This window comes from Melanotaenia boesemani, chromosome 24 (assembly GCF_017639745.1).
Source record: "Melanotaenia boesemani isolate fMelBoe1 chromosome 24, fMelBoe1.pri, whole genome shotgun sequence".
NCBI classification, from domain to species: Eukaryota; Metazoa; Chordata; class Actinopteri; order Atheriniformes; family Melanotaeniidae; genus Melanotaenia; species Melanotaenia boesemani.
The window spans coordinates 14,626,702-14,683,441 of record NC_055705.1 but is presented as its reverse complement, the minus strand read 5'-3'; the positions used below and the strand labels follow the sequence as shown (position 1 = coordinate 14,683,441).

General features: G+C 38.6%; 3 protein-coding genes across 5 annotated transcripts; 2 read left to right on the top strand and 1 right to left on the bottom strand.

Moving 5' to 3' along the window:
* The first annotated feature begins 10,614 nt into the window (after positions 1-10,614).
* Positions 10,615-17,293, top strand: LOC121635933 (transcription elongation factor A N-terminal and central domain-containing protein). 3 transcript variants are annotated; one of them, XM_041979373.1, is made up of 3 exons: positions 10,615-10,931; positions 15,092-15,216; positions 15,370-17,293. In XM_041979373.1, exon 3 carries the CDS (start codon positions 15,372-15,374, stop codon positions 16,344-16,346), a length of 975 nt encoding a protein of 324 aa, XP_041835307.1. In that variant the 5' UTR covers positions 10,615-10,931; positions 15,092-15,216; positions 15,370-15,371; the 3' UTR covers positions 16,347-17,293. The 3 variants fall into 3 exon arrangements, with proteins under 3 accessions (XP_041835307.1, XP_041835305.1, XP_041835306.1); XM_041979371.1 differs by having other exon boundaries at positions 10,616-10,931; positions 15,367-17,293; XM_041979372.1 differs by lacking the exon at positions 10,615-10,931 and having other exon boundaries at positions 15,060-15,216; positions 15,367-17,293.
* A 2,052-nt stretch (positions 17,294-19,345) lies between these two features.
* Positions 19,346-24,409, top strand: LOC121635467 (ras-related protein Rab-9A-like). The gene is made up of 2 exons (XM_041978621.1): positions 19,346-19,558; positions 23,316-24,409. Exon 2 carries the CDS (start codon positions 23,395-23,397, stop codon positions 23,995-23,997), a length of 603 nt encoding a protein of 200 aa, XP_041834555.1. The 5' UTR covers positions 19,346-19,558; positions 23,316-23,394; the 3' UTR covers positions 23,998-24,409.
* A 1,873-nt stretch (positions 24,410-26,282) lies between these two features.
* On the bottom strand, positions 26,283-53,126 carry LOC121635461 (neuronal membrane glycoprotein M6-b-like). Its single transcript, XM_041978610.1, has 7 exons — positions 52,974-53,126; positions 35,696-35,882; positions 34,093-34,252; positions 33,506-33,674; positions 31,242-31,315; positions 31,099-31,164; positions 26,283-28,870 (listed from the first exon to the last, which is right to left on the bottom strand). Exons 1-7 carry the CDS (start codon positions 53,041-53,043, stop codon positions 28,718-28,720), a joined length of 879 nt encoding a protein of 292 aa, XP_041834544.1. The 5' UTR covers positions 53,044-53,126; the 3' UTR covers positions 26,283-28,717.
* Positions 53,127-56,740: the final 3,614 nt, after the last annotated feature.

The following is a 56,740-nucleotide window of genomic DNA, read 5'->3' as shown; positions in this document are numbered from 1 at the left end:
TAAATATTAATATCAATACAGCCCAGAGCAATAGACAAAACAATCATAACGACAGGCCATCTGCCCTTAATGCAACTTTCCAGTATTACCCATAATCCACCAGGGTGCATCTGTGCAGAGCAGTCCAGTTATCATGCTTAGAGGCAGCCAATCAGACCTCATCTTATGTAATCACTGCATTCATCTAGAGGAAAGTTGAAGGCAGAAAAATTGTGGAATGCACACACACAACATATGATCTTAAACAACTCTTTTACCTATTTTCCTCCGAGATACATTTTTCTCTTATTTTCTGCTCACATGTGCACTTTCTCCAACACTCAACCAGACGAGCAGTAATTGCTAACATTCCCTCTCAAGCCAAACGTCTCCGGTTTTGCATTCCTCAGACATTAGACGGAGCCGCTGCAGCAGATGGAAATTACTGTAACTGCCTCTGTTGCACTTATGTCATCACACACATTGTATGTGAATTAAAATGTGACGTAAAGTCTCTGGATACTCGGGATGTTATATGAATGACGAGTGCGTCTTGTTGATGCTGCAAGGCAGTAGGCGTGTGCAGCATCTATTACACAGCGGGAGGACTATTGCAGTAAAATAGTTTAATGGATTCTTTTAGCCACAGTGAATGTGAAGCTCATTTCCCAGCATGCTCTCACTCCCCACTCTTATTCTGCTGCTGTGTTTACATGCTGTTAGCAGTAGGACAGTTACTCTGTGGTTTATTTTCCTACATCTTAAACCTATTTGCCTACATTTTCATGGAGCTATATCAGCTCTGTGAGGTCAGTTTTTGTGGTTGCACACTTGAAATGCATGAAATTATTGTTATATTTTTAATATGCTTGTAGGCATCCTGTTTTTATATGCATGCATGACATAGTGTCTGCCAACTGGACTGTTCCACCTGCTGTAGAAAGTGGGTTTACATCTCTCTTATTTGTCCTCTTGCATTTCTCTAATTGTTAACAGTCACCACGACAGGAAGTTGCCTTCAAAAGTGCAACATTTTATCTTGTAAAAGGAAATGTCATGTTATTCCTGTCCTTGTGGGCTTTTGTTGATAATGTTCTTTAATAGTTTCTCTTCTTAAAACTCAATTTACAGCTTTCAACAGCACTGCGTAGCTGATACAAGGGGAATGTTTTGAATATTGACTCCACGTTCTCTAAACCCTCAGCCTCCTCCTCTCCTACTTCAATGCTCCTTCTTGCTGGTTGTTCTTTCTCACTATCCCTCTCTGTACAGTATCAAAATACCCATGGCGGGAAAACCCAGTTGTGCCGTTGTCTGATTCAATACAGTTGGCTTGAAGACAACAGCCGGCCAATAGGAGGACCCCTGCTGCAACAGCTGCCGTGCTGTTTCACTGATCTGTTGGCATTCCTGCTCATTAGCAACCTTTCTGTGTGTGTCCATGTGTGTGTGTATGTGTGCACATAGCTGCGTGATGAATTGACAGTGGCAGGTAATGTAAGAGGGTGAAAGTGCATATGCATGAACCTCCCCTGATCCCCTGCAAATATATGTGAGGGCATCTTTTGTAAGTGAATACAGGCTACACAGCAGGTGCACCAAAGACTTCTTCTCACTGTTTGAATCAAAGGTCTGTTTTCAAGTTTTCACAAAATGAGCTCTTTGCATACACACATGCTTAAGTGTGTTACTCTTTCCTCATTTTTCGTTTTTTACTAAATGCCAGCGTGCAACCATATTTAGACACGAATGAACATGCTCCTGTTTTCTTGGCAGGAATTTCTTAATCTGACCTCTTATCTCTGGTAATGACTGGTGTGATAAGATTTGCTTGTGGTGTATTTTCAGGAAAGAAGATGAGGGGAAAAGAAACAAAAGATCACAAACAAATAAAGAAATTTATGCATGCTTTACTCCAAGCTGCCACTTTTAATGTAAGATTTGAGGTGTAGTTGTAGCTTGGGTTTGTATACTTTCATCTTGGGTGACAGGAATGTATGAAAAGTAAAAGGAAAACAAGCATGTTGCAACACTTGATCCGTCTCAGTCTGAGCCGGTTTTTGGATTTGCACTGTTTTTTTTTTTTTTTTTTTTTGAGTGGGCATAAAGGTTTTCAAGCATGAGATCAGCGCCAAAGAATGTGGGCCGTCCCTTCCTCTGTTACACAGAAACTAGCCAGATAACCTGCCCATTACAAGGACAATATGTTACCACATGAAGAGGGACTTTTTCTCTTCCCACCACACATTCTCTACCACTCATACCACTGTATTTGCAGAGTGCAGTCATTATTTCATGCATTGTTGGAGGTTTGCTGTGTTTATTAAAGCCAGGACATAGATTGGGTCTGAAAAGACAACCAGCAACATTAAATTATTTTAATATAGATCTTTCATAATTATTCTTTGACATCCATTGATAAAGCAACATATAAAGCAAGAATAGGGTGACTGATGTGTGTGGGAGCATTCATGGCAGAACAATTTTGACGTACTGTCCGGCTCCAGGTCTGTCAGTACCCATGGTGACCTCTGTCCACTACCAAGAGGGTCTACAATTCATATGTGAGTGTCAGATTTGGAACAAAGTGGCCTCTTATGAAGAATCATGTTTTTTTTTTTTCTTTTACGACTGTACATGCAAGTTTTTGGGAAACTATTATAGCAAGGTGCACTCTGGGTAAAAGTGTTGTGGTCTGTGTATCTCCATCTCACTTGTAGTCTGCATCTGCTGTCAATCTCCAAGGCAACCTTCCACTCATCTGCTCAGCTGCAGTCTGGTTCCTTGCAAATTCGAATCTACCCTTTATCACTCCATCTAAGTTGTGTGTCCACACTGTTGGCTAAGCTGTTGGAAGCAGTGTGATGCTGTAGCCCAGGGGTGTCAAAGTCCGGTCCTTGTGGCCTCTATCCTGCAGGTTTAACCTGCAGAACAGTGGTCTTCTTGGACTGGAGTTTGACAACTGTGATGTAGCCAATGCTCTGCTGAGAAACTGAGTTCTAGCCTTCATGGCGCTACTTTAATACAAACCACCTGCCTTCGTGGCAAAGATACTCCCTTATGGTAAAATAATCCCAGCCAAACATTTTCTGGAGTATTGAGTTCAAGGTGTTAAATAGGTCTTCACTTTGCTCAATCTCTGTCTGCCTAAACAAGTCCAGCACTTGCTTCATGGTTTGCGCAACACGAAAATATGCTGCTTACTACATGGTGCCTGGTAGCACCGTCTGGCTCTGGAGTTCTGGTTGAGTTCACGTGTCAGTGGTGGGGAGATGTTTTAGAAGTCACCAGAAACCATGAATTCAAGTTATATTTTACAAATGTTCCTTGTTTCTTATCTGCACTACATGCTGCATAAAAAGTAGAATCTTTGAAATAAAAGTTTCTGCAGATAATGAGTAAAAACATTTGATCAAAATGGACGCACATCTTTATTTTTCTGGTAACAGAGTGAAAACGGACAATGAAGATGATTACATAGAGAACTGAGAGTGATCTTTCTCCCAGTCAAGCCCTCTAAACTTCTGTATTTGCTCTCACTGAGGAGGAAGTGGGAAAGCTGACTTCCTGTTACTAAAACAAGTGGGCAGGGATAGGGGCATAGGGGTGGGACTAATCGTACCTTCAACCCTTACCCAGAATCCCTTGTTTAAATCAAATAGCAGAAAGGCAGGAAGTGTGACCCAGGCTTGATAACAGCGGGGGTGGCTATTTCTGCAAATGGCGAGCGCAGAGCAGACAAGGAGGTGTCTGTTCTGTTTCCTGTTGGTTGTTTTGTCAGATGCGAGCAGCTGAATGTGTCTTTATGTGTCAAAATGAGCTGTTTGTGCTCTGAGGTCAACACACCAACTCAGTGACACACAAAGAAACTTCCATTGAATAATGGAATGAAAACCTTACTCCTCTTCATTATTAGACCAGTTAGGAAGTATTCAACCTAAATGTTTACTTTAAAAATAGACTCTAGGCCTCTGACCCAATAGCCCCCTAATATTTGATATCTTCCACTGCTTGAGAGGCTGCTGCTGACTCCACATCAGTCTTTGTTTGATAGAAACCCGATGTGGAATTTTGGCCTTTGCCGCCTCCTTTTTTTTCTTCCTTGGGATGCCAAATAAGGCCATATCTGCTGAGATCCATGGCCTATGTTTCAGCTGCTGTTCAGCCTCTCCTGATCTGGAAAAAAGTGGTGATTTTTTATGTTTGCTTTGCAGACTTTATCCCCTTCTGCCACTAACAAATGCATGACATCATTGTGTTTCACTCTTAACCCCCTCTTTTTCTCTCTCCTCTTTAGTCCCATTTTTTTTTTCTTGTTTCATCTTACCTTTTTTTTCTTTTCACATGTTTGTGGTTATGTAACTCTGAGGCAACCAGGGTGAGATTGTGAACCTTTACAACACGTGGAGTGGACGCTTCCCCTTTCTACCCCTGGCCACAGCTGCTCTGTTTTATAGACTGTCAGTATGAGAATACACACAGTTAACCCAAGAATCTACGGATTTCTTTTGCTGTGTATTAAATTAAGGCCTAAAATGGGCATTAACTAATTCTCAACAGCTTGTGTGACTGCTGGCTTGAGTAGTTGGGCAATAAATTTGTCATTTCCAGAAAGAGAAACAACCATATTTTGTTGCTTATAAAAGACTATTGTGCGTAAATCCCTACAAATCATTCCTGCGCATTTGATGGAACAATGCCACTTATTTTCAATATAAATCAGTAACAGTCAATATAAATTCAAAAACCAAGCTATTTTATTTTTTCAGCCATGCAGATGATTGTTCCTGCTTGATTCGAGTAAAACAAGGCTCGCTGCCAGACTGCAAAACTACATGGCAGCTTCCTGTCAAGTGTTACTTCCCCAAAGCTGTGAACCAGCACAATGTGTGTATTTTTCTTACTTTTAAGTTCCCCCTTTTTGAAATGAGACAACATGTTGCCTCAAAGCAAGGAAGTGAGACAGAGTGATGTGGTTCACCTCAGTTCAGCTCCCAATTCAAAGAGCATAAAAAAAGAGCATGACCTGGCCTCTGTGTTCAGAAGTCCCTACTCAGTGTATGCATGTGTTTCCTCATAGCAGCCACATTGTAAGAGCAGCTTTCATCCTTTGAATAAAGTTGAATAATCACCACCTGTCTGTCACACACAAAACCACATATGCCAGATGTTCTGCAGTTCAGATGTTAGCTACTTGCAGAAATAACAGGTCTGTAGGAGACACCAGCTTCTAGACAGCCATCAAATGTATGTGATGTCTGCAGCTCTCCTCATTTTAGTTTGTGTGTTCATACCAAGCATGTTTAAAATGGTTTGCTTGACCCCTGAACTGCATGCTTTACCTAGCTTGATATCTGTTTGATGACATGATTTACTGAGAATATTCCTTCATGTACTTGTCACAGGAGCTTTTTTCCTGCACTGAACTTGACATTTGAGGTCAAACAAAGGTATGCAGGTATGTCTCTGAGCAAAGGTGGATTTGTCTTGGCTTGTTTTGCTTGCAGCTCTGTAAGGCTGTGCATAGTTACGTTAGTAATTTGAGCTAAATTCTGATCATGGACAGTCATTGGCAGTATGTGTAGGGATGGTAACAGCAAACAAATAGGCATTAACTACATTTTTCCCTTTTTGAGGGGTTTTCAACTACAGCTCTAGTTCGAAAAAATAAGAAAAAGGAATCCTGTGTAAAATGCAAATAAAAACAAAATGCAATGTTTTGCAACATAAACAACATATCAGGTGTTGAAAATGAGATATTTGACCATATCATGGAAAATATTAGTTCATTTTAATTTGATGGCAACACATCTCAAAAAAGTTGGAGCAGGAGCAACAAAAGGCTGAAAAAGTAGCACAAATAATAAAAAAAAACACCTGGAGGAGCATACAATTAGGCTAACTAGCAACAAGTAAAATTAATGGATATAAAAGGGTCATTTCAGATGTAAAGATGGGCAAAAACTTGGTCTAAAGATTGTGGTTCAATTTTAGAAAAATGTTCTTCAATGTGAAATTAAGAAGACTTTGATGATCACACCATCTGCAGTGTATAGTATCAAAGGTTTTAAAGAATCAGGAGGAATCTCTGTGCACATGGGACAAGGCCAAAGATAAAACTAGTTGCTTGGGATCTTTGGGCCCTCGGGCCGCACTTTACACCCCTCTCCTTTGAAGCATTTGATGTCAAATGAACAGAATTTCCAGAAAGTCACGATGTAATTTAAAACATTGTTGGCATGCAGTGACACATAAGCTGCATCTTAGTATTTAAAAAATTCTGGAGGCAGATCAGGACACGGGTTATAGCTACACTGGAGCTACAACATGCACATTTAAAACAATGTAACACTGAATTTTCTCAGTTCCTCTGCAGTGTTGTTAACTTAAAAGATTCAGGTTGTGGGTTACTAAAAGAGCCTCTCTCCAACTTTGCCCCATGCTGTTGTTTTGTTAGGATCATTGAGTCGTTACACAAACAAACAGCAAAAATATAGTTAAATAATGTGTTTCTCCACACCACAATCTAATATTGTCAATGTTTAATAATACCATGACCAGTGTGCTAGGGAACTAATTGAACTAATTACCATCCAAGGATGAAAACAGTATTTTATTTGCTTATTGCTGGGACATCAGTCTGCATTGTTTCTTTTGCTCGACGTGCTCATCAACTTTTAAATCACAAATAGAGAGAAGGGGATTTAAAAATGAGGTTTTTTAGTGTTTAAACATAAAAAGCTTTTGTGTGGTTGCACCCTTTTGGGTACATCGTCTATCTTTTTTCTCATCTCATGGTTTAAATAAGAGATTGTGTGTGTTTATGTGTGTGTATGTTCCTTTATTGATAACCCAAAGGCAGAAAGAGACATGTGGTATCTTCTGCTCTCTGTTGACTGTTGATACTTTTGCCATATGACCAATCAAGAATTTGTAGGAGCATGTGTAAGCATGCACATGAGCACATGCATTAAGTAAAAAATGTGTGCATGCACCTCATCCCATTCTTTTTTCCTCTCTCCTTCCTACCCTCCTTCTAATAAAGTAGTCCATGTCAGCCTGTGGCGAAGCAGTTCAAATTTTTGAGCCCCTGATCGCAGCTCGATCAGACTGCTGAAATTTAGGAAAGGCGCCAGGAGGAGAAATGGAGGATGTAGGAAGGGAGGGGAGGAATGTGTTTGGTAAATCGGCAGGGGGGGGGGGGGGGGGGGGTGTGATGACGTGGGGGAGGAGAAATAGAGGAGAACAAGAGCACGAAATGAAGGAAAAAGAGAGAATGGAATGAAGAGGAAGAGAAAAATTGAGGTGGATATAAAGTTAAAGGGTTAGAAGAGTTTTGTCCACACACAGTGCAGGGCCATGAATCTTAACTGTGGGATATCTGGAATTCAGACCCAATCACCCAACGGAAATTACCAGAGAAGGGTGGGAGTGGGGTAGAGGAGTTACAAACTCAAAATGTAAGAGCAGGACATCTTGACTTTGTCCTTTCTGATTTGTGAAAAAGTATTTCAAACAGTTTTAACTGTCTAACCGTGCAAAAGTGCTTGAATCTTTACGCCAAAACTTATTATTCAAAAGAGGTTAATCCTTATCTAATGCAATAAACATGACCATAGAATACAGTTTGAGAGGCACTGATACCAAACCTAGACGCTGATAAAACATTTGACGTGTCATGTCTGAATGGGAGAAATGGATCGTGGTGTACAAAAGCCTTCTGTTGCATTTGTGATCCACACACAGGGACACCGCCCTTCCAGACAAATGCCCTTTCAGCTCTTATCAAAGTTTTTGGTCATACCGGTTGAAACCTGGTAGATGTTTAACAGCGTATGCACACTGAAAATGTTGATATAGACGTGCAAGAAAATGACATTCAGATTTCATTGATCCTTCTGCAGTCAACACAGATGCACTGACTGCACCAAGAATAAAGGGTGAGATCATCACCTGAATTACAAGCAGGGGCCTCATTTTTTAAAACCAGCCCTGAGGCTGATATATTTCACTTCCTTGTTCTATCTTGATTTAGATTGTTCTTCCTTTACTACTGCTTTTATATTGCAACGAAAGTGCATGGTTAAGGTCAGGGGGGGGGGGGGGCACATGACCATTTGGCATTGTAAAAAGCATCTTATTGATAAAAGCTTTATTGTCATTGCAATGCATTCCCTAACTGCTCAGTTATCAGCTCATAAAACTTGCACATGCAAAAATGTGACCCTTTAACACACTTGCTTATAAACCTCACCCTCACATAGACCTCTGGCTTAGCATACTTGCTGGTGCCTTGTTTGTAGAGTCCTCTATTTTGAATCTGCAGGATGTTGATGTTTCAAAGTTCAAGATCAAAGTTATTCATAGGGCACATTTAAAACAACAATAAATTACTATGATTTATGGTTGATGAGTTGTGCAAGAGTTAATAAGATATAAAGACAATAAAAATCAAACACAATAAGAATAAACAGTGCAGATTATCTATATAAGTGTTATAAAAATTAATATGGAGACAATGAAGAAGGTTAATATTAACCTTCCACATTAGGTTAATGAACATATAAAAATGTAATACTGGTGAAGGATTTCTGCAGGAGAAGCAACTCCTTCCCAACACCAGTGAACATACAAGGAATGGACATGGAGATAGTGACATTTTACAAGCACCTGGGTGTTCACCTGAATCATAAACTGGACTGGACACTAAACATGAACTTTGCAAGAAGGCCCTGGCTGACTTTATCTCAGAAAACTGAACTCTTGGAGTGCTTTAATAACTTAGTAGTGGCATCCACCATTTTTTATGTTGTTATCTGCTGGGTGGGCAGCATATCAGCTGTGGACAGAAAGAAACATGACAGACTGATCAGGAAATCCAACTCTGTACTGGGATGCCCCTTTGACTTAGTTAAGAGAGGAAGATTATAGCTCAGCTGTCATCTTGGTTGGAGAACTGCTCTCACCCCCTCCATAACACTGACAGCACTGCAGAGATCCTTCAGCAACAGCAGCAAAAACAGAGAGATGCATTTAACTTTGTCCCATCATTTAAAAAAAAAAAAATAAATGTAGGAGTTCAGTGTTTTGCAAATAATTTTCTATTTGTTCTGAAGTTTTGAGGAAAGGCTCAGGTTCTAAAGAAAGATCAAATGAGCACAATAACAATTAACAATGATAAGAGAAAATTATTAAATAAAAACATTAATATCTAATCAAGTAAAATGGGTTGTTGTTGCTATGTTTCTTCTTCTTTGTTTTTTGCCGGTTGTTGCAATGGTTTTTCTTCTACATTTTGACGTTTGTCGGTTTGTAGATAAGTTGCTGGACAGTATCGTTATGTGTGTGTTGTTCTGTGATTACATTTTCGGAGTACGATCAAAACAGATTTTTTTTATTCTTCACGTGTGATGTCTCAACCAGATAAAAAATCTCATAAGATTAAAAAAAATCGTTATGTGTGTACCAGGCTTTAGATGTGTAAATATCAGTATGCATGTTTCTGGAGAAGAATTAAAGAAGATGGCATATAGCACAAATGAAAACAGTTTGGGCTCACCTAAAAAAAAAAAAAAAAAAAAAAAAAGTTAAATATAACCATAACTTTGGAATGATGAAACACTAGCTCTAAATCTCTATCAAATCATAGTACTATATGTGAATATTATTTCTACAAAGGCCATCTGTGATAAAGTGAAGCAGAACAAAATTAGACTGGTTTTAAACAGTTCACGCTAGATTTCGAAAATGAGCATTTTGACACAAATTATCACCATCTGTTCTCAAAGTACCCCAGTGAGGGAACTTCAATTGGAGAAAAATCAAATTAAGTTAATATTGTAATGGAAATTTTAAAAAATCCTTTCTACTATGTAGTTGATGATTTCATGAACAGGGGAGTTTATTAATCTTTGGTCTTTCGATGAGGGGTAAAGTTCAGGCTCTTGTGGTTTCCCTTTATCTTTATCAGTAACTCTTAAAGGCACGCACATGCAGCTGCTTTAGGCTGAGAGTAATTGCTCTCTCTCACAGCTGAAGCTGAAGAACAATCCTTTGCACCTGTGCAGTGTTTGCATTTAACATCTCCTCTGTGATCGCATTACAAATATACAGAATGTCTTGTAGATGGCGCACAACTGTGAGCAATGGAAGGATGTGGTTAGTTGCAACCATGCAAGGTCCACCGGTGGTAGATTTCCCACAAGACTGAACATTTGTCCAGTTGCTGTGTGTGAGAGGGAGGGAGGAAGGGTTTCATGGGAAAACAATGTGATGAATCAATGATAACTGTGCAGTGGAGAGAACATATGGTGTTAAGCACAGAGGATTTTCAGAACAAAGTCATGTCTGAAATTCAAACAGATCAATACTCATACTTTCTCTTGATGTTTCAGGTCACTGCTTTTGTTCCAACTGGTTAACAGAGGTAATGATTTGAAAATAACTAAAATTGCTATCAAAAGAACTCCTGCATTATATCAGCAAAGGTGTTGTGAAATGCAGTTTCTTACAGACAGCACAAACTGCAATGGAGACAGAAGTTGATGCATCTTGTGATTAAGTTTTTTGGCTCACTCCCTGCCTGTGGAGAAAACATCCCGACAATCTGGTATCTGTTACTTCCTTACTGTTACTGGCTTCAACAAAAGTTTATCAGAAAAGGAAAAATATTATGATCAGTCACAGCAGACATAACAGCAACTGCTTTCTGTGATTTCATGTTTGGGGAGTTTCATTTCCTGCCTGAGGTGAAGCGAGAAGGTTAATAAGTACAAATTCAAGTCTGTGCCACTTTGTGTAGTTTATAAGCTCCAAAATAGAAAGCGAAGAAGCACTGAAACCTTGCAGTGCATCAGTCAAAACAGGATGAACCATGTGGCAGAAGCTGAGGGGAGAAAAAGTCAACTCTAGTCATGTGTGATCACTGTCAAGGTTTTTGAAGGGTGGTGTTGGTGAGTAAGAGCTCCCTCCTTTCAATGACAAACACACATACCATGTTAAAAGCATTGGGCAAAGAAAAAATAGGGGCTGAATTTGCATTTGCAGCATAAAAACTACTCTTTGTCCTGTGTGCTTTTGCAGAAGTTGCACCTTTCTGACGTCTGAGTTCAAACTGATGACATGAACAAAAACCTTCGTCATCCACAGCATATTTTATAACGTCTGAAGAAAAGTACACAAAAGGATGTCACTTTACTTCTTGAATAATTACATTAAAAAGCTTTAATGATTTAAACTTTTTTTTTTCTTTTTATTTGCAGTACAGAATATAAACTAACCTTTCTCTGTAATCTGAGGTGCTGGTCATTCTGTGCAGTCCCTCTATTGTGCAAGCTAAAAGTAACTTCAGGTCACTCGCTTTAACAACTCTTTTTTTACTCAGGTGTTTTGTGTACAAACACTTGGTGTGTCTGGGGTTTTCATGTTGTGTTTGTGTGTACGTGTGTGGGGGCCTTGTAGGCAGTTTTTTTACCATGTTGAATGTCTGAGTATGAAGAAACTGATCACTAGGAAGAAACCCTCCCTCCTCTCCTGGATTACTCAAGCTTAGGGCGGGGTAATGTGCATGTGTGTGTGCTCATGCATACATGCCTTCAAGTGTGGTGTGGCCTGCTCAAGAGGCGGAGACAACAAAAGCAGGATGTGATACAGCAGTACACCACTTCCTCATACAGCTTTGTTAGAACAGCACAGTGCAAAGAGCGCCACCTCTTGGTGTGTGTTTGTCACAGCAGCATCATGCTGGTAAAATTCCATTCCCACAGATAAGGAACGCACAAGTGCAAACAGGCCACAATAAAATTTCTTGATAATTTCTTGGAAACCTTATGATTGCTTTGGGAATTCAAGCCATAGGTTTGGAAAAACAAAATACAAAGGGCTTGTCGAGTTTAAGAGCTGAATGAGGTTTTGCTTTTTTTTTTCTGTTTTGTCCATTTCTTTTCTGAAGGAGTAGAACCCCACCCATGTCTGTCCACACACCAGGAAAACACACAGTTAAAGTGGTAGATAGTTCCTAAAGGTTGCAGGTTTGATCCACAATATCCAGTTTCAAAAACACAAACATTACAATCACTTGAAAATCTGTTATTGCGCATTTTTGACCCAGTGCAGAAAAGTCTTCAGGCCAGAGCTCTTGTTCTCTGACTCAGAAAGTTACACATTAATGCTGCTAAAAGCTTCCTGGAGGTTTAGGTTTCCATTTGGACTTTTAAAGGCTGCTTTCTGAAGACTTAAGAGCCAGGAGCTTTCATACGAAGAGACACTGTATCACTTTTCCCACAGGGTTTCCATTATATTGAGTCTTGTAAGCAAAATTTTTAATATAAGATTAGGAGGGTGATGTCATACTACTGGTTATGTAATGGCACCCTGCTCATCTATTTATATGTCACTGAGGTATTTATGCATGGAAAATGACAAAAAAAATCTAAAATGCTTTGGAAATCATTGGTGTTGTTACTTTACTGAATTAAAAAGCAATTTTGCTGCTCCACTTTGAACATGTGTACAGACTGTTAACTGACCCCAACATTGCTAGTTTTGGTTATAACAACTTATGCAGTTCCCACAAATGTACTAAAAATTCTCTACATCAGCTAATATTAATGGCTGTAATTTTTGGATTCAGTAGGAACAATGAGTAAATCTGTGTAGGACTTGAATCAAGTTCAGCTTTTATCTGTAGACAGATCAGTGAGGAACCTCGATGGAGTGCAGTGCTAGAGCGACTAAAACGTAGGAAGTAATTAGCTCATTAGCCATATTAGCTTACTATTGCTATTTCACTTATCTGCCAGAGAATAAACTGCTCAATAGAAAAAGGAATGGTTTGCAGTGTGCTAATCTGTCCACAATCATATGACTAGGCCTCAAACTGACAACTAGCAAGCAGCAAAGCAGGTTAGCTCAGGGCTTTTCTTATTTGTCAGTAAAACATACAACTGAATATACTGATAATGAATAAATTAGCAAGAAAATACTGTCAGATTAAGATATAGACTAAAGTTATTGTAAGTGATGAACATATCCCTGGTTATCCAACACAAAAGCAGTTAGCTAGCCAGCAAGAGTAGCTGTATTAGTAGTATTGTGTGCATATGGCACATGCTTCAGGAGCTGAATATACAAATGATATTCACAATTCTTTATAAATCAAAATAGCAAAGAAAGCACAAATTCTACTGCTATTTGTTGGCAAAGTGGGGTAGACCATCCAATAGGAGAGACTTTAGTTAATTTCTAGCTTTTATGCTGAATCCTCTTTCTTATCGTGGTACTTTATGCAGCTTTAGGTACAACTATCCAGTTTGTTAGCAAGACTTATAGAATTTGTTTAAAGGCCCTTTAAACACATGGCCCTTTCTTCAGACCAGAGGTAACAGCAACATTGCTGCACACTGAAATCCATTAATTTCAAAGACTAGTACTGCACAATGATTACTGTACCAAAGCATACAGCTTATGGGTAGCTCATTGAACCTGCAACATACTCTACAGTGCCAGATGCAGAGTGGAGGAGAAAATCTTGTTGTAATTGAATTCCCTGACAACTTTGCGGGACTTCTGTTGCCTCAGGATTTTACATATTTGAGAGTGCAGCATAATTCTGATGTGTATCATAATGCAGGTTGGTATATTCAAGGTACAGTTTCTTTTCCAAATAGGCAAGAGTAATGTTAGCACAAGACAGATATATTTCCCTTGCAAGCAAAATATACTACAAACCTTTCTTACCAATAAGCTAAAAGTTTTCTAATGTCCACCCATTTTACTCTTTGCAACTATGCAGGCCTTTGTGCTGGCCTGTGGCGAGTGTTGTGCTTGTTGATTGTTGTTCTGTTTAAATTCGTCATAGTACATTTAGCCTTAAATCTGTGATAAAGCAGAAAAGCAGCTGGTAATCCATACTTTTAAGAGCAACTGCCCAAGCTTTTGCCTGGTACAGATTATTTTTGCATAGGATTATCCGATTGATTTATCCTTTGGCTTTGTTTATTACAAGCATCCAGTGGTGTTTGTGTTGGATTTAGGGACATAAAGGTCCCATTTAAAGTCTTTATGCTTTGCTTCTTTTTGTCATTAATGCTTAAATGATTATTAATAGATTAAATGGCTGGTGTGTGCCTCAGTCTTAGAAAACTCGGCAGTATAATTTTGCAAGTTTAAAAAGTAAGACATAAGATTTAAATGCCCCCCTCTCACCAGTCATATCCCTATGATTCCTCAGTGGTACTCATAGGGCAGTGTGATACGCAGTTGTAATAGAAATAAAATTGCAATAATTTCAAAGAGAAATATGTCTCTTAGCCACAAGAGATATTGACTCTGAGGGCATAATAAGTACCTGAAAACTATCCATTGCAGAGGTTTTATGTACAGAAACAGCTCTGGTCTTGACTGAAACCACAAATTATCCAAAACACTCTTTTATCTTCCTCTTTCATAAAATATTCTTGCAACACAGCTGAAAGACTTGCCTCATCTTGTTATGAGATACCTTTTGAATTCTTGTCTGGAGGCCATTTAGCTGTTTGTGTTAGAGAATTGCATGTTCCTGCATGCAGGATCCAAACATTCGATTCCATAACTTAAGCAAATCCTTCACTAGTATTGCATTCATACTTGTATAAGTGAGGTATGGCCATAATCATACAGATGAATGTATATTTCAAATGATCTTTTAAATTATTGCTTTAATCGTTAAACCTTTGGTCACACCCTTGACATAGTTAATCCAGCTTTTTGTTTATAGTCAGAGATCAGGAGAGAGGCATGAAAATGAACAGAAATTTGTGTACCTGCTGTGGGAATAACCCCCCAAAATCAAATGCACACAAGTAAATCCTTAAAAACACACTTATCTTACAGTAGATTTTAGTCAAATTAAAGAATGACACCACTGCTGCAAGGCTCTGTGGTGATACTTTTACACATTAAACATTACACATTCATGTATGGTCACATAATCCAGGACGACATGCAGATGCATTAAAAATTGCATTACATTTCATTCATTTGAAACATTACGTAGACAGTTAAGCACATTACAGCAAACTAACTGAACAAACTTCAAGAGCATGATTAATGGTGTGATTCTGTTAGGCTACAGCTCCATCTAGGGGTATATTGAAGTAATTCCCTTCTTTGGAGACAAAATCAAGATGGCTGCTCCCATGCAGACGTTTTTGAGGTTGCTATTAGCAAGAAGAAGCTGCAAACTATAAAAGCTATCAGGTAAACCAATATTGTAGTTTGAACAAAGTATATATTAATGTGCTGAATTATGGATATTATTAAATATCATCTCAAGAAATTGCCACTTCCTTATACAAACTGTGTCAAAGGCCTGCATGTTATGTTTAATGATATATCCTCTATGTGCAGCAGCAATGGATGCAAAAGAAATAGTCCACTGTGCGCTTCAAATAGAAAAGTTCACAACAGACAGAAGCTATGGGAACATCATGACCCTCCTTGATGACCTTGAGAAGTCTCATGTTACAGCAGAGCAACTGGAAACAACAGACATTGTCAAGGCTCTCTACAGGCTCCTGAAAACCTGCGCAGACAATAACCTGAGAAAGACGGTCAAGAACTTGTTGTCAAAGTGGAAGAAACAATACAGTAAAGACAGGAGAGGAGTAAAGTGTTCAGATGGGAGTAAGGATACTAAGCTCTGCAGTGCTACAGAGATTGGAGATGGTGGTATTTTTAAACAGGGAAATTCCCAGTCAGGCTCATCACAAGCAAGCAACACTGGGGAGGAAAGGGAAACCGCTGCCCTCCAGAATCATACTCCCACTGCAGAAAGAATAATGGCTTCTTCTGACTCTGTGAGAACAAAATGTGTTCAGCTTCTCCTTGCTGCCCTCTGCCTCAAACCTTGTGATCAAGACAACAGAGCAGACCTGGCTGAAAACATCGAGCATCATATCCACGAGCTCCACAGAACCAATCAGGTGAAATACAAAAGATGTATAAGGAGCAAGGTGGCAAACCTGAGAAACCCCAAAAATAGTCATTTACGTCAGGGTCTCCTGAGCGGTTCACTGCTCCCAGAGGTCTTCGCCCGGATGTCTGCAGAGGAGATGGCCAATGCAGAGCTCCGGCAGCTGCGAGAGGAGTACTCATCTCAGGGTGTTAGTGAAAGGCAGCTTCCACAAGGGGTAGAGGGGACGCAGACGCAGAAGATTCGCTGCAAAAGGTGCGAAGGGTCAGACTGCAGAGTGAAGCAGATGTCCAGAGGTGCCCTTTTCTTGCCTGCATGGGTGAGGCGAGGGGGCCCTGATGAGGATGCAATGACTTTTGTGACCTGTAATGGTTGTGGGCAGCAGTGGTATCATAGTGGCTGGATCTGCCTCTAAATCCAAAAGCAAGGTTAATTAACATGGACAAACACTGAAATGATAACCAAGAATTTTTAGCAAGATTGATAACTATCTAATGATTGTCTGTTATCGTTGTTTTAACTCTCCTTGTCAAGAATGTTCAAAATATGGCTCAGTTTGTTACAAATGATGGACTTTGTGACCAGTTGGCCTGCCTTGAATGCACATATTGTTTATGACTTTCAGTAGATATTCACTGATTTTATTTAGTGCCCATCATCCTTTTAAATTAATTTACTTGACATATTGTTTTAGTAAACCAAAAGTCTAAACCACAAAGTGTACTATCTTGGAACACTCAAAAAGCAAGATAATATATTATTTTAAGGACCTGGAACAGTTGGTTTTGTTATTAAACCTGTCGTCGATTTGCTGTCATTTAAGTAGGTTTTCCTAATTTGCTTTCTGTTAAATTATCTACAACAGAATTTAGTAATGTGACCAAAAATAAATGCTGTATCTGCCTTTGACATTAATATATAGGACAGAAAGAAAAGAATAAAAACAATCAGCTTATTCTACTTCTTCCTAATTCTCTTAATCCTAGTTGCAAGAATCCACTGTGCCTGAGTAAAGTCAACTAGTCAGAGAAAGAAGTCATTAGGTTCACGCTTTGGCACATGAGCGAGCTGGAGGCAAAAGCATTTCAGCTGGAGGAGCCTGCATCTTAAAGAAAGCCATGATTTTTTAAGAACAACAACAGTCTATGGTGTCATTAATTGGGGCTTTGGAGCAGAGCTAAAGCACAGCAGAGAGGGAGGTGGGATCAGGAATGAAGTTGTATTCAATCACATTTTTCATCCAACTTTTCATCTTCTAAATTGAGGATCACCAACTCTGGACCTCTTGAGCCAGTGTCCTGCTGGTATTCGATATGTCCATACTGCAGCACACCGGATAATGGGTCGTTAAGAGGCTGGTGCATACCTTGACAACAAGCTGTTGGAGAACTATTTCATTTGAACCAGGTGTGTTGCAGCAGGGATGCAGTGGAAACCTGCAGGACACTGACTCAAGAGGTCCAGAGTTGGTGATCCCTGTCCTAAATGTTGCCAAGTGCTGCTTCAAAAAGCCCATACTCTGCCCATTTACAAGTTTATGACTTCATTGTGATGATCTATTGCAGTAAGTTTACATGGTTTAAATATCTAAATATTTCTCTAACAATACGAGTCTTTCTCTCTTTAAGACTAATCCTTCGGAGCTGATTGGTCAATTTTGTACATTTTACAGGCATTATGATAATGTGGTTAATGATTATGTCTAGAAAACATGAACTAGCTATTTCATGCAGTTCATGAACTGTGTCTTCTTTGGGACAGAGTAACTGGGTTTGACTATGTCATCTAGGCTGTTTAACTTTGCAGAACTAAATGCATTAATTTTAAAGCTATATGTGCTTAGAAGTTAGTATTGTAAATATAAAATGGGAGGACAATTTTGGGATTATGCAAAGATTAAACAAAGGGCTTTTGTGCAGGATGATGTACATAATTTTGAATCTATTATTACCTATAACTATTCATGTGTTGTTCACCAATTAAAACTTCAAGTTTCATTCTATTACATGCTAAAAAGCCAAGTCTGTTTCTTTTTGCATCAAACTAAAATTACAAACTTTAAAAAGCCAGATTACGTAATCTTGCGATGTAATTATTTCCGGCCTCTTCTCTAATAGCTGTTAAGTGTATTTCTACTGAGCAGATGTGCTTTCAGTGGTCTCTATGTCTTACACTTTCTTGTTAATAGTAGAGGGAAGTCATAAAGCCCTCACTAACGTGTTTCTGTGTGTTAAATATTTCATATTGGACTTATTGTAAATAATTCTGGGTTTGAAATCAAGGTTAATTCTTTTAAATGAAAAGAAAGAAAGCATGGCCTTAGCTTACTACAATATCCAATTCATTGGTGGTTAACAGAATCCAGTGCATGAGGCATGTGACTTTAGGAAACGGTGAGCATGTGAGTCAGTAATCTACCCTCCTCAGCAGCTTCAGGGGTGGATATCCCATTGGGTGCCCGTCAACATGACACAATGACTCATACACACATCACTGTGACATCACATGGAGGGGTCATGACTTTACAATTTTAAGTCTGTAACAGGCCCGTTTCTTTTCCTAAGCTCTTGTCCAAAGATTAAAGCCTTTGTTACAAAACTAAATGGTCTCCATTCTGTCAGATACAGAGCTGCAGACTCTGGTTGGTAATGGTATGACTCTTTGCTATTTGCTGCATTTGTCTCTCCTTTGCCTCCTTTCAAACACTGCTTATGTTTTTGGATGATATGCTGGTTAAAGGATTTCATGTCTTCAGTCACAGTAGCATGTTAAACGCTCTGAAGCCAACAAACAGACAAAGCTTAGACAAGGTTTCTGTCAATAGTTGGAAAACTAATAAAGGAACATTTTAGTCCAGACTTACACATTTAAATGGACTTGTAATGCAGCAGAGATGTATGAATCTGGGTCAGTGTCTCAGATTTTGGTCAGAACACTATCTCAGATTTTTGACATGTGCATGACGTGTATAAGAATTTTGTGTTTGTAAGACAAATTAGCTCTTTTTAAAGATAATAGTTCTTATATTTTAAATGCCACATATGCTTTAACTACTTTAACTTTCATTTTTTATTGTGCAATATTAAAAGTTTAACCAAATCAGTGACTGAAGCTATTAGAAATTAAATTAAACTAAGAACTGTTTTTGACTGTGGAGAGGGCTTAGAGCTGTTAAGGGCTTCCATATACCCAAGAATCCCCATATTTCACACACAGATTCTAACCAAGAATAATAATAATCCTGTTGGACATTGCAGTTAGTAATAATGTCACCTCACACTAATTTGTGTTGTACATTGGCCACCCTATTAAAAATGTCCTAGATACGCCTCTGCCTACCTACGAACCATAGCACCACCCTCTGTTTTAACCATTATTATTCTGATTTATGTTTAAATGTTAATGTTTTTTTGTAAAACCCAACTGTGTGTGGACGGACTGTGTCGAGAGAGCCTGAGGGGAAGAGGCGTGACAGGCACCACCGGGTCATATGAGCGTCATCAGCGGCGGTCAGAGGGAGTCGCAGGGACAGCGGAGCGCCATGTCGCCGACGGAAAATACCTCCGTGCCGGGATAAACGGGAACATTTTTACCCCTGGAACCCGAACCCGAACATCACGTCCACAGGTATTGTTACAATGAGGTTAATAAAGGTTTATTTTATTTAATGTTTTGTGAAACGTCTCACTTTCCATCGTCTTCATTCGTTGGTGAAGTCGCGAACGTGTTGCCCATTATCGGACAGCAATTGACTATGGCGAAGCTTCCATTATCGGACAAACTTATGCCTAGCTAGTTTCCTATTATATAGTCATCAAAATATTGACGACGACTTTACGTGATACTTTTGGAATAGTATATATCTCAATTGCAGGTAAATTCAAGCATCGTAATTGTTTATTATCCTATACTTAAGTATATCATTGTTTTATGCAAAAAGTTAAGCCAAAAACAAAATCGTGTCATGAGCTTTCCAGTTAGAAAAACGTGAAGCTGCATTTATGACCTATTATATAAAATGCGAATACTTCCACATTTATTTGTAGGTTTATTGCAGTTTACAGCCATGCAATGCTCAACTAGCATCACATGTGGCTGTTGCTTTTCCTTGTGTTTAGTATATTTTGAACAGAAAAGGTCTAAGAGGCGTGTCACCAGCTTTTTATCTGAATCAGCTCTCCTGTCACGTCTTTGCTTGGCAAATTATTAACTTGCAGGTTCAGCGTGTTGCCTCTGGCACTGAATTTAAAACTAAAACCTAAACTAGGCTGTTGTATTTTTCCAGGTTTAAATAAATAAGATATTTAGAGTTTGCTCTTCAAACACACTTTTCCTCTAGTGAATGAAGCACATGACTTCTGAGTGTGTGACTGCATTCATTCCTGCTTCTTATTCTCACTTTTTCAGGCTTTTTTTTTTTTTTATTTTCCATGCACAAAAAAATCAACTTTACAAGTACAACGAAAATTCCATCAAGCAAGTAATTTCAAATACAAAGAGAAAAACCAACAAAAACGTTTTCTTGGCTAACTTTAACACAGTCTTCTGGCTATGATGGTTACTCTAACCCCCACATCAGAGATTATCTATTAAAACATTCTTATTCTGCTGCATTGCTGTTTTCAAAACAGTGTCTCTCCAGAGGAAAATACACGAGCAGCAGTGCGTTTAAATGTCCTAGACACACCCTGCTGAAAGTGCTTTTTGTTACTGGTATTGATTTAAATTTTCTCAAAGAGCAGAGACCAGATTGCAAGGCTGCAACTGCACCACTGGATGTAGGTATTTCCTTAGACATCCAATTAAATTTCACATGCTAAATGATAGTTGCACTTAAAGTAATTTTCTTTTATACAGACAATCAAAATTTTAATATTTGGTTTGATTAAATTCAGTCAGACAAACTGCCTGGGCGGAGTACAACTTAGAGTTGGCAGTCACAGTAAAAATAAATCACTCTCTTTAAGTTTTATGGTTTTATCTATCGGGAAATAATAAAATAAAGATAAAATAAGAAACACCTGGTCTTTACAATGTAACGTGTCATGTGTTGTTTATGTGAGATTTATCTATATAGTTTTATTACCTGGTATCATTCTGTATTTAACAAAAACAAAACCAAAAGGTAGAAACAGCGTGTTAAAAACAAAGTACACCCTCTCTGAAGAGATTAAATAGCAGCCAGGCTGCATCAGATGTAGTCGATTAATTGATCACCATCCATGTAAACACTTATATAAACTGAAATGTTTTGGCAGTGTGCTGGTCTGACACATTCAGGTGTGTGTGTACACAATGCCAAGGAGGAAAGACATCAGCAGTGATCTTAGAGAAGCCGTTGATGCTTCTGGAAAGCGTTATAAAACTATTTCCAAACTATTTGGAGTGGTCAGTCTTCCCAGAAGTGGACTTAGCAAGTTCAGCCTAAAATTAGAGCAAGCATTAATCAGATAAACTGTTAAATTAAACCCAAAAAGCTACATCTAAGACTCTACAAGCCTCAGTTAGCATGTTAAATGTTAAAGTTCATGACATTAGAAACAGACTGAACAAGCATGATGTGTGTGTAAGGGTTGCCAGGAGAAAGCTGCTTCTCTCTACAAAAAACATGGCGGCACAGACACAAGACTTCTGGAACAATGTTCTTTAGGCAGTCCAGACCAAAGTGGAGATGTCTGGAGAAAACTAAACACAGCGTATCATTAAACACCTCAAACCAACTGTTAGGCACAGTAGTGGAGGGCTGATGATCTGGGATTGTTGCAGGACCTTGCAGCCATGAACTCCTCTGAATACCAAATTATTCTAGAGCCTAACAAAGAGACCACCAACTCCAGACCTCAATGGCCAGGTGCCTGCAGGTCTTAGATGTTTCCCTGCTGCAGTACATCCAGCTCATTGGTCATTAACAGGCTTGGGCAGAACTTGACCGCCATCTGTTGTAGAACTATTTAATTTGAATCAGGTGTTCATTTAGGGGGACTGTGGCTCTGGAGGACTGGTGGTTCCTGGTCTAATGTGAGGTCATTTGTCTCAAATCTGAAGTTCGGTTGAAATTGGCTCATGCAACCGGGACAATGATCCCGAACACTGCAGCAAACCTACAAGAGAATAGCTGAAAAAGACAAGGATCAAGGTGTTGCAAAGATCCACTCAAAGTCCAGACCTCAACCTGACTTGAATAATGTGGCTGATATTTATTATGTCAGCCACATTAATTAAATTGCATTGCTATCAGACACATATCCTCTGCAGCAGTGATGCTTTTGTAGAAGCAGCTGTAGCTCCATTGTGAAGAAACAAACTTTTTTTTTTAGCAACCTTTCACTCTTTCATCAGATGACTCAGCATTTTTTGCTGTAATTCTCCTTTTTAACAGCAGCTAGTTTGCGGAAGTAAAGAAGTATTTGTATCTGCCCACCTAGTCCAGTGACAGATCAGTGATGAGACGGCACCGATTCCTCATGAATGCGATGGATGAGGTGATCTTCCGCTTGTACCAAAGTGATTAGACAGCCCACGTTAAGTCTCAGAGATTTGCCCTGAGACGTAGGTGGAATGACTATTATCTAAAACTCATTATTCAAAGAATGCCAGTGTGTGTGGTGCAGGATTAAATGTGCTCTTAAATCCTCATTAGTCATTTTTTTTAAGTGGATACTGAGAGGGTGACTCATTTGGTTGCGCTATGATCCCATCCTCTGCTTCATTTTATCTACAGACTTCTGTAACTTCTGTAACATGAGGAAACTAAATCTTTTTCAACCATTGGCAGACTCACTGGTCCTGTGATCAGCGTCCATGTGATGTTCTGCACGGATTACTTCATGCATAACATGTTACACGTAGCGTAGGAAGTTCAGGGGTTGCATAGTGTAATGAGTGGGCTATGGCTGTTTAATCGGATTAGCTTGTCGACTAACTTGAATCAGCTGTCCTTGCAGTCCGAGTATCAGGAAACATGGAGACAGTTCATGTCACTCACTTGCAAGTAGCATGCGATTAAAATAAAAGTGAGCAGAGGATTGGTCTGTTCTTATTTTAACTATACAAATGTTTATCAGACCTGTTTTCATGTTTCCATGATGTCTGATAGTTTTAATTTCCAGCAGTTTTCTAAGAGAAATACATCCAGTGTGTTGATATCCAATTTCTGGCATGTGACACGGTTTGTGTTCATATGTTATAGCTTGGAGCACAAAGTTGTGAGCCTCTGGTCATTGCTGGGCTACAAAATAAACGTTACCGTGCCATTAAAACAATAAACTCATCAGGACACTGCAGCAGTTTATTCAGTCATAATAAAGCTGCATATATGAGTCCGAGTTCATTAAATCATTTGACAATTAAATAAATAATCAGATGTATTTTTTTCCTCCTTCAGGTTAAACTACTTGCTCTCTTGTTTGGTCTCTATTGGCCTGGATCACTAACCCCAGAAAACCCGGCACGCTGCCGCCGTGATGTCCAAGTCTGCCCTCCTGAAGGTCATCCTCCTGGGTGACGGTGGCGTTGGCAAATCATCATTAATGAACCGCTACGTCACCAACAAGTTTGACTCACACCTCTTCCACACTATAGGTGTGGAGTTCCTAAACAAAGAGCTGGATGTGGACGGGCAGCATGTCACCCTGCAGATCTGGGACACGGCGGGTCAGGAGCGCTTCCGCAGCCTCCGCACACCCTTCTACCGCGGCTCCGACTGTTGCCTCCTCACCTTCAGCCTGGATGATGGACAGAGCTTCCTCAACTTGGCAAACTGGAAGAAGGAGTTCGCTTATTATGCTGACCTAAAGGACCCTGACAACTTCCCCTTTGTGGTACTGGGCAACAAACTGGATGTTCCAGAGCGGCAGGTGTCTGGGGAGGATGTTCGGCAGTGGTGCCGTGAAAACGGCGGACACCCGTACTTCGAGACAAGCGCCAAGGATGCTACAAATGTAGCATCGGCATTTGAGGAGGCGGTGCGCCGTATTCTGGCCTCAGATGACAGAGATGATCATCTCATCCACACCAACACAGTAGACTTACAGAAAAAGAGTCACACGACACCTCGTTGCTGTTGAACTGAGTGCTGAATTACTGGAAGTGGCACTTATACAGATGTCACATGAGGGATGACTGTGGTTACAAAATGAAGAACTGATTCTATTCTAGAATACTGCATGTCCTCAGTCATTCTCTTAACTAGGATCAGCATTTAAACCGATCTTGATCTTTGTATTTTTTTTAGATTAAATCTAATGGTTTGTGGTGTTTTTAATTATCAAGCTCCAAACTCTTGTGGAGCTTTTGTAAAGTAATGATTGTTTTATGGAATGACTGAAATGGCACATCAGGAATGATAAATTGTGACTGTCTAAACCTGAGCACCACAAGTGTCTTCATGAGCTTAAATACTGCTCTGTGGACCTTTAATAGTCTTTAAACACAGGGTGTCATCTTTGGGTAGTGATTGAGACATGCTGAAAACAAAAAGAAAAAAGAGGTGTAATGTTGTTCAAAGTTTCAACCCACAAAACATGAAGTTCTGAAATTACTACAGGGCTTAAACTGAAGTGCTTTAAGCTGACCATGAGCTGTACAATCACATCTAGAGTATTTGGATTTAGTACTAACTGACCTGAAACTCACGAGTAACAACAGAAAATCTTAAATACAGGCTACACATAAGCTCAGGTTGTATTTTCTTTGCACATTTTTTGTCATTATTTTCAGTTGTAATAGACAAATAAATATAATTTTCCATTTGTAATTTTAACTCAAGGCGTTATGGACTGTTTTTAAAACTAAGGAACTGTCCATTTCAGGTTTGCCAGTGTGGAAGTACCAAATCAGTCATCTTCAAATGTGATTTTTTTTTTTTTTTGGTGAAGACATAACTACGACCACATAAGATGTAATAATTAATTTCTGATGTTTAAGTATTTATTCATCAGTTATGTTTAAGTTTTAGTAACTAACTTTTATTAAGGCTAATTATTTCCAAAATTTTTTACACGGAAATGAAATTGCAGCAAACACTGACAGCGGAAACGCTGCGCTTTGATCTTAGTTTTGATTTGCTGTGCAGTTCTCTTTTTGTCCACAAGGCGGTGCTAGGGCACCAAGAGATGAAGAGATAAACGCCATGTTTTTGGCAGCGGAAAAAAAGAAAAAAATGTTGAATTTTAGCATTATATGTTTGATTGGAGGCTCCGCGCAGACGTCGATATTTTTATTTATTCTATTGTTTGAGTGGAAATTGGAGATATAGCTGTTAGAACTATTGTCTCACGGTTTTTCAGTTAAGTGAAAACGGGTGTGGACGGGCGGGCTGGAAGCTACAACTGTAAGTATTAAAGTTTTATTGCTTAACATTTTTTCAAAACAAGTCTCCATCTCCACAAAATTAGCTATATTTTTTTTCTGGTAACATATTTAAAAACATAATTTTGCATATTAAAAACGATTTTGTTGTGACAGGAGGCTGTGCCTAATTCAGTGAAATGGTGTCACCTGAGCTTTGGAGACGTTTATTGATAACAGCTGGCAAATGCCTCCAAACTTACAAACACATGTGCTTTCAAACACATTTTCTCTGGTTACAAATTGAAATTATGTGACATTTAAAAGAGGAAGAAAAAAAGTGAAATCTTTTTGAGTTATTTGTGCAGAGGTACATTGCTGAGTTGAAATGTTTAGTTCCCTTTTTTATTGAATTAATAAGCAAATATTTTAAGAAATGGTTCCTTATGCAAAACTGTAGAAATCTGTTTGTACTCTACAGTAATTTTAATATTTGCTCTTTGTTAGAAAAACTACTGGAACAGGTTATAATCTATAGATTTGATTGGCATGTTTTGATATTTTCTAATCCAAAAATGCCTCCAATAATTAAAAAATAGATACAATTACATATTTTGTGAGAAGTCATAGTTCCCCATAATGTATTAAAAAAGCCTATAAATTTATTATTTTTATATATAGTATCATAACTATAATGCAACATAAGTTTTGGCTCTTAAAATTGTAATTGTCTGGTTTTGATTTAAAAAAAAATTTCATTTAATTTCTTCAGCATATTTACAAGCAAGGTATTTTATAAAGTTAAGACATGGGCTTGTTTAATACTGTGGAAGGAGAGCAATTACTGTAGTCTAAAAAATGTTTAGTTAGTAAACTGTTTAAATATTTACTGTAGTCTTTTACTGAGTGGTTAGCTCTTTCCTTAACCAAACTCACTGGGATGCTATTTTATCTCCAGTCATATTATTAATTAAGTTCTATCAGATGTCATTTATTTAGCATTATACAACTTTTCCATCCTTTGTTCCCTTTGTCCCCAAAAAAGAGTCAGGAGACAACAGTGTCACGATAATAAAAAATATCGGTTTTACTAGAGAAGGTTACAAAAATCATCACTATATAGGAGTCATAGAACTATTTCCAACTTAAAAAATGAAACCATAATGAAACACCTACAAGGGACTACAATGCCATCAAAGTACAATGGAGTTTTCTTTAGAAAAGAGTGGGTGGGTGGGTGGGGGAACGGGGCAAACACCGCCTACCATAGTTGTCAGTACAAATGACTACACATCACCTGAAAAAACTGCAAAGACACAGTCATGTCTCCTTCATGCAAATAACGAGGAAACAACAATACCCTGACACGCATCATCGTCTTATAGGAAATTGAAGTTTGCCTTTACATCAACCTGCCGGCAAAGCACGTATATTTATCAAACAAAACACACATGGCAATATAGTCCTTTTTTATACAGAATAGACAGCTGCACACATGGACAATACTGACATGCTTCATCTCATCAAAGCTCAAAAATGTGTCTTCTTTAGTGTTTTTTTTTCCTTTTTTTTAGTTGACTAACCAGTGGTAATTGTTATAGAATATAGCTCATGATTATTAAACAATATCTGGTTATAAAATTAATGTATGAAAATTCCTGACTTGTTTGTGTAAACATCCAAAACAGTCTCTGTGGTTTATATGAGTTAGAAGAAGAAGAAAAAAAAGAAAGAAATAGGAAATAAAAACGTGTTGACGAGTCACTCATTTGGCTGGCTGTCGAAACATAAGCACAAACATGTTCCATAAAATAATTATTTTTAAATCACAATAACCCAGCTGCCGAAAAAAGAAGAAAAAAATAAAAAATAAATTCCTGTATGTTTTTTTTTCTTCACATTTTAAAATGTATACGTCACAATCACCTCAATCCATCATATCATGACTGCACTGAATCTTTCTCACGACATATCATTTAAGATGTTACATTACAATTATTATATCAAATGCAGAACTAGTATTTGAGTGCTAAACACATATCTCAAAGGGTACATTTACATATATTTGTGGATAAAAATAATCGTAGAGCATGGCAAAACACTGATTGTGTTCTCCCTGTTTCGGGGAGAGCCGTAGGTTGTTTATTTTTTAGGGTGATTCGACTATTTACAGGTGAATTTCATTCTCAAAAGGAGGAACCAATAAAGCAGGGTTTTAGTGTGTAATTTACACAGGACAGTTTAGTAATCTGGTAAGACTTTAGATGGCGAAGCTTTGGAAAGGAACACAAATCAGATTTGGCTTGATACCTGAGGTGTGTGTCTCTTTAAAGACCTGGTCGATTTTTATTTATTTTTTTTATTTCTGCTGTTGCTGGTGATGAGTGTAGCAAAAACCACAAAGGTCTCGAGAGGAACAGTTTGGCATGGTTATTTGCATCCTTGGAGAGAATTAGATGAGCTCTCGTGAGTGTACATTAAATATCAAGAGCTCCTGCTTTAGCTTGTATAAAGAAAGCTTTTAACTATCCAATCCTTGACATGAAAGCATATAAGCATATTTTTCCAAACTAGTCCATTTACTAAAAGTTTGCTACGCCCCCCCCCTGGTTTTGTAATAATTTGGCAGTTGCACACTAAACCTTGAGATACCATGTGACTTGAGATTCTTTAAGGTATTTCTATGAAGGAGAGAGGGTTGGGGCAGTTTTTTTTTTTTTGAGGGATTTTTCCCCCCTAATTTAGTATTTCTTAAATAGTGCAACAATGTATTGAGCATAAGCAATAAAAAGTTCAAGATGGAAAGAAAAGTAAAGGAAGGAAAAAAATATGAGCCCAAAAACATAAAGAAGAAGAAAGATCATAATAGTACCTGGCATACTTTTCAGAGTATTAAAAAAAAACCCAACAACATTCATACACATTCGCACAATATATTCATATTCATATATATATATGCATATAAAACACCAAAAAACAAAGGAAGTTGGTCGCTGCCTGGCTTCCCAGTGGCTGAAGCAGACGGTGAACAATGTTTTTTTTTTTTTATTATTATTTTTATTTATTTTTTTATTAGGCTGTTAGGAGCTGTGTGTCGAGACGCCGTGCTGATTCAGGGCACGGAGCCGTCACAGCCGGGCCACGTTCACGAGCCGTCGCCCAAATTCACAAGAGGGACGAGATGCTTCTGAACCGATGTACTGTACCTGAGCTCGACCCTGGCGGGCGAGCTCTCACGTTCTGAAGCAACGGCCTCCGTCTGGGCCTGCCGCTTCTCCTGACCCTCGATTCTCTTCCTCTCTGGTGTGAGCACGCACACAAGAGTAACAAGCATTGCGCAGAGGGAAGAGGATGGAGAATCAGGAGGTTGGGGGACTATCAAACATGACCGAGGTGGTTTGTTTTATCGGAGGGACGGGGAGGGTGCTGTGTGTTTTGTGGGATGGGGGTTGAGGTGTGGAGAGGAGATGGGCAATGGCGGAAGAGGATCGCTTGTCCTTATGAGTAAGAGGAGGAGTTCTGGCCATCCTTCGAGCGCGCCTCGGCCTCCAGGTCTTGGTCGTCCTTGGTTTTGATGTCCTGGTAGTCGTGCGTGGAGGCAGCACTCTTCAGATAAGCCCAGTTGGCCGCCAAAATCATCAGGTAGTGGATCTGAGGAGCAAGAGCAGGAAATTAGATGCAGCGAAATAAACTCCATATCACCACTACAACTATTCTAATTTTTGCTTATTTAAAATAAATAAATGAAATGGCTGCATTGCTATAGTGCGGTTGAATTAAAATATTACACATTTTAAAGAACTTCACCAAAGTACATATACTAAGTGAACGGGAATAACCCCACAAAGTGTAATACAAGCTTTATATGCAGATGTTCTGATGTGGTCATGCTGGAAAGGTGACACTTATTTTTCTTTTTCCACCATCTGGAGAAATGAAAAAAAGGAGGCTTACAGGTGGAGCTGTGAGCAAGGAGACAGTATACTTGGCAAAATTCTTTACACAAAATGTGGACTGAGTGAAAAGTAAATATATTTGCTTTGTGGATTTTTGTCTAAAAATATCACAGCTCATGTTTAATTGATATTGTTTTAAAATGACAACAGAGGAAGATGTTTAATATGCAAGATGCAAGACGAGGTGAGGAAAGGAAAACACTGTAAAAATATTACAGTATAGCTGCTCACACCTGGAAAATACAGCCCCTTGAATATATACTGACTAACAAACTCTATTTAAAAAGTCCAAACACTATAAAATTTCCCTTTTTTAAAACATTTTTGAGGGTTTTTTTCAGGCCGAGCTTTCAGTAACGCTATGCTGGCTCTGATTCACCCTCTCCCACACAGCACACTGAAAAAATAAGGCCGAATGTGGGCTGTCAGAAAATTTCTACTTTTCACTCGACGTGTTATGTGCTTTCCAAAATAGTTTATTGTATTAATTATATATTTTATTCTTTCTTCAATCCACCATGATGTTCAGTTAGTAAAATTAGTTTATTTTCTCATTTAACTGTTGCATATGTGCTGTGTCGCTGTGACACATCCAGACACTATATTCAATCATTACAAGCGTTGGACTGCAGTAAACTTTAAAGTAAGAGAAAACTTACAAATCCAATCACTTTGATTTGCACAACCCATAACCCAGTGTTTATTCCCAAACTCTGAAATATTAAGACATTTTCCAGTTTCATGAAAAACACTTGCTTATCCTAAATTTGATGGCAGCAATATGTATGTATATATGTACGAGATGGGTCCATGTTTGTGAACATGGGTGCTAAGGAGACCAGTAAATGAGCCTTTAGGGGAGAAATATTGTCCCATTCTTGTCAGATGCAGGTTTATTGCTGCTTAAGAGAGACTGTCAAAGATCTGGCCTGCAGCAGACCAGTCCAGCTCCTGGACTCTTTTAGGAACACATGATGGTCTAGTACAGGGCTACTCAATTCAGTCTTACGAGGGCCGCAATCCAGCAGGTTTTCCATGTATCCCTGCACCAACACACCTGAGTCAAATTAGGTGGCTCTAACAGCCAATCAGGTTCTACATAATAACTCATTAATTTGACTCAGGTGTGTTGGTACAGGAATACATGGAAAACCTGCTGGATTGCGGCCCTCGTAGGACCGAATTGAGTAGCCCTGGTCTAGTAGATCTTGTGTGTGGTTTAGCATTGCAATATAGTATCCTACATTCAAGAGCATCATTCTGAAATTGCTCCGCAGATTGCTGAACCTCTGCAAAATCTTTACTTCTGAGAGACTCTGCCTTTCTAAGGTGCTCTTTTTATACCGAGTTATGTTACCAACCTGTTGCCAATTAACTTAATTTGTTACATGTTCCTCCCACTGTTTTATTCCAATTTTTTTTGCCTTGGTAGCAACTTTTTGAGCTGTGTTGCCACAAAAGATGTGTATTAAACTGTGGGAATAAAATGTTTAGTAGGTTTGCAAATCACTGAATTCCGTTTCATTTACGTTTTACAGTGTCTTGACGTTTAGTACAAAAACAATGTTTAAATGTACCATTGCATCTCTTTCTGCCTCCAGAACAGCTAGTTGTAAAACATCAGAGTACATAGGGCTTCCAAGTGACCTAGTGCAACATCTGGAGGGCTGCTTAATGCTTTTTTAGTATCTCCTTTTCCCTGGATGCAAAGCTAAAACAGTCCGCCTCCACAGCAGAGTAAAACCCTGACCCTCTGTAAGTGTGCACACACACTCACAAACACAAAGGCAGGCTACAGGGCAGCGTTTCAGCTGACAGAATGACATATGTGAGAGGCGGGGTTGCTATGGCAACAGATAAGCATGCCATGGCAACATGCATATTTTGAGCAGCACATTATCAGAGCGATCATGAGGAGCTTACCAGCGCGATAACAGTGGCTCCAGCACCGGCTAATGCGACGATATAGAGGTGATAGGACAGGTAGAACTGCGAATGGAAAAGAAAGATTAGTGAGAGAAGGAGAAAAAGGAGGAAAAAAAATCAAATGAAGAACATCCCCTCACCTCGCTGGTGGTACAAATTTCTCCCAGTGTGGCCCCACAAGCTTTCCCTGGTGTGGCGTTCAAGGGAATAATACCTGCAGGATCAGAGAGATGAAACGTCACAGGACTGAGACAAGAAGCTTTTCCCACCCCAGGGACTGTGTGATTGAAGGCATTATGAATCAGGCTCAGATGAAGATTAAAGGAAACAGGGCTGTGGCTGTCAGTGCTGCTGGAAAAATATGGGTCAATATTTTGAATCCCTTATTGGTGTAGCATAGTTTTCTGTCTTGCTCGTATAGTCTCAGATACATATTTTAACTGTTTCCTAACTACTTCTACTCTCTTTTTGTTCTTCTATTCATCAATATTCCCATTAAAAAAAGTTTGGATTCTTTGGGCAAAACAAGAAAATTGTTAACCTTTCTTAATTTATTGTAGCTTTTGAGCTGCTAGCAATAAATTGACTGCCAATAATTGGGGTTAATATTTCATAAAGCATAATAGTACAGCGCTACAGCCAATGAAGCATATGTGATCCTCATCCTACTTTGTAAGAGGGCCAGCTGTCTTTTAAATGTGGGTCACACTGTGTACATTAGGCCATCAAACAAATAACCAGATATGCAATCACAGGAAAGTGTTGCTGTGCTGTAAATCTGCATGAATGTGGATTTTCAGAGAGATTCAATCAGATCCTCAATAATCTAAACGTATTTTTTACCTCAAAAAATTACATTTAAAGCAGCTCAAGCTGAAGAGTAAAGCCTTTTGAGAAGTGAAACACGTTTGTGTATTTTCGCTACCCTGTTGGTACAGCCTGGATATTTTTTCACGTATAGTTTAAAGCTTTTCACTGCTTATTTGCCTTGATCATGGGGAACTTCTGAACATGTCAAATTGCACTGTTTAGAATTATAGGAACTGTTTAAGTCCTATAACTACAGGAAAGGGATTTTACTATTTAATTATGATAAACAATAAGATGATAAAGACCACATGATAAAAGCATGGTATATTGTACTGTCACTACTTATTTAGCAAAACCAAAAATTGCAGTATAAGCAATAACTTTAAGAATGATCTCATTATTTACTTTATGTATGATGCAATCGGTCTCAGATCTGCATTGATGGATTTTGGTCCACTCTTCTTTACAATGTGGCTTCAGCTCTCTGAAGATTGCAAGCATTTGTTTATCCATGGCTCCCTTGAGGTCCCACCACAGCATTTCAAACAGGCTGAAGTCTGGAATTTACAACACCTTGTTTTTTTTTTGTTTCAGTCACTTTGTTCAAGTTGTGCTGCTTTGTTTTGAATTAGTCCTGCTGCATGACCCAATTTCAGCTAAGTTTATAGAGTTGGTCAGATGGCTTCAAATTTGACTCTAGATACTTTGGTATGCCGAATTCATGGTTGACTCAGTGACTGCAAGATGTCCAGGTCCTGTGGCTGCAAAAACAAACCCAAAGCATCAGCCCTCTACGACTTTGCTTAGCAGTTGGTTGGAAATGTTTGTGCTGATATGCTGTGTGTTATAGACAAACATGTTGCTGTATGTTATGATAATTAAACTCTCATTCTAACTGAGGCCTGTACAGTCTGAGATTTAGCTGTTGGGTTTTCTTTTTTTTTTTTTTGCAGTTTCTCTGACCCGTGCATGCTCTGGCCTGAGAGTGATCTTACTGTGATGTCCACTCCTGGGAAGACTGGCATTTATAGAAGTGATTAGACTTGCTGAACATCCCCACCTGGCTGCTACTTACCCCTTTAATTCCTCTGGAAACAGTAAGGGGGTTTTTAGTTTTTCCCACACTGCAAATTTAGTTTTTGTCGAATAAATAATTAAACATTGTAGAATGTCATGTAGTGGTGTTTGTCAGATGTCGAATTAATTTTAAGACTGTGGTGCACTAAACTAAATATATACATTTACACATTATCTGAAAGAGAAAATAACACCTTGTCACAATGCTTCTGGAGAGTTTTTGTGCTGATTAAGAAAAAAGGGGTCATAGTTTTGATAAAATCCAGCTTCTTAATATTTGTTCTTCACAATTATTCTGTTTCACAACAATCCTTTATAGAAAAAAATATTAACAAAAAGCAAATATACAAAAACTCTCCTTATATAACCTTTAACAAAACAGAAAAAACAGCCTTTATTATGACAAATATGGCTCAACTTTAGGTCATTGGCTTATGCAACTAATTAAACAGTATTGGTTTTAAAAAGAATTAGCATAAAAACCTCAAGTAGTATAAATGAAGGCAGATTTACTGACCATACTGCCTCATATCCACACAGATGGACTCAGGAGAAGTGATGTTAGAGTCAGGAGATCTCATGGCAGCACAGGTAATCCACATGTTGAAGAAGAGATAAACTGGTATCGCCGTGAAGCAGAAGATGGCGAGGAAGGCCAGAGCAAAGATGTAGGTCAGGAACATGAACTGAGAGAGGGAGGTGAGAAGAGAGGAGAACAATTAGATGTTAATACTGTTTGCATTGTATTAAGAAAATATGTTAATAACATTCTTTTAAAGACCTAACCACCCACACACAAACCCAGTCTGGTTTTATGCTAATGTAACTGGACATCTGTAGTAATTAAAGTAATCAGGCTAGAAAGGACAAACTGTGCCAGAGTAACCCTGAGGGCTCAAGTGAGATTCAGAGTATTTGTGTGGGTCTATGTGATTGTGCTCATAACGGCCCTTCCAATAACCTAATGATAACCCTTGTACAGGCTTGCAGAAAATAAAACATTTTAAGGAAGAATATGATAAAAACAAATCAAAGTTATTAATTTGCAATGTGTCTGTGTCAGGGGGTGTGATAATGGAGCTTAAGGTGTTTTTTCTGGCATACAAAGGCAGTGATGCAGCGTCCGCAGGCGGTTGTTTTAAAGTCGCTCTGCAGCTCCTTCTTGATGGCGCTAGTGGTGTAAAACCCCTCAGCCAACAGGATGATGGCATAGACGATGAAGAAGGAGGCAATGCCGTAGATGATGTACTGAAACACCTGAATCCTAGACAAAGATAGTATACAAAAACAAGACACAACTTATTACAAATATTATTGCAATAAACTCCAGTCTTAAATGGCATGGAAATAAGATAACAGACATAGGTCATATATCCCCATACAAATATGACCAGTTCATGAAGGCTAATGGTAACGTTGCTTGTGGTGGCTAATATTAGCCAACTTTAATTTGATATGGTTAATTACCTAATTTTAATGTGACTGGAAGCCCATGACGCAATTAGTAAGTTGTTAGCTTTTGATAACTATAGATAGATACAAGAAATAACTTCAAGTAGTTAAAGTTAGCATGTAGAGAAATGTGAGCTTAGCTAATTTTAGTAAAAAAAAAAAAAAAAGTAGCCATTAAATTAGCAATAGCTTGTTTTAATAAATATTTAGCTTCAGAGAGGTGTGTCCAGTAGTCACAGTGGTTAATTAACTTAAGAGGGACATGAATAGTAGCTTTGTTGTCTAATTTTAAAGCGGTATGGCTAGTGGTTTCTGATGGCTAATGCTAAGCTATTTTGGAGAACTATAGGAGCATTAGCTTATGAGTTATGAGGACTGAAACTGCATATATTTGTTGGGTTTATCGAAAAAGGACAACAACCACTGGCTTTTGTACAATGATGTGTTATTAGCTTTCAGTTTTGTGTTATTCCCTTGCTTGTCCTCTGCTGTTGACTTTCTGACCTAGTGTGTTTTATAATTTTTTTCTTGACTGCATCGATTGTTTCACCAGTGTTCCCTCTCCTAATTATTTTTCTATGTATTCAAATCCCTGCTCTTTCTTTTATTAGCTGATAGCTAACATCTCAAGTTGTTTGCACCTTGTATGTTAACACCTTTCTTACAGTGTCTCTTTTAATTCTTTGGTGTCTGTTTTTTTGGAATAGTTTTTTTTATAATACATCTTCAATGGGACATTGCCTGAGTCATATCTTGTTTTACCGTGGTTATTTGTGATTAAATGTGAACAAGAGCTGAAATTATGTTTGATGATAGTTTTTATATTTAATGTTTTATATCTATGACTTGTAGAGCTTAAAGCACACAGTTGCATTAATCATCAAATATAATCATCCTTTGTAACAACACGATCTATTTTAGTTGAAAATGTACTAGAAATATATATACTACAGACAGATTAAATTTAGTAAACATTGAGCTATTTTCTATTCTTATTTGCATCCTTTATGTGGGCATACAATCTCACTCTCTCGGTTAAGGGATCGACTATTTTATGGTTTCAGGGTGTTGTGCACAAAGCTAACAATGTGGGTGGCTATCCTTGATGGATTTATTAACAGAGATAATCTCAGTATTTCAGGTTACACTAGTATGTTAATACATAAAATAGTGTGATTAATATTAATATTGCAAATGTTAACCCACTGGTATGAGGAAAGAAAACAAACTTGGATTAAAAATGAGGAGGGCTTACACCAGAGTTAGGGTGGCATGGTCGCTGGTAACCCTTGAGAAGTGGTTCTCCAGCATGGTCAGGGTGCCGGTCAGTGCCACATGGCCACAGCCGCAGAAAAGAGCCACGCCTGAGAAGCAAAGGATAGTGGCCACCAGCGAGGCGTAGGGCACCCCACCCAGACATTTGATGCAGCACTCGAAGCATCCTACAGAGGGAGACAAAAAGCAGAATTATTTACACTTTCCTGTTGCATTCAGCTGCAAGGAAGACTGAAGCTTTGAGGAACTAGAACAAAGAATTTAGGTCAGATCTGAAAATACAGAAATGTCAAAAACATATTTTAATGAGCAAGGCTGAAGAGAACAGACGACATCTCTTAGTGACTTGGCCGGCTCTACTGATAACACTATGCAACATTCAATGGCCTTTTTGACCACTGCTGTTTGATTTTTTTTCTTTTTTCTTTCTTAACTCAAACAGAAACCTGCAGGGATGCTCAAGCCATTAAGTGTGCATGCATCAAAAGTGTTACTCTCCCCTCTCAGAGTACACCGCTCTTTTAACACGTTGAGCAGCTATTCATAGCATCATTCACTGTAAGAGTGAGTTCACTCTGAGCTCTGTGGGAATGCTGAATATTACATGTAAACTGCACTACATCCTCTCACCCTAAGCAGGAAAAAATGCCTTCTTGGGTCCAGATTTGTTTTTGTTTTGACCACATGACAAGAATAACTAAAGATCTAAGGTGAATAATACCAAAGACTGTTTAGACTTTAAGGTAAAATTGACACATTTTAACTTGAAACGGCCAAATCTGACATTAGAGGCTGATGAGGGCTAATATTTTCCCCATAATTTTAAACTTTTCAGAATGCTTATGAATAAAGAATCATATTTTGTGCGTTAACTGTGTCTACAGGGCTATGGTGAATTAGTACATTTGTTTTCTATTGACCGCAGCAGCTTCCTGCATGGGTTATTTGGGATGGGACATACAGGTGCAGCAGACACGGTGCTTCACAGCAAAGAGGATGAAAAAGAGGGAAATAACGCATCATCTTGAGCACAAGAGCTGTGTCTTATATAACGCCTGTTAAAAATAACTCCTCCAGCTAAAGCAGGAAGTTACTCCAGGAGAAAAAAGAGACTAAATGAACTGTCTTGTGTGTGCCACTTTGCTGTTTCCATGACAACATGCTCCAGTTGGCAACCCTGCAGCATCAATATCTCATGTTCAGAAGTTTGTTGAATCTAAACGTTCTTATTTGTAACGCCCTGACAAGATGACTGACCACAGTGGAAATCTTTTCATACCTGCACATGCATATTTGCAAACTCAGGGTCATTTGTTCTGAACAGAGTGAATAACACACTCAGTGCCAGCGCTTAATGATCTCTCCAGTACATGACAGTTGATCCTATGAGAACATGACATTCACTCCAATGGCCACATTAGCAGGAGCTCAGACCCTCTGACAGTTTTTATCAACATGAAACTTAATCAATATACAATAAAATCTAGTAACAGGAGGCAAATAAACCACACAAGAATACACAATGCTACCTAAAGCTTGGCTTGCAAATTCAAAAATCCTCAATGAAAAACAACCAAAATGTAATTTGACTGTTCAGGCAAGGCATAGTATTGTAAGCCTGTGAGTAATCGTTATTGATGAGTTTAAAAGAGCCAATTGATTTCAGCTTCCCTTAGGGGAGTAAAAATCATCGATAACATCACTGTGCTGGGAGGGAAAAAAACACTTTTTTTCACATTTAGTTGCTCCTCTGTAGACTGAAGTAAATAACACGGAAGCAAATTATATATAGTAAGTTAAACTGTGTTTAAAAGTATTGTGATTTACTTCTAGATTAGCAAATGCATCATTCTTTAATTAATTTTTTAGTAATTAAGTTAAATTATTAAACTAGCTGACCTAAAAACAATCTGCATGAGGTGCAGTTTCCGCAACATCACCAAAAAGGTTTTAATGGTTTTTTTTAAAAGTTTCATCCTGATAAGAAGTGTAGTCCAAGTAGAATAAATGAGTATGAAGACCCATCCTTAAATCTAAGATGCCGCTGCTTCCTTCCAAAGCATGCTGCTGTTGATGAAGACTTTGAGTTGCATAACCCAGCGGAGGCTCATTGCATAATAGATCCAAATCCTATTAATGTTAATGAAGGAAACGGGCCGATGGAGAAGTTCAGCTGATAAGGCTGGATGGCTCCAAAATCCTGAGCCGAGAAGCAGGCCAGGCCTTTCTCGGGTTGACGGGGGCTGCGATGTGACTCTGTGGTCAATGCGGTGATGGCTTTTAAAAAGGTGATGTTTACTGATACTCCATCCTGCTTTTAAATGTCTCTCTCAATAGGTAATTGAGTACTTCCCAGTCAGATTTATTTAGAGGAGATAATAAAAAAGATGTGGTAATCCTTCTTTTTCAAATGCAAATCAAGAATTTCTAGGTGATACAGCTTTTATCTTCATTCATGGATGTGACTAATGTGACTGGAAAGGGACCTTCTTAAGACAAATCCCAAGAATCCATCAGAGCTATTTAAGGCTGATATTATTTCTGCTATTAACTCTCTTCTCCCTGGCTCCATGCAACTTCATGGATGAATTCACAGGTTTCTTATGAACACTAAAGCCGCCCCCTTATCCAGCCCGCCTCTGGCTATGACTGTTTATCAGACTCAGTTTAAAAGTGTGCTAATGGGAAACAGACAGGCCAGAGTGGTCAGCTCGAGTCGGTCCTAATGGAAATCAATGGCCTATTCATTAGAGTAGAATTTAGGTGACACACTGAGGCTAAACTATCTCCCTCGTTTTATACCTCTTGCCACCTCTGCCCTGCCGTCTTCTCTGCTCCTGCTTTTGAAATACAGCTGCATGCCCACGCTGCACTTACAGTGAGCCAGCTGGAGTTAATCTTCGAAACAATATGTTACGCTTCTGTTACTATTCTTTTTCATATATCATCTCAACAATCTCAAGCCAAGGGTGAAGAATAACTCAAGAAAACAGTTCACAAAGATGTGGTCTTTCTGCTCCTTTTGTCAAGCAACAGAACAGCAAATAATTTGACAGATGGCTGTAATGAGGGATTAAAACTGTTAAATACTAGAAAATGTTTCTGTTTGAATAACAATTTAAATTTTTGGCTGAAAGTTAAATAAAAGAACGATAATGGATGCATGCTTTTTCTTGTTGTCGCCACAGAGAAGAGAAAAGGAGACGGAGAGAGGGAAAAGAAGAGCAGCATGACTGAGGAGATGATGAATAAAAAGCAAAGGAACAATGGATGAGTCGAAAGAGAGAAGGTGAGGAAAGAGGCAGAGCGAGCGAAGAAAAGGATGAGAACGTGTAAGTGAAAAGCAGTTCTTGGCCCCAGGGCCGGCAAATGGCAGTTGCCATAGCAACATGTTACCCACGACCCAGTTCAGCGGAAGCGTAGTCCTTCACACACACGTAGAGTGATGTAACCTTAATCAAAACCCAAAGATCTGAGTTAAATAGTGACAGCTGCCCAGAGGTTGAACACCAAAAATAACAAAACAAGCTGCAGGTTATAAACACAGCTGTAGAGATGACAAGAAAAACGGACAATATGTCTATTCATATTGTTGCGCTGAGGTTCAGAGAAGTGGGTCAAACTGAAACTGCATTGCTGAAAAAAAAGGAGGGATGCAAAAAATATGGAGGGTTTTGTCTAAGGGTTTCTTTCTTTTTCCAACACGCTTCTTCATTCATTATACAACACAAATTCAAGCAGACTATCGGTGATGGTAAAGTTTCTTTCACTTAAAAAAATGCATGAAAAAGCAAAAGATGTTTAAAGTCTCCAGCATCTTGTGTTTAAAGGTATTCATATACATCTGTTGTGTGTTTATATAAGCATCACATTAATTATACTGTGAATGTTTTAAGCTTAAACCATCATTTATTCCTTTTCCCACTTGGTTAAAAGGAAATAAGCTGTACACACAATGTTTCTTCTTTACACTTGCAGCAGAAAGAAAAAGATGTTATGCTTTATAAAAATATTTAATTTCTTTTTTTATTATTTTAATTGTAAGTGCAAAAAAGAAAAAAATGCAGGACATGGTACACCGAACAAACATTTGTGAAAAGGATATAGGGGGAGATTGTGTGATGCATTAAAAAAAAAAAAAAAAAAAAAAAAAACGGGTCCAGTGACCTGTGTCCTGCACCAAGTTCGTATCCGGTCAAGATCACCTGCCCAGCAGGCCTTCTCTAGTTTATGTGACTTTTTTTTTTATGAATTTGAATTTGATATATGTGTTTGAATCTATGGGTGTTTATGCTAGTGAGATGCATTAAATTAAGTGTGGCATTGAAGGACAGTTTATAAAAAAAGGTGGTTTTAAGTATGGCTTTGGTCTCTGTATCTGGTTCCTCAGCCGCCATAGATGCATGATGTTCAGCAGCAAGTGCTTAACTTTAAGGTTAATAACTTGAATGGATCCTGGCTGGAAATGGCACAGAATTTTAAAAGTGAAATCAGGAGCTTAGAAACCAAAACATGGCTCTCAAAGACCATGCTCAATGGGACCAAGGGAGGCTAGTTGTCCGTAGGTTACAGTACTTGAATGCAATGTAAACTAACAATTATAGCACCTATTACATTCTGTTTGCTTCTTGAGTTTTCATCTTAAAATGAATTTAAAAAATGTCCCTTTGTAGTTAACAATAGTGCTGTTTGTGCAGATGGTTAAGCTTTCACTCGTGTTTCTGCATAAGCCAGAATGCAAAGAACATGGATGAAAAAGAAAACCACCATCTACATTTTTCTTTTTTTTTTTCCTCCCCTCACATTCAAATCGTAACGTTATTATAGGAGAGAGAGCACATTCAGGCAATTTGACTGGATAAATGAGGCCTGACATGCAGGAAATGTAGTTTGAAAAAAGAACCTGTCACCGGTTGCTGACATCTTTTGTGATATGCTCCTCTTCCTGTCAATCGCCTGACAAACACGACATGAAATAATCCCTCAAACGCATGTCGCCATACAAACTTAACTGTCACTTGGTTTAAATTTGTAGCGTCTGCACTGAGGAACAGATGACTAACTAGATGCAATGCATGAGTAAATGAAATATAAATCACTATATACGCATTTGGTGGCAACACCTGTGATAATAATGCTTAAATTAATGTGCTGCATTTATCTGGCTGTATTGATTTCCTTGGTGCCATGCCTATAAAACATAAATATAAACTGAGAGAAGAGGAGATGGAGATTACACCCACTGTCCTAATAGGTAATAATTTACCATAAACAGTGCAACCCAGTGGCACAGCATGATCCAACTGTTCGTATGCATAGCACATCTGCCGGGAATAACAGCGTTAATAAAGCTTTGTGAATGTTTTAGTGGCCGATCTGGTCCCTGCCCGCGGCTGTATTTAAATTTAGAAGTACTGTAGAAGTACTTTATTATGGGGAAATTTGAAAACAAAGCATTATGAGTATATTCCCAAAAAGATTAGGTGAGAAAAAAACAGAGAAACGAAAGGTTTGGGAAGGTAAAGCAAAAAGAGAGGATGGACAGTGTCGCCTTTGGTTGAGATGAAAACGGAGCCCCATCTGTTTGATGGGAGCAAACTGAAGCCACAACACAAACTCGTAACCTTGCAGCTTCAGCTCAGGAGATTTCCATCTCTCAACTTGAGTGTAGAGATAAAAGGCTCCTTTGAGTCTTTATGAGAAGTGCCATCAAAACCACATAATTATGATACAAAAACACATAAAAGTCTCTTTTGTTTTTGAAGGATCAGTCTGTTCATCATGTTTGTTCAATGTTTTTAGAATTCTGACAGCAAAGCGATTTCTAATATCTGGAAACACCACATCATCATCATCATCATCATCATCATCATCATCATCACAAGAACAAGAAACATGAAATGTGGACTTAGCAGTTCAACTGTAAACAAGCTAAAGGTTCGGTCAGATTATTTATGTCTCACAGCACAAAATTGTCAAAGCTGACCCAGGTCCAGCTGCACCATGACCTGCAATTTGATACACATTTTTAAAATAAAATTTAACTCCAAAAATGGTCCACGAAAATGACCTGAGCCCAAACCGTCACATGCTGCCTGCAGCTGCAGAGGCTCCAGTCATTTTCTGTCTCTCATGGGTTCAGACACATAACTTAATGTAAATCTTATCCATTTTAGAAAAGTACAGATCTCTGTAGCTATGCATCTACAACTAAAAATGTAGACTTCCAAATGCTCTGGGTTGCAGTTAAGCAGCCAGCCACAAAAATCAGTTATAAGGATAAATCAGACACAAAGAGGTTTCCCAAGTCTCAAACATTCATACATGAGATATGAGAAATATATGCAAAGGCAATACTTTTACATAACTCAGACATATCTTTGCATAGAAGAGATAAGGCCCATTTCCAGCTCATTTTACCTAAATTATTTCCTTTCTCTTGTTTCAACATGGACTCAGATCTCAAACAGCACATTTAGGCAAAGAAATCATTGCTGATTAAAAGGATATGAGCTAGGTCAGCCAACAATTATCAGGGTTAACAGTTATATTTATTATTTTTAGAATTTTTTCCCACAGTACATAACTAATCCTAATCTTCTGTTTATGAGAAACCCCGCCCTGGTTGTGTGGCATTATAAAGGCCACAAGTTCAGCATATGGCGTAACTGAGCCTGATGGACTGCACAGCTCTTAAATCTTGTTCTAGGAACTGTGTTGGGTGATCGATATGTTTATTCCACTGGTGGGATGTTTGTTTTCTCTAATACTTTTATCAGGTTTTTTTCAATACTGTTTTTATGCACCAAAATACTGATAGCGTTATGTATTTTTATTTATTTATTTATTTATTCAACGTTAGTCTGTTAAAACTCATCACCGGCCAGACGATGTATAAGCACTGCCACACTGTAAAAACCAAACAAACAAACCAAAAAAATTAAATAAATAAAAATTAAAAAAGCAATAATATTCAAGTAGCTAAAATATAGTGACATAGTTGTCGATGAACAGTGGACCCTATTGATAAAGTTTGGGAACCACTGCTCTACATGATATAACATTATATAACAGAAAAAATAAATTCCTGTAACATTACAGGGTATTAACAGAATTAGACTTGAGTATTTATATATATATTTTTAATAACATTTTAGTGAAATTATGACAAATTTGAAAAGCATTAGTCTTTTTTTTATGTGAAATTAAATTATATTTCATTTGAAAAAATCTAAATAAGTCCCCATGCTCCGAGTCAATAGCGTCCACATGTAATAAAAACATTTGGAAAAAAGAATAAAAAGTAAAAATAGGGAAGTGCATGAACATAAGCTGCACACAATATAGCTGATGCTTTCGCACAAACTGCACACCGATGCAGGGAAACAACTTTTACACTCTGCCTCTTGCAAATTTGTAACTTTCCAATTATGTTTGAATCCTGTGCAAACTTAAAATTAATAAATCAAACAAATCAAGTAAACCATTAGACGTTTGGGAGCTCATTAGGCATAGCCATGAACTGAAGTGTATCATCACACAATGAGCGCGGTAATCCTTTAGGGCTATTAGGTATAATTAGGCAAGTGTAGTTAACAGCCGAGCAGTAAAAGAGTTAATTTAGAAGCGGCTGGCTGTAGGGTTGAGTGATAAGATCTAAACCCTGATGACAGATAGTCTACTAGCTGCCCACACAGTGTGAAAACTCTCTCATCCCCTGTTATCCAGCAGCAGAATCACCTGTCCCGGGCTGCCGTTTGCCAGCCTAGCAGAGCAGAGGCAACGCTATTAGCTCGAGTCTTGTTCCACCAAAATGTAAAATGGCCCCTCTGGCCAGAAGTGCTATGCCTTAGTGGTTACGCAACCAACTTGGCTAATGTCACTTCCCCTGAGATGTCAAAAAAGCAAGTGTCCCTCTCCTGGCCCCTTCATCTTTGTCCCCAACCCCCTCCCTCCTGCTGATGTGATTATGGAGATTCACTTTTCTTGCAGCTCAAGGGCAGATGAACACTTTGTGTGTATGAGCATTAACGCTCACATATGAGTAACTGCAGAGTCTCATTGACTGTAGTGTAAAAGGCGCTGTCTGTGAAGCCTGTTAGCATGTGCACATCTCTGTTTATTAAAAATCAAGAAAATAGAATATTAGATACATAACAAAAGGAATGAAGTAATGAGCAACAAAAGATCAGTTTCTTTGAAAGTGATCTTTTTACTTCAACTAACAACAAGGACCCGAACAGACCCTGGGCTGAAACTGAGACACAGAACGACCCACACATCATTCAGACGAGTCACTTATCGATGTCAGCCATGGCTAATGATGACAAGAGCTAATTGGCATCAGGCATTTTATGGGCTATGGATAAGAGGAGCAGATTGGGCATCAGTGGGTGATGGAAGAGGGCCAGATGAGGCTGGCATCACTCAAGAACAAGGCCTGCTGCGCCAACCTGCCACTTGCTGCTATTCATATACCCAGTGCAGACTTGGGTGCAAACATAGATGTAGTGGAGGGTGATTTCACATTTTGTGGTAGTAATATAAAAAAAATCAATCACATCTTTATAGGCCTACAAAATTATGTTAATTAATTCAGTCTGTCTTTTTTTTTACTGTGAATCATGTAGACTAATTTATCACTTAGAAGTGAGAATGAACACATTTACAAACTCTTCGCATATTGTTTAGTCAGAATGACAAAAAGTGATTTAAATTGAAATGAAGTAAATTCTCAGATATTTGAACCTTAAACCAGCACTGTTCTGCCTATGTTACTAAATACTACATGTATAAGTATAAACGAGAGATTGATTTCTTTTAAGATGGGATGAGAAGATGGAGCATTTTGGTATCTAAAACAAGTCAAACCACAAAAAATTTCATAGTGATTTAAAAACCTGCTGTACTGTGAATTTTTACACCATGTCACTTTTGCATGACACAGTTATTTCCAATTATTTACTTTTCTCAAACAGAACATCTGGGCTGGTGCAACCAAGACTGTTTGCAATGACAAGATCCACTCAATATTTCAAATCTAAAAATGTTTACGTCTCAGTTTCATATATATATATATATATACTTAAAATATCTTCTCTTCTCATGCCCCTTTCCTAAGGCTCTCACCATGTCTTCTGCAGGTAACACACTAACTGCTTATAAATACTGAACATAATCCCACTTAAAATCAGAATTTCCTTTTAAATCCTTGGAGAAAGTAACATTTGTGTCACTTTTTAATACGAGCTCAAACTTTGGCTTCACCTTTGTCCATTTTATTAATCAGTTGTCTGCAGGAAATTTTTTTAAGATAGTACAGATGTGTTTGGATGGAGTAGCTCCTCACGTTTACATGTTTTTCTGTCATCATACTGCTGAAAAGTGTAAAACTGTGACAGAAAAGCAGCCCATTAAGATTTTATAGCTACAAAAAAATTATAATCAAAATAAATTAAGTTCTCCTCTGCGGATTTTGACCATATCTATAAATAGTGAGTGATAATGGATACTTGTTTATATAAGATTTCAAATTTACAACAATTGAATTGTACATTGAGATTTCTTTCAGATGGGAAATGCAACTTTTATCAAGTGAGCTTCTGTCTCTTAAGTCGGGTGGCTCTATACCTCTCATTGCTCATTGTCATGCTAATATAAGGCAGGGAAATGGTCATTTCATGGAACTTTTTATGCCTCCATCAATCACTAAATGCATTATTATTCTGTCATCTGTCATGTTTATGCTAATGATCCCCACAGTTTCATTCAGACATACCTGTCTGTGTAACTGACAGGAGACAGCCACTGTGCAGATCATGTTGGTGTAGAAGTACACATTGGTTGTGTAAAACATACTGATGGGGTATAATATTTTAATATACTGCTTTTTCCCTATACATACTGCATTTAAGCTTATTGAACAGATGGTGTATAATATGAAGGATTATGTTGCACTTACACCAGAGAGCACTGACTAGTATATTTGTGTTGTGTTGGACTAAAGCAAGACTTTTAAATTCTTTAGATTTTTAGATTCTTTTAGATTTTTCAAAAATGGCCTCGGTGTTAAGCACATCCTCTAGTTTCCCAGGTGTTGACCTGGAAGTGACAGAAGAAACCGATGAACAGAAGAACAAGCTAGTACAGATGGCATATCATTAACAAACACATATAAATCAATAAATCAGGTACACAGCACAATGCACAAAAATAAAGATGTCCAATTCACCACTCAACAAAATACTGATTTGGCATCTAAATTGTCAGTTGTTTTCATCATAGCACCACCTACGTTTGCTTAGTTGGACATACCTCCATTAAGACACTGATTCCCCTCCCATGTTTTTAGGACAAGGAATACAAAATTATCTTGACTTATCAGTAGGAATTGTATTGTTTGTTTTGTCCTTTATTTGGCGCAGGTACAGACTTCCTGTGTTCAAAGCAGTACATACCCTAATTACATCTACCACAGTAGCTGGCAGGATGTTCATTCATGAAACCAACATGTTTGCTTTGGAAGGAATGGAAGGAAGTGTAGGTCTCAATGAAGCTTATGAAACAGGAGCTAAAACTTGTGGTTTCACACTAAAGATGAACTGAGGAGATGTTTTAAAGGCCAGTGTAAGCTATAGATTTTTTTCCTATGCTGTTTAAATGAAAGGAGTAGTTAGAACACATAACATGTTTCCTTTCAAAGCAGGAGACAAAAAAAGCCATCTTAGGGGTTTTCTGTGATTTAAACAAAGAATGCTACTAATTACAGCTTGTATTGTGCATGTGTGCATAGAAGAAAGCACATTTAAATATATATGTGACCACAGTGTAGGGATGGAGAAGGATGAATATGAGCATAACTGTGAACCACACGGTCTCACCCACATGTATGTGCACAAAAATAGAGATTTTCCTTTGGTGCAAGCAAAGCACTCTTACAGACATTCCCTTCAACCACTCCTGGTCATTGACACGTAAACAAATGCAAACACACATGCCAACACTATCTAGCAAACACACACACACACATATCCAGATGGAGGCTGACAGCATGCTTTGGGCAAATGGCTTCAAATGAAGAACACATGAGCCTTTCTCTGTGTGACGGCTTTCACATGCTCCCACAACCTCACACACCTCCAGGGCGAGAGGAGGATGGGCGAAGGGTGTGTGCAAGGGTGAGTGTGTGGGGGAAAGAGAGATACTGAAAGGTGGGTGAGAGCTGGACAATAAAAGAAAAAAGAATCAAAGATAAGAGGGAAACTTATCAATCAAGACTGACTTAGTAGCAGTTTGCAATGCATCTTGGAGAGAAGATGTGTCACTAGTTTTGCTAAGGAAATGAACAGAAACCAAACTAATCAGGACTGACCCACAGTTATAGCATCATTCTGTCTCATTTTGTCGTTTAAGTACAGAGAGGTGATTTGCAATAGAAGCAAGAGTGAAACTAATTCCAGTGATGTCAGAGTTGATGTGGGAGTCAGCTACAATAGATCGGGTAAACACTTTGGTGGCTTATGTTTCACTACATATTACCTGTATGTGTGGTTAATACCAAGATCTATATGTTAATAATTGCACACATCTGTTGCCCGAGCAAGCACCGAGTTAGGATATCAAGAGTTAGCAAAGCCTTTGCAGATGAATGTGTAAAGACTGGGTGATGAATTTTCTAGTTTTCGGCCTTGAGGTAATTACACACATACAAGAGGAATAATGAGTGGTTTTCTGTAAACTCTCAATGCTTTGTGGGTGTGAAGAAGATGAGGATTTATATGTGCGTGTGTGCATGTGAATATGTGTGTGTGGGGAGCAGCAGGGCTTTGCTTTGGTCTGTAAATTGGATTACAACACACAGTAACAACAAATAATCTTAATCAGAAGTGGAGTACAAGCATATTTTCTGCACCATTTGCTATTAAGACATTTTCAAATACTGTAATGATGGAAATGATGCACGCAGATGGGAAAAGAAGACTTAAGGAATTCAGTTCAGCTAGATCTGCTGTCCATTTATTGGTTCAAATGTTTCATTTAAAATACATCATCCTATATTTTTGTCCACAATGAGGTGAAGAAAGAGGAGAGAGGAATGCATGACAAAACAAATGTCAAAACCAACAGGGAGAGCAGCCTAGTTCCTCCTGATGATCATCAAACAGGAGGTGGCCTTTAGATTTAAGGGCTCAGTCTGTGCTCAGCTGGACTGTGTTGTGACCCTTTTATGTCACATGACTGACATGTATGTGGCCAACTTAAAAACAAAACAAGTGATTTATCATTTGAGGCTTAGTTGAGGTTGAGCAAAAACATTTTCAGCCTTCTTCAGACTGCAAAAATCCATATTGCATCCAGAATTATTTTAGAAAATGCGATCCAAAAAACTAAAATAATGGAGATGGAGTTTCATGTAAATGAAGTATGCATTCATTTCTGTGAAAACTACAAAACACAGTATCTGCCTCAATGGAAAGTGCACTCTGAGCACTCTTGTTGTAGACTGAATCTAAACCACTTTGAAAGGTGGATTTTTGCAGATGGATGACAAAAAATTTTAGCTTGGTTTATATATCACAACCCATCGATTACTGGTTTGCCCACTGGTAGCTGTTGGAGTGTTTTAAGTCACCAGCAGATATCTTGATAACCTTATAGTTTTGTCATCGGACAAGAATCCTTGGTGATTGTTTCAAGATCCTATTTCAGCTATTTTTTCAACCAGAGCTTATCCATATCGGATCGATCACTACAAATGTACAACAAAAAGCTAACAAACTTTTGTCAAATCTAAAGCTAAAGCAATTTTGCAAGAAGCCACGAAGCTACATGCACAAAACAACTAAAGACAACATGTGAAATAACATAAATAAATAAAATGACTGTTACTTTTTGATGCTGGAGAGCTACATTGTTATTAACATACCAACACATGCAAACATGTTGGATTTCTGGACACACAAAAGCAATCTGCATTATTTCAAAACCAATCTGAACTGAAACAATCTGATCTGTTTCAGTGCAAACAGTCTAACCTGAATATTTGATGTCAAATGGTAAAATGAAAACAACTTAACCCCAAATTAGAAGCAAGCAAACTCCACAAGTCCATAATTTAGACTTCCTGCCCTGCCTCCTCTCCATCTGCCAGCGATCACTCTAAAAGGATCCATAAATTTGATCAGGTCAAACATCACAAATTATACTGGGGTGGGAAAAAACGCATGAAGGTCTTATTTGGAGCAACTCTCTTAGTTGGTGCAGCAGCTCTGCCCTTCAGCTGCAAATTCAACAAAACCTGCACCTTTCCAGACGATGATGTAATCTGTTACGGTTCTGATCTTAACATCATAACCGACGACGGCAAGCCAACGCTGCGTTATGTAAGAGTGGGCACACATGAGCAGAATGACGGGAGGTGTGTGTGAACAGGCCATCCATCTGAAACACAGGGAGGGGGGGGCAGATGAAATATACGCAGGGCCACTTTGAAGCACTCAAAGCTGCTAAGGGAACAACACTAAAGGTAGAAATAAAAAATTCAAACCAGAAAATCTGTATTGTTCGATGAAACTGTCTCATACTAAAGAAATCTGATATAATTTTGCCTTGGAGAGCAAAGCTAAAGTCTCATTATCCGACTCCTGAGCACAGAGTACCTCGTCACACAAGCAGATTAGAGATTATAGTATGCAATCATGCAAAAAGATCGATCCACAATCAACTATATTATATGTGCCCCGGGATTATTACCAATGCCTGTGTACATTTTATGGTTTAAAATAGCTGTGCAATAAAGAAAATGGGCTTTATTTGTCATAATTAGGATATCTGCAGAGCTAAGTAACTTGCAACTGATGCATGTGCATGAAATGAAGACGAATAAGCCAAAATGAAACACTACTTTTTGGCACGAGCTGAGAATCTTTCTAACCCTTGATTTGTAAACTTATATTTGTTCGTTATTTAAAGTTTGCTTTCAGGGCTTGAAAAAGGACTTTTTTTCTTCTTGCAATTTCCTGTTAATTAAAACTTGATAAATCTGCATCACGTTGATCATCCGCAGATAAACTGGACTTAACCATAATTAGACCGGCTTTAGAAAGCAACCATCAACTTACTGATTATCATCAACACCTAATAACTGAGCACAAATAACACCAGCAATGATGGAGATTCAAGTGACACATTTTGAATGCAAACCAGACATTAACACAGCATATTATGTAACTTGTCAGATACGCTTCAAAAACATCTGGTTATGCAGTATTCTCAAGTCTGTTTCTAAAACCGATCCTAGAATTTTAAGATATTGCAGGAAATACAAACCAATGCTGTTTAGTTTCATGCAAAATACATTTTCAAAAAACTTCATCCACACATTCTGAATCAGAAACTCTGGCACACACACACACACACAAGCTCCTTATATGACAACTCTCGCCTTCTTGCCCCCCACTGTAAATCTCCAGCTTCTTAACGGATGCTACAAGCTTATGGTCACATTCCAGATGTCAAATGATTACACCGACGAACAGGCCATCCTCAAATCCAGTCTATTTTGGGTTGTCTGTGTAGGTGGATTGTTGCACAACATCACACCTGGGGCGCAGCATTCCAGGCATGCAGAGGTTAAACTGGGTGAAAGCATCTTGCTAATTTCACTGCCTTCTGCATAAAAAAATTAGATGATTAAGGATTCAGAGGAAAAATGGCCGTGCCGCTCAACTATCTGTAGGAGCTACAAACTGGCTCTGTCAATTGAAAATGTACGATAAAGCCTCTGATTGGACACTGGTTTGTGTGTAGCAGCACGCCTCAAGAGAAGATGATGTAATGTCTTTTTGAAAACATCACTGCTCAGGGACACCCAACTCCTCTGAACCTTACGTCATACACAGAATATGATCCAGCAATATGACTGGGATGGGTACCACGTTGTGCAGCATCAGCTATAAAGGATGTTTTAAATTTTTTGGGTACAAGATTCTGAAGACATAACTCAAGACAAAATGATAAAATACCCAAAGCTAAGGTAAAATCACATAGCACCGAGGCTAAATATGATTTTTCTAGTCAGCTGAGGGGTTGAGACTATAGGTTTCTGCCCACTTCTGACCTGGAGTTAGATCTCTGTAAACCAGCTGTGGTTTGGTGCCATGGCTGCCAGATTTGGTCAGCTTTTTGGTATGCGGATTTGGGCCAGTATGGGTGAGAACTGGCACAGCAAGCTGCATTCTTACATGTGATAGACCTGATCTGTTCAAGATGTTTTAACTTCTGTATTTACTTCAAATTTTCCATTTGAATATATAAAAACGCTCTTTCTGTGAACACCTGGGCTTCTTATCGTACTGAAGCTTGAAAAATGTTCCTTATATCCAAGTTGCTTTGGATAAAAGTATAAATGGATTCATGTACTACACATTTACATAATAAATTCAATGGATAAACGTGTCCAAACGTTGACTGATGGTGTGAATGTAAGACACAGATCTGGTTTGGTTTACCGCTATAAACTTTGACCATATTGGACCAGCTTTTTTGTTTCTGGCCAAATAATTTTAGCATTACTAGATAGATTGCAACAATAAGAAATAAAATAATAAGGTCAGTAAAAAAGGTGGTGTGGTGGTTAGCACCCCAGTTCCTCTCACTGTCCAAAGACATGCTTGTTAGGTTAATTGGTCACTGTAAATTCTCACTAGGAGTAAGTGTGAAAGTGAATGGCTGTTTCTGTCACCCTGCAATGGACTGGTGACCTGTCCAGGGTGTACCCTGCCTCTCATCTGCTAAAAGCTGGGTTAGACTCCTGCTTTTCTGCGACTCTTAATAGAGCGGTATAGATAATGGAAGAAGTAAAACAGAACAATGTCACTACATTTTGTAAATGATGAAAAGAAATAGTGGTAAACCCTTCTGTTGAGCATAAAAGTAAAAGAAAGTGGGAAACAAAGCAAAACTTTGGATGTTCACATGTGAAGACTTGAGGTGTTAAGTCCTCCATGCTAATGTGTACTGATTTGGTGGCCAGCAGGACAAACAGGCATCATGCAGATCAGCTGTAACACCATTGCTGAATAATGCAGCTGCAAATAAAAAGCTATCATTGTATCATGATTAATGCATAAAATAACATCCACATTTAATCGAAGCAAAACTGTGCATCGTGTTTGTTCGTACAAAGCTGGATCTACACTGGATGGCCAAGATAAACGGCCTGTTGAGTTACTCTAAAGCCATAATGCAAACAAATCAGTCACATTCAGTCTTGTATGGGCGCTGAACCCACCGACGCCAAGACACGCCTACAACACACATTGATGTAAAATGAGCATCACAGTCTGGGTATTATTTAGAGGAAATAATAAAATCAGACAAATGTGCACAAATATTTCGATCTTTATTCTTTCCACGCTGATGAAAGAACTCGAAAAACAGCATTTTTTTGCATTACAGAGATATGTTTTTGCTAAGTATCAAAATGAGAATCCTTTATTAATTTAGAACCGAACGTATGCACCATACAGAGGCTGCGTTAACATGTCTGCGTTGGGGTTGTAACTAATGGTCACAGCCATCCCTTTGCGTCAGGAGCGCCGCTGATCGCCGCTTTTTTCAGCCCCCAGGTCCGCGACTGGAACTGATCACTGCAGTCTGGCAAAAACCAAAAAAATCTCCCGTCTAATGCGGCGCCTTCCCTCAATCACGCCGCTGACAGATCAGACAACAAGCCTCTGTGCGTTACTGCCGATATTAATCGAAACGGCTGCAGCAGGAGGATCCACCTGGCGGAGAACAATGCCGCCATGCACGGAGCGCAGCGCACAGCCAGCCTCTTTATCAACCGCTCATTAGGCAGAAATAAGCTCATGATAGTGGAACAACGCAAAAGCAAATTGGCATTAATGCATGCTCCGTAAATCCAGACCGAGCACCTTTCTCCCCATCCACCCACCCGCCCCTTTTCCCCTCCTTCACCAACCTCCAAATGCCTCCACAGCCACAAAATAACGCAACCAACGTCAAATAGCGCTAATAACAGCGGGAATGATCTGGTAACACCTGCTGCAAACAAACTATTCCGGCTACTTAAATCGACCTGACATGGATGAGAGGCCAAACAGCATCGCTATTGTGTCGCGCGCAAGCAAAAAGCCATTGCAAGTAGGTTAAACCTCTCAGGCTGGCGCAGACGCAAATGTCTCTAACGAAGAAAAAAAAAAAAAGTGAAAATATTAGCGGTTGATGGAGCGTACCTTTGCTCTCCTGTCCCTCGTCCTGGGTCTCCTCCGCGTTGGACTCCATGACCGGCTTTGTCCCATCCATTATTTTAGCGAATAGAGTCTCCTTGTGCTTGCACTAATACCTTACAGTGTGTGGACGCTGGAGCCTGTCTGGTGACTTGATGCGCTCTTTCTCTCTCTCTCTCTCTCCCTCCCTCCCTCACATGCACACTCCCTCCCTCTCCCCTCTATCTCTCTTCCCCGATGAAGCTTAGCACCCGTCTCCCTATGTACATCAACAATCCAAAATGCAAAGGCGCTGACAGTCCGGATTTATTTCACCCCTGCGGATTTATGCCCCCAAGAGGATGACAGATAATGCCCTTTGCCCCCTAAACACACCGAATATTGTACTGATTGTGTACTTACAAAATTTCTCTCTAGATGCTATTGCATTCAGCTATGTTTCATTTTAATCTGCCTCACTCTCTCTGAAAGTGCTTTTTCTTTTCTTTTTATTGTTTGCCCAAATAGCTGTAACGATGTAAGGACAAAATGTGCAGGATATGTAAAGATGCAAACTCATGGGTAACCATGCATGCATGATTACACACATATACAGCCACACACTCACCGCCCCCTCTCCATCTGGTGAGCTGAGTGAGAAACATTCAGAGAGAGAAGGAGGGAAAATAAGATGAAAGAGTGTAAAAAATGGTAGAGTTTCTTAGCTCTCTGTCACAGCAAACTTGTCCGGACCCACTTAAGGCATTCAATTAACGTCAGTCACCTTTGAATACCTGACCTCACAAATGTAGATGTGTGTGAGGATTTTAAGACACAGACACACACGCCAAGGATGCTTGGTGACAAGAGTGTGTGAATATAATAGATGTGTATCTAATTAATGTTATTGCCCTCACTCAAATGTGATTTTCTCTTTCCCATTCTGGAAACATCACCTACACTTAAATTGATTTGAGCTCTGATTGGATTACTTTTCACCAATCAGAGCTCCTTAAAAGCTAAACAGCCATGTGTCTGCTTTACTTAAGAGGGTCCCTTTGTTTGTCTCAGAGTTTGCGGCTGATTGGTTGATGCTACAATCCAATAAGAAATCAAGCAAGGTGAGTAAATGAATCCTTGAAGTGGTTAAAAGTGGGTGTGGTGTGTTTGTTCAGAGAAAGGAGGGGGAAGGAGGGGGTGCAGTCTCCATCACTCACCCCATTTTCTAATAATAAACACATCCTCAAACAATGGCTCACCATCTGTCCTGAATCCTCTTAAATGAGGGTTTAATACATGCCCACGTGCCCCTGTTTCAGACAAAGCTCAGCCCACCAATCAGTTCAGGAAATCCCCCACTACATGCATACACCCCCACCTACACCACACAATGCAGACAGAGGTGACCACACCAGCCGGTGATGTTTTCATGCAACAAAACATCAGACACAAGAACAGCTAAAGTGACATATATAAGACATTTAGTGCATCCATTTACCCTGAGGGCTGAAATTAACACCCACTCTGCAGCCATATGCTGGTGTATTAAAGAGCCTACCATCACACTGACTTTATGACATCTGACTGGCTTTCAAAGCCAAAAGGAAATCCGATACACTGCATAAAGGAAATACCTTCTACATGAAATATTTGAAAAAATATTTTTGTTTAAAGATCGAGGATATTTGTTAGGACATGCATTTTAGTGCTGCTCATAAAGAAAATCTTATTTCTCTTTCTTTTTTGGGTCTGGCTAATATTAAGGAAAGCAAAAAATCGATCAATCAATTAATCAATCAATCAGTCAATCAATAAATAATAATATGATTAATTGTATTCGTCAACTTTAGCATTTTCATTCATGAATTCGTATGAAATAACAATAGCAATTATTTTAATGCATGATTGATCTTATATTAATTTTTCATCAATTTATCATTCAAATGAACAACAACTGTATGTGGTTTAACAAATGGATACATTTTTTATATATAATATTTTAGAACTTTGCCCCCCAAAATGAATGGATAGATAGATAGATAGATAGATAGATAGATAGATAGATAGATAGATAGATAGATAGATAGATAGATAGATAGATAGATAGATAGATAGATAGATCAGACATTAAAGAGTTAACATAAAGTAAACATATTTTTTTTACCCTGTCTTTACACTTTTTGAACCAAACCACATGTTTAGACTACACTATGTGATCCTGTTTCCATAACTAAATCACTTAATGCCATATTTATTCACTTCCATTCATGATCCTCTACTGAAACTATTCAAGCCCTCCAGCGCAAAAAGCATTAAAGAGCCCATATGATCCTCATGTATGGGATTATAGCATTTTAGGAGGACACTAGAGTGCACTAGAGTAAGTTTTCATGGTTTAATATTTAAAAATAAACATTTATCCCCTACTGTACATTGATCTAGCACCTCTTGTCACCTTCTATCTGCAACACTTTGTTTTACTTGCTGTCTCTTTAAGAGATCCGTGTTCTCTTAAGCAGACAATGGCGATGTGCCATTCAGCTGGTCATCCTCTGTGTGAAGTGTGCCAAGCTAGCAACTTGGCAGGCTTTTTTTTTTTTCTTCATATGCGTCATGGCGATGTCGTTAGGTAAAGGGCTAAAAATGAGAATTCTAAAGAAGTTTAAAGTCTGTGGGAAAGAATTATGTCTGCTTTGGGCTTTGTAACTTTGCATATATGGAAGCTGCATATTACAAAGAAGGAAAGGAATAGGACCTAAAAGTATATAAAGACATCTTTAAATGCATATGTTTACAAAAATGAAACTGTAGCCAAACAGTAGCCCTGTCCCATAAAAGAAATGTGTCGTTTCTATGTTCATCCACAGCTTAATTTCATATCAATTTCCCAGAAAGCTGCAAAATCGTAACATTGCAAGGCTGCACATATGATGTTTTGTGTAGATTTATGTTCAAATCATATGTTCATCGAGTTACTTACTGTCTGGAGATGGAGAAACCCACATCCTTAAGCAGCTATGTGGAATACAATTTGGGAATGTTATGATGATAGAATTTTTTTCCCTGTTCAATTTGGTTTCAGATCGTGTCCATTTAAGCAGTATAAACCCTTTCAAGAAGTTAGCCAAATGTGATTAAACTCCTCCATCTCATAAACAAATACTATTAAGTGCAATTTAAAAAAAATCAAATTTTATTCAGGATACAGGTCGTGATGCACTGTTTAAGTTGAGAACAGAAATTTAAGTAAACATGTCATCACTAAAGGGCAAAAGAGATTACCTGTTTTTAATTAAAAATGGGAGCTTACACAGACAAACAAAGAATAAGCAAATGGCATGGTCAGTTTTTTTTGTTGTTTGTTTTTTTTTTTGGCTAATACAATCAACAGAATGTGGTCGAACTCCTTTGTAAATAAAGAAGAAATGTACAAACAGGAATGGTCATAAAAACGCTAAACTGTCAGCTGTCAAGCTTGGAGGGTACACAAGTTCCATATTTCTCGCAGAACCCCCATAATCTTTTGCTGGATCACACAGATTAAGGGCTTGTCCAGAAGATGAGATACAGTGTTCTCTGGCACACTCACCATCCCGTCATACACATGCACACACACACATAAGATGTGCAGTGCTTGGAGCCTGGCCCAAGCCTCTGACGATGTTGCGTTCCAGAGATCCAGAAATCTCATAATTCCTACCAAGAAAACTGCAACCAAACATTTCAATTCAGAGTGAGACATGACAACAAAGCATTTAGCTGAAATGAGATTATTTTACAGCTCAAATTAGGCC

Coding starts and splice junctions, on each gene's coding strand:
- LOC121635467 (XM_041978621.1), top strand. CDS start 23,395: ATGTCCAAGTCTGCCCTCCTGAAGGTCATCCTCCTGGGTGACGGTGGC.
- LOC121635461 (XM_041978610.1), bottom strand. CDS start 53,043: ATGGATGGGACAAAGCCGGTCATGGAGTCCAACGCGGAGGAGACCCAG. Junction 35,883..52,973: donor CGAGGGACAGGAGAGCAAAG/GTACGCTCCATC, acceptor CTCCCTCTGTAG/GATGCTTCGAGTGCTGCATC. Junction 28,871..31,098: donor GAGCCACTGTTATCGCGCTG/GTAAGCTCCTCA, acceptor CTTGCTCCTCAG/ATCCACTACCTGATGATTTT.
- LOC121635933 (XM_041979373.1), top strand. CDS start 15,372: ATGGATGCAAAAGAAATAGTCCACTGTGCGCTTCAAATAGAAAAGTTC.